This window comes from Ixodes scapularis, unplaced genomic scaffold (genome assembly GCF_016920785.2).
Source record: "Ixodes scapularis isolate PalLabHiFi unplaced genomic scaffold, ASM1692078v2 PGA_scaffold1__304_contigs__length_218370807, whole genome shotgun sequence".
Lineage (NCBI taxonomy): Eukaryota > Metazoa > Arthropoda > Arachnida > Ixodida > Ixodidae > Ixodes > Ixodes scapularis.
In genome coordinates, this window is record NW_024609846.1 from 69,436,625 (window position 1) to 69,508,713 (window position 72,089).

The following is a 72,089-nucleotide window of genomic DNA, read 5'->3' on the forward strand; positions in this document are numbered from 1 at the left end:
ATGATCATGCGGTTTCTGGGCTGGGGAGATCGCACGGTTGGCTGATTACTTGTAAATATTTGGAATGGTTGAATAGTGAAGTTCATCTGTTATAACCAGTACAGGAGCCCTGTTAAAATCATTGTGGATAAAACAGTCCTGCTCGGTTCTAGATGAAAGGTCAAAGACAAGGCCATGTAGACTATTAAATGAACTCGACATCCATTGAGGATTTGCGCAGATCGCTGTAGAAACTTTCAGACTACTATGTCGAGGTGTTTAATTTTGAACAATTTTATTTAGACCGTGAGATATATGCACATGTATACAATTCTTAGATTTGTTTTTATGATTTCACTGTCCAAGAAGCGTTTATTTCGTATGAAGTTAGCAGAACGTTGTTGCGCCGTGCCAACAATTAATGCGGGAAGTGGCGCACTTCCATGTTTCATCTTACGATAGACCTCAGCGGACGCTAGGAGCCAGGCCAGCAACTTGAGCACTCTTGAGAATATCACGTGACAACGTTCCCTGAGCGTTGTTGCTCTCCTCTGAAAAGTCATCTGGCACTCTCACTGAATTTGAATTACCTTGATGACTCGCAGCGTTGTTCGCTGCCCATTCCAAGATGAAGAAGAGTATAGCCTCCAGAGGAGCTGTACTTAGCGGATATGATCAATTAATTTGTTCGCAGATATTTTTTTTTTCGAAGCCGTGTTAATGTCAGGCGGATTTTCGGTAACCGACAACTCTATCTTAGAAACAACTGGTGTAGTTAGCCCACTTTTCAATTTGATTAATAAATACCATATTTTATCTCGAAAAAGATAGTTCGTCCGACAAAATGTTGATGCACCATCGTTTGGAAGTCTTTCTTTAATTTGCTCAGTTTTGTTAATATTCTATTGTTTTCTTAAGCTTACTTTGCTTACTTTTACTAATGATATCCCGGATTTAAATAAAATTAGTTTTATTTGTTTTAGTTATTGTGCATGCCGCAACATGTTTTTAATACACGGATCTTGATTTTGAACCTGAGTACTATGTAAATTGTTCAATTGTTTTAAATTTTATATAAAATTATATGTGCTTTTTCGCATTTATCTGCCAAGTCGAGGCATATACTGTTTTACTCATGTGAATATATTTAAGATGTGATCGATAAAATTTCTAATTCGTTTGCAATTTCTTAAAGTGTAAAAATTGGTTTTCTTCTAAAAATATCTGCCTTAAAACATGCAATTAAAACCTGACACATAATATTAAGAAATCAAAATATTAATGAGCACATTTTTTGTTAATTAGTAAGCAAATGTCGACTTTTCTTATATTTTATATCAGTTGAAATTGAGAAGCAGCAGGAATGGAGCATCCATGAAACGTTAAAAATTGCAGAAAGTAAGAAAATTGTACGATAATCTGAATATTATAATTTGGCACACTTAATATATTTTATAGTGAATGTGCCCAATATTAAATTAAATGTGTATCAAATAACCTTAATGTTCAAAGGAAGAGATTTGTCATCATTAAAGATGCCTAACAGCTGGCTGTTTTCTTTGCTTGAACCGCTCATTTATAATGCAATCTTTGATGCACTCCCAATAAGAAAATATAAAGAAATATAGGTTATTTATCCAGACATCGTGAAAATGTTTGTTGTAAGATCTTCATGCTGGGGTAAAAGGGCTGGCCAAAATATAATATGGCAATGTGCCACTACACGTTTGACAGGTAAATCAAGTACTTCGCAAGAATTCGGTTTTGTGAAGTCGACTGAAATACTTGGCAGAATTTTCCTTTTTGGAATAAATGCTGGGAGAATAGATTCTTACTTTTCTTGTAAACAAGTCTGATTAATTTTTAGCGTTTTTGTCGAATGAAATTCCTGAAGCGTGTTTCAGCTTTTTTGTTTTTATTTCAGGCGGCACTCGCTTTCTCCAACACTACTATATAAACGCGTTCGTTCCTCCTTCAAAGTACGATCAGTAAGATACTTGATTCATCAAACCAACATTCATCGCCATGAGAGCTGTAAGTAATTTCGCACGCCAATCTATGAAACTGCCACTAAACACATCTAGTTAAGCTTAATCTATGTGTTAATTGTCCGCAACACCGACAGCGCACATTTCGGAGCTTCTTTTTTTTTGCGGGATTTTTGTTGGACAGTTTGTAACGTTTCTAGCATGGAAACCTCTTTAGGCCTGCAATTACTAACGCATCGCCATAAAATATTTCGTTCTGTGTCTTTCCCATAAAATATTTCATCAAAATCCTGACCTTCGTCGTAAACTAATTATCTCACCATTCTATATCTCTGCTCGCATTGATCATAGTCATAAAGTCGGTATGCCAAATTTTAACACTTCGTTGTTTCAATATTCTTTTATTCCCCAAACATCATTGGATTGGAACCGCCTTCCCGCCTCAATAGCTAATATTACTGATATTGTTGTGTTTAAGAGAGTTCCAACTAACATGTGAGCATTGTAATTATTATTTTGATGTCCACTCCCCTCTTCAATGTATTATTACCTTGAGGGTATTTGAAATAAATGAATAAATAAATAGATATGTTGTTTTAAATCTATTTGAAATGGCCACCATAAATAAAATTTGTATAGAAATGGTGTTTAAAAAAAGGTACAACAAGCATCTCTTGCGGAAAAAAAATGCAATTTTCTATCTTTTGCTGTTAGCCTTTTGCCATTTGTCACGCCGATATACTTATTATCACTTGTTTCGAAGGGGTCATTTTAGTAGTGGAACATACAAAATAACATTTATTAAAAATAGCATGTGCGCTCAACGGAATTTTAATTTTGTTTGTTAAAACGTACATTTAAGTGTGATACCTTTTCTGTTTTTACGCAGTTCGCGACCAGTCTCCTGCTGGCTATTGTCAGCAGTGCCTTCGCCGGCTACCTGCGCCCTTCCTATGGCTACGGTTATGGCGGCTCCTACGGCTATGGCCTCGGCGGCTCCAACGCCGTCGCCGGATCCCCCCTAGTCTCTAAGGTGGCAGCTTACCACGCCGCCCCCTCCTACTCCGGCTACTACCAGACTGCTCCGTTCGGGCTGGCCAAGTACGCAACCTATCACGGCGCTCCGAGAGTCACGGCTGTTCCAGCGCATCCAGCGTATGCCCCATATCGGTCTGCGCCTGCTTTTACTAGTGTCTACCATGGGGCTCCCATCTACGCCGTCGCTTCTACAGTCTCCGGGTTGAACAGATACGCCAGCTACAGCGCAGCACCTGTTCTTTCCGCCTACCACGCAGTGCCGGCAGTGTCCGGGTTTGCCAAGTATGCCGCATACAATGCGGCTCCTTTAGCTACTTACCACGCAGCCCCCGCTGTTGCCACCTACCACGCTGATCCTGCCGTGGCCGCTCTCCAGGGTGTCTCCAGGGTCTCCAGGGTTGATCCATTCCACGCAAGCCACCAGACCACTGTTCACGCGACTCCAGCCGTGGCGGCCGTTCACGCTCCACTGTCTACCGTTGCCCACGTTCCGGCCTACGGAGTTTACGGATACGGAGTTGGCGCTTTAGGATAGGGTCATGGACTCAGCGCTCTAGGATACGGGCATGGTCTGTCCACTTATGGACACAACTACGCATATGGTCTGGATGGCCTTAACTACAAGGTTCTCGCCCACAGAAAATGTAAGTTGAAGAATAACGTAAACTGTGTATTATAAAAAAAGTTTCTTTACCTGCTACCCAAGCCCACGGATCTCACGTTTGTATTCTGAATAAGCTATGGGACTAACTGCCATTCTCGTCTTTTTCAGAAACGAACGTACGAAGATTTCAAGATATACACATACCTTGCAGGCTACTCAAGTGTGACTCTCCCTTGAAGTGTAAATAAAAACCTCATCGTCTTTTTATTATCTAACTGGGATTTTGTTTTGTGTAATCAACCTGCTGTTCGATCTCAGTGAACATGAGATGTTGTGTTAACAAAGCTCAAGATACTAGCAGTGAAGTTTTTACTTTGGTTAACTCTTAGTCGAAATAAGCAGCGTTCATCACTTATGGAGGCTAATTAGTTTCTTTTTAGACAAGCTGGTTTTTCATAAATATCAGTTGATATATATACTGTTCCTCTTCAACTGCACTTTGTTTCGTGACCGGGCGATAGAAGTAAAATGAACCAATTTCTCAAAGTTACAAATATCTAAATGTATACTTTGTACTTAATACAATTAGACAAGACGTCTTAAAACCCGACCATGCGGCCAAAAGAAATGTATAAACTAGCGGTTTGCAATTAGCAAGCCGCGGGTCAGTTCCGGCGCGCGAAAGAATATTATATGGTCCCTAGCGCGCTAACAATGAAGCCTCCGCCTTCGCCGCCAAATCACCCACAGACCTCACCCGTACACACACACAAACCCAGGTTCTCAAGGAGTAGTGACGCGACAAATATGGTTATTTGGAGTCTTGGTGAAATCTGAAATATTGGCTCTAAAAAGGAACGCCTGGAAACAGTTTGCTTTTCACATTCATTTCGTTATCCATCAGTAATTGTTTTCTTTCAAGGGGACGCATGAAAAAATCAATAATTGACGTCGTTTAAAGTACCCATTTTGTTCGGAATCACTGCCATTTTCAACAGTTATTGTAGCAATCTCAGGTTTATTATGTCAATGGGGAATACCAGAAAGACGTATGTTTGAAGGACCAGGAAAGTGAGTTTTGCTACGTTTTATAGCTTCGGGAACAAATGCAGTTCTGATCCACGGAATTAAGTCATTTCAGGATTTCTCTGAATCTGATTGATGTGCGACTTCTTATTACTGGTTTATAATCGGCAGCACCATAATGACATCCGCCTAAGATCACAAACGAAGAGTGGTTGCTTAGATATCTCGCAGAAGTGAACGCTTTCAATCCGAAGCTTGAACTCTTCCAAATAAGGTGTATCGGTACAAGGAATCTCTATATTGTTTTAATATGAAGCATATTTTTTTTAAAAGAAACAACAGCAATGCTCCACAGAGAGGGGAGCTGTTAGATAGTAAGCGAAGGGAGGAGTTGGAAGTGGGGTTCGCTGATTATCAGATATCCTTGGCGACATCTACATTTACAAGATCGTATTCAAGGAAGATTTCGGCTAAGGATTATAGATTTAGCAGATAGAGGTCGCTGATCAACTGATCGGTTAACAGGCAATACGTTGAGCTACATTTGCAGAAACTGACCATGAGGAGTTCTATGCTTGCCTCTTTGTATCATATTGTAAATCAACTAAAGTGCGCCCCTGGCTTGATCGTAGTGTTCGCTATTTCACGTATATCTGCGCAGATTACTTTCTAGCAATAAAACCATAAAGTCAAATATGCGCGTGCGAATGAGAAATGCGTAGATCCAAACCTTTTGGAGATTCTCCGTTCGTAGCATTACTGTGAATGTTCGCATTTTAAGAAGCAGGCACACATAATGAAAGTCCTACCTTACATGTGCCTAAATAAAATATTTTGTTTATATTTCGGTAGAACTTTGAACTTCTGGCAGTTATTCTTGGTGCCTTCAATTTGCCAAGAATCTTACCGCTCCTATACACACACCCTCCCCCCCCCCCCCTTCCCTTCCGTCTTCTTCCGCTTTCTGTCTGGCCCACTCCTTTTCCGCCTTTGGGCGATTTTGCCAGTGGCAGTAACATATTACAAGTCCATGCTATAAACAAACGGACTGATTTCACCTTCAGGTTAGCGGATAGAGGCGAAACTTTTGTAGGTCTACAACAGCTGGGCTACACTTACAAAAGAGTTTATTTCTGTAGGCCACTGACACTAATCCGACTAAGTGGTATAAAGCCACTCTGAACAATTCCTCCACCAATCTCAGCAAGAACAAAATCCTTGACGGGTTTCCTTTCTGTGGAGTCATTGTTTTCAATTCGGGCTCTGGCACATCTGTTGGGTTTCCACAAAAATTAATAAAGCTGGTAACTTTGTATGAATAATATTATGAGAAACCACCATGGCCGAATGAACTAAATCAGACATATCCAACTTCTAAAAAAAAGAAACCCAGATTACAAAAACAGATATCGAACCAGGCACGTAGCCCGGGGGGGGGGGGGGGAGAGCATGGAGCCCAGGCAGCCCCCCGAAATCTTCCATTTTGCTGGGATGTCCTCTCCCGCTTCCCCCTCATACAGCATTTTGTCATGGGCAACCCCCCTCCCCTCCCCCCGAAACAAAATCCTGGCTACGTGCCTGTATCGAACCTTGAGCTACAGGAAAACAACCCTCGTCCCTCTTGAATGGTCCTGAACGCTTATATCTCGCTTGGCAATGACATACAGTCGGCGGTTTTACAAGCCCCGAATTTATGTCAAGCCAAGCCAATTAACGTTAAAATACTATGTCCGTTGAATTGCCTCATGCTAGAGCTAAGTAACTTCGAAGTCGGCTAAGGTTAATTTGTGCTAGTCAGTTGAGCAATCCTTGAAACGTGGCCGTCCACGCCAGCACTCAGCGGCGTTCAATTGGGCATTTGTTCTTTCTCATCTAAAACCTATAAGAAGTTCTTAGGCGCCTTCGGATATATAGTATCCCGCGTTTGTTTAGCTCTGAAACAGCCAGAAAGAATAGAGGACATAAAATAGATGCCTTAGGAGACAGAAATTAACATATGACAGTTTATTTAAAAAAAATTCTCTAGGTGGTCAGAGGCTCACTAATAAATGAAATAAGGGAAAGAAAAAAAAAGAAACAGGCAGTAAAGCGAGCCTAAAATTTGGTAAAATCAACATTGAAACCACCGAAGCTCGCAACTTCCCTATTAAAAGTCAAAATCAAAATGTGAACGAGCCGCCATGTGGAAGAGAAATGGTCTTGCTTTAATATGTGTAGGATATGATGTAGTCGATTATCGATCAAGAGATCCTTCATGTGAGCATGAACAAATCCTTTATAGGAAAAGTGACGCCCACCTTTGGGTTATCCTAGTTTATTTCTGTCAACATGTTTGACACACGGAACTCAAGGCGCGTTTCATTTTTACCGTAAGCAGACAGTTCATAGCGTTCAAGTTGATTCCGCTCAGTAGACGCAAGCCTTGGCTGTCGTTTTCGTTTATCGCACGACCTTGTCTATGCCGACAACGACCGCAGAGCACAGCATATGTTAAGCCTAAATTGCTACCTCGCAGAACAGCCTCACAGAAATTGACGTGACGAATCTTCGCGAGGGGGTTTTCAAAACAGTCTGCTGATAAAACACACTTTGTGTTAAAAATAACAAATGCATAAGCTCTCCGGCGTATACCCTGCGAACAAGGTGGAGGTGGTCGCCTTAGTGTTTTGCAGCGGATCATACTGGAAGGATGCCTCCTACCGCTGAGTCTGAAACATGAACCACTTTGGATGGTCCGGCGATGCCGCGTCGCCTTGGCCCGCTTTTGTTTGCGTACGTCTTTCTCCGGTTCGCGAACATGCTTCGGTGGCATCCTAGATTTACCACATTGGACAGCGCCGCTGCAGCCCGCTCTTGATATTTATCCAATCCACCTATCAGACACTTGTAGATTTCCGGAGTTGTAAGCCGCCAGCTGCACAGGGAAATTCCACTTCGACCACGTGAAGCGCGCTTCGCCACCATCGCGCTGGTTCACATTCTATCGCGGTGACCTCACATAAGCTAAGCTCCCTTGCTTCGGTGGTGATGGGCTACCCTCTCCACCGTCGTTGCGTAGACAACTTACTCGGTAACGACGACCGTCACATATTGCCCATCGGCTGCCATTACAGGAAATACAGATAACCGCTGTAAATAACTCTAATGAATTATATTGTTTCTGAACACTGCGAACAATCAGTTGTACACACTGGACGACCTGCTGTGTTACCATCAGTTATAAAGATTTAAAATATTGAATTGCCTGGCGCAATTGAGGGATTATTTTTACTTAATTTTAAAACCTCTCCACCAGTGGCGCTCAAAACTCGCGTAAGAAGGTTTTCCGACATCTTTTTCACTTTCAGATATAAACCGAGAAGCAAAATAGGTATTCATTGTGACATCGAGCAATTTGTAGTGTATTAAACGGGAGACTAATAATTTGCCCCAAAGAGTTGAAACCACCAACCACGAACCGTAAGCTGTTTGTTGTAGAAGAGGCCAAAACATAAAACTTTTTGCATGCAGACACAAGTGATTTCTTGTGTTTTTTTTAACCACTATCCAAGCTTTATGATCGGGTACAAACTGAAAGCTGGAGGCGCAGCACCGTTCACACACTTCTACAATGAAATACTAGTACTTCATGACATCAAAAATTTTCCTATTGTCACTGCTGATAAACTTTGTTCGCAATCTAACCTGCAGTTAAAGAGATCAGTGTTCTGCCTAGGTCGCTATTAGGTAGAAATATTGTTTTCTGAGACAACCTCTGCTACTTTAAATAGTCCGTAAGACGGATGCCGGCATCGGCGGTGGGGAACCAAGTCGCTATTTTCTTATTGGGTGCGATAATCTCCCTCCAATAACATCTGGGCAGTGGTGTAATTTGTAAAAACACGCAGCCTTTTTTTTAGGTTACGATTCAGCAACTTCCGCTTGAGGTTTATAAATGTAATATATTCAGTCCCTGGCAAGCCAAGCGACGCGTAATATTTGTCGCAAACAAGACTTCAGTACATTTTATATCTCTTATGCTAAAAGGCAAAACCGTCCGGTAGGATAATGAAAATATATATTCGAGTAGGAAAAGGTTGTGAGCCTCAGAAATTACCTCTCCTCCAAAACATAACAAAAACCCCGATTGACAAAAAAAAAAAGGTTTAATTATGCTTAGAAATTGATTTACAAGATATGCTTCTTGAGACGATTGCTTACGACAAATGAAATAGTACACCACTGCCTCTTCAAAATAGTAGTATTATACATATTGAAAGCTTGGGCTTTGATACAGATGATCTTGGCGTTAGCAGGCTGATGAGAAAAAAACAAAAACAAACAAGATGGCTGTATGATAATGATAACGTTTGAATGTTTATTTCAACTTGAGAAAAGTCATTCGTGATTGGATTCTGATGTCTATGTCCTAGATACGTGGTAGCTTCTTTTCTGAAACAGGAAAAGCACAAGAAAATCAGTTAAGATGCTTTTACACATTTCACGCACGATAACAATGTTTCTGGGCTAGGCAAATAATGACTTTACATTACAACCGTCAACTTACATTTCCTGTGAACGAGAGTCTTGTAGTTGAGGCCATCCGGATCAGAGGCATAGTTGTGACCATAAGTGGACAGACAACGCCCGTACCCGAGAGTGCTGACGCCATGACCGTATCGGAGAGCGCCAACTTCGTATCCATATGGTCCGTACACTCTTAGTCCGGTAACGGCTAATGAAACGGCTACAGCCTATTTAGGCGTGTCATACGGTGGATTTCGGTATGACAAGAGAGTGACCCTGAAAGTAGCCATGACAGTCCAGCGTTTCCACGTCATCCTAGACAACTTAGGCGTTACAACATCATTTATTGCCGTGACAAGCTATTTGTCACGCTGATAATGTAACGCCGATAGAACGAGTAACGGCTAAATTCAGAGCACAAAAATAATAAACGTACAATATCAAAATTCGGGTCTCGCCGGAGACAGCGTGCGTTGGCAGTGCTACGAGCAAAACAAACCGAGAAAGCGCCGGTCGCGGGGCCCGAACACGGTTGACCTTGAAGGTCTGGCGCGAGAGCATTCGGTCTAACGACGGCTAAAGGGGTGTCCAAACAGAACACTACAAAACACACGACTCCGACAAATCGTGAAAATCGAAGCGGACACTTCTATTTTTACGATTTGTCGGAGTCGTAAAAGTTTTTGCAGCAGTCGTGAAAATTTCCACGATCACGACTTCTCTCCTCGCCTCCTCCACTTTTCTCTGACGTCACAGCGTCTGGCTCACCTTGCCAACGCCCTCACGTACCGCAGTCGCCTCGGCTCGAAGGCCAAGGGGGTCCGGCTTCGGGTGGATTTGGGACATTCCTGCGTCGAAGGGTGCGTTTCACCCGCCTCGGATCTGCTTTCTTTGTCGAGATTCACTTTCGTCGTGATGGAGTCCGACGCGGTTCCGTATTGTGAGCGGAGGCCTTGAGCGATTGACCGACAGCCAACAAAGCGTGTGAGTGGGTCTCCGGACCCACGTGATGACCAGAGCAAGGCCGCCGTGGAGGAAGCGAGGGGGAGATTTAACGGAGGGAAGTTTCCCCCCGGGAGCTTTGACGGAGGGAAATTTCCTTCCGACGGCCGGAAGCGGAGCTCGGCACGATTTGCCGGAGTCGTGAGTTTTGTAGTATCCTGTTTGGACAGGCCTTGACACGACGGAACGTGTCAGGAGGGACCTCTCCATTATACTTTTTCAGGGGGAAGGAGGGGGCGGCGGAGTCGGCGACTCGGCGATTTTTGGACTGACCCACGGCTTCTTGTTTCGCCACGACAAGGCGCGCAAGGGACTCACGGAGTGTCGGAGTCGGATTCGGTGCCTCGCCATTGTCTTTGTCTCCGAACTTACGAACCGGAAGGAAGAGTTTCGCTGCGATGTTCACATCCGGAGACATTCGTGGCATAGTGCGCGGCCATTGTCGCCAGGAAGGTTGTGACTGTTAGGAGTTTGTGGGAGAGACACGTGGCCCCAGTGGAAGTGGGAACGTTCCATCTCCGTTCGGCTGGTGCTTATACTGTGCTCACGCTCCTGCAAGCCATGGGCGTCTTGAGTTTTTAGGTGAGCGTTTGCCTGTTTTTAGAATTTACAAAATGTGCTTAAACCCGCCGAAAACTTTGAACCTCGCTGGATTAATTTGAGGCTCCGCAACAATCTTCAGAAACTCCACCGTCTTCAGAAATAGAACGCCGTTTCCTGTTTGCATTCTGTCCACCCTTAAAGATAAAAAAAGGCTTAAGCCTCTCATAAATATAAAGACCGAAATTGCCGTGATGTACTCCACTGTCGCCACAATCATGAGATTCAAACTTTTTTTTTTTTTTTTTTTTTACGTCCGCAATAAATTTTTGGAACTCAGTTATTCTTGTTTTCGATTCTTGTTAGTTTATTTCGAGTTGACATACGGTTTTTGCGTATAGTCTCTTATTTGTGCTCCGACCGCCATAAAAAAACGAAAAAAAAGCATTAGCATGAGACTGTGACGTATTTTTGCTCAAGAAGCGCAAAGCACGCGGGGATAATACTTAGTGATTTGTCCCTTTGGAGCTCGCATTTCGGGTTCGAAAGCGTTTACCGACATTAGCATCATTGAACAGATTAGACATCGAATGCCGCCGCCTTGCTTTTTAGGAGAGGTATATACGAACAACGGTATTTTTGATTGTAACACTAATTTTCATTGCAACCAATTGGCTATTAGCCGTTGCGAGGGGTCACATTTTTTACGTCAATTTAAGCCTAGAAGTGTCTGCCGCCTTTAACGCCTAAACGGCGCCACAGAAGTCACGTCAATATTGCCGTGACTTTTGTAACGCCAATATCGGCGTTACATGTAACGCCGCGAGTAGCCGTTAAAAAAGAGGCACTTTTTCACGTCAAAATAGCCGTTACCGGACTAAGAGTGTAGGCCGGAACGTGTGCAACGGTAGACAGTGGAGCGTGGACGGCCGCCACGGCTGGAGCAGCGTGTACGGTAGTCTGGTGGCTAGCGTGGAATGGATCAACCCTGGACACCCTGGAGACACCCTGGACAGCGGCCACAGCAGAAGCAGCGTGGTAGTTGGCAACAGCGGGGGCGGCGTGGTAAGCAGCTAAAGGAGCGGCATTGTATGCGGCATACCTGGCGAACCCGGACACTGCCGGCACAGCGTGGTAGGCGGAAAGAACAGGGGCTGCGCTGTACCTGGCGTATCTGTTCAGCCCGGAGACTAGAAGCGGCGGCTCAGATGGGGCCCTATGCCCAGACCGATACGTGGCGTCCGCTGGATGCCCTGCAACAGCCGTGATTGCCGGAGCGCCGTGATAGGTGGCGTACTCGGCCAGCCCGACCGGAGCGGACTGGTAGTAGCAGGAGTAGGAGGGGGCGGCGTGGTAAGCTGCCACCCTAGAAGACTACGGAGGATCCGGCGACGGCGTAGGAACAGCCGAGCTCATAGCCGTAGGAACCGCCATAACTGAAGCCGTAGGAGGGACGGACGTAACCGGCAAAGGCACTGGTGGTTATAGCCAGGAGTAGAGTGGCGATGAACTACGGAAATAGAAGGCGTAACGATCTGAATTAAATGATCATGTTTTTTGTTATTGGTAAAAAATAAAAAGCTCGGTGAAAAATATCAAGCACCAGCTGAAACTTTGACTGATGATATGCCTGATGCCTGTTTCTTTTTAAACATGTGTAGTAGAGTGTGATCATATGGCAGTAAATTCAAACTAGAAGTCACGGAAAAACTAATAGGCGAATATGTCTTACTTTTAACTCGTACAGAACGAGGTTGGTGTATTTATCATAAAATTTACTAACTATCAACACATTGTTTAAGTTGAATGAGTAGTCAGGAAAAAAAAAACAATCACACTATGCTTACCGCAATCATGGTAAGTGATGTCGGGGAGATGAATCTGGTATTCAAGGTGTCGTTGTTAGGAGCAGGAGCGAGCGCTTTTATACGCTACACACTCTGGAGAGGGCACGAGCAATCTTAATTTAAAAGAAAGCAGAAGTAAAAATCGTTTTAGATATTCCTTACGTTAGAAAAAATATGCAAAGAAAAGTGAAGATGGTCCGACTTGTTTACGGAATAACGCTGTGTTCTCTTACTCTGTTTCAAGATGCAAATACCTAACCGGTCTTCTGCCGTGTTCAAAGTCTGTACTTTATTAACCTCTATAGTGACAGATTGCTGCTTGTCATTAAGCTCAATCACAGTTTTACAACCCCTTCCCCTTCAGCGAAAGCTTGTTTTTAAGCCCTTTCATAGCATATCAAAGAATAAGAAAAAAAATTTTAATAGTTGAGCTTCAGTCATTTTTTGATTTGTGAGACGATTGAAAATGTCTGCTGGTTTGCAACGTCTCTAGATGTGCAGTAATAGAGAAAAATATTGTCATTTATGGTACTTGAAGAAAGTACGTCTGAAACGTGGGATATGTTTCGGGAGAAACAAGAGCTGGTGCGCAGAGGCCATAGTGTTAAAACAATTTCCTTCGACTTTTTTTTTTATAATACTTTACTTTAAAGGGATACTTCAACGAAATTTGAAATATTCCTGTCGTGTTCAAAAATAGGTTAAATATGATCCACAATATCCGTAAATGACAATCGCACGTTTTTATTTTGAGCCTGGTGGCTGTACTTTTCGTTATAAACGGCCCACTCTGGCAAGCGCTCGGAGAAAGCCCAGCGGAGACCACGTGACATTCAACGCAATCGTGACGTAGGTCGTCTCAGGACGAGCAAAGCTAAGGCGAGGCTGACGTCGAGAGGATGGCCTAGTCGTTCCAGCCACCGAAGCGGCTGCTTTTGTACGAATTTTGAGTTAATCTTCTGTAATCTTGTAGGGGGACAATAGCGACTTCTGTGACAAACAAAAGGCATTCTCGGGAAGAGGGGAGCTCCTCCTTCCCCTCTTCTCTCGTCGTGGCCGGAGGCGAGACAACCTCCGTCACTAGCTGTCAAGGTTCCTAGACGGGCATTGCAAGGGAGGCGTTAGCGACATCCACCAGGTGCTCTTTGCTAATCGTTTAATAAGTTTTAAAATTCCTTTTCTTGACTTTTTTAACAAGATAATGGTATGTTCGATGTGATGCTGCTTTTTTGAACACATATAGACCAAAAAATGAGCGCCGAAATTTTGTTGGAGTATCCCTTTAATGTTTGACAACGCCGGACATTTTCGCTGTAACCGATGCTTAAATATTTTATTTTGAATTAATGCAAACGATATTCTGCTATGTCGCATATATTCTTTTTGTTTCTTGTTTTGCTTTTTCCACCTTCGAAAATATTATATATATAGATTTCAACGTAGAAACTGTGGTGTGCAGTGTGCATCTTAATCGAGATCCAAGATGGGCACTTACTTCTTCAATTCATGCTCATTCTTACATGGGCCCCGTAGTCACTCATTGTGGTTAGTGAAGAATGGATGAAACAAAAAGGTAAATATAGACATTATTGATATGAAACGCTTGACAAACATGTCTTGTTTTCTCACATCACGCAGAATAAATTCCAAAAACTAGTTGCTAAGTTTGATGCACAGGGGTTTTCATGCTTAACAGCTTTAACAGCGCAGCTCTTAGGCACCCATTTCCGGGTGTATCGGTGTCGCAGACGCAGTCGGCGTCGTCGTCACTGTCACCGTCGCCGTCGGCATAACCTCCCCGCTAAATTTAGTGGGACATTGAATTGGTGTTGAGGTCATGTGACGTCAATTTTCTCTCTACATCTAGAGAGAAACTGAATGTTTTCATGGGTTACGTGACACGAAGTCATGTGACGTCATTTTCCCCACTAAATTTAGCGGGGAAACTAAATTGATGTTCAGGTCACGTTGCGTCAATTTTCCAGCTAAATTTAGTGCGGAAACTGAAGGAGGAGGGAAGGGTATGGAAGAGGAGGGAAGGGTACGGAGGAGGAGGATGGGGGAAGGAGGGAAGAGGAGGAGGAGGGGAGGATGAGAGACGGAAGAGAGGGGGAGGATATGAGGGGAGTAGGAGAGGGTATGGAGGAAGAGCAGGGCAATACCCTCCCCTCCATAACTGCCCCTCCTCCTCCTCAAGAGCTGCGCTTTAATTTGGCCTTCCAGAGATTTGTAAACGTCTCATTTTTTACACTCAAACTTAGGGCATTTTTAAAAAGAAAATTGAATAGTTCAAATACATAAAATGTTATATTCATCTTAGAATGTAAATAAAATAAGGTATACAAGGGAGCTTGATTATATATATAAATGTTGGCAACTGTCTTTGAAGTTGTTAAACATACTGGTGCAACCTGAAGTTTGCTTTGACTATGGAATATTGATTGATGTTTAAAAAGCCCTGGCGAAAAGACTTTCCTAAAATGTCACCTTCTACCATATGCGAAGATTTTTCACCTGTGCGAATTTCAGCAGCCATTTAGACAGACGAGGAGGAATCTTGCATAATTTAATACCAAGGACACTAAAGAAAAGAAACGGGGGACACCCCCCCCCCCCCCCCCCCCCCAATAGGTGTGTGCTTCTTCGTCCATATGGGTTTTTCATACTGCCTATTTGACGTAAACATACCTGCTGAACAAGCTCAGTCGTTGTCAGCTCCCATTTGGTTATTGAAAAGTGCAATTTCGGTGAATCTACTCTGAGGCATTGAAGAAGTTAAACATGCGACCCGCACTTTGAAAAGCGATCTGAAATTATGCAGTGCAGGTCGCATTTCAAAGCAAGGATGTTTCTTTATTAACACGTCACTTGCTAGTTTCATTGAATTTAATACAGGGATCGGATCTGTGTATTCGTAGGTTTAAAGTGAACGGCGTTTATATTGTTACTAGTATTTCGGGGCGTGTGGAAATGGAGGACCTGAACACGACGTATTGAACCCGCCGCTGCCGAAGGACAGCTTAAATCTCCAAAGTTTTAATATTCTAGGTACACTCCAAGACACCGTGAGCGGGAAGAAGCCAAGATCCCCCTTTTCTCTTACTTTCTCCCAGTACTTTAGGACTGTCATCAAAACTGATATACAAAACTGAAACGTGCTTGCGGCACCAACCTAAGTAGAGTATCGTTTTGAAGTAAATAAGAGTAAGCATCGAAATCGTGTTTGTACTTACAGTGTCGCGCAGTAAACACAGTTGTACCGGGCGTTCGTGGTAAAAATAACCGCGTTTTTCAACCTGCGTAAATGAACTACGAATCACAGAAAGAAAGTTCAGACTCTGTGAGAATGTCATGCTGTAGGTTGAAATAGAACGCGAAAGTTGAAAACCTTAAGTCACTTGGATGAAAAAAGAATTCCGGAAGGCAAATTGTTTCTATGAGCCAACGTTCACTCAAACCTAATATTGTCATAACAAGAACTGAGATTGCGGACGCATTTGGCACCTATATCAGTGAAAAACAGTTGTCAGCAAGCAAGATAATATTGTTTTATTTCTGGAACTGACGCTAAAGACACCCATAATGTCATTCCCTTTTTGGACGATGGTAGGCTTAGGTGGACCTTGGCTCATAGGAAAGCTTCGCTTTTCTCTTCAATTTTTTTTTTATTCAAGAAACGCAATAATCTCGAACTTGCGCTGTCTATCGAAAATTTATTGTCAGATTCCCAAGACGTTTCAGGATTTTGCGATGTTCCGTTTATTTACGTGGGACAAGGAACACTAGTATTTTTTTATCACAAACGCCCAGTACTATCTTACAAATAGTAAAATAATTAGGATCATAATTGATTTTACAGAGTATATCTGGTGACGTTTATGAAGCAAAATAAACAAAATGTCCGTTCGACACTCTGGTAAGAAGTGCTTGAAAGATATATCGCTAACATAGAATAAAATAATCCTGTTAATTATTTTTAGGTAGTACACTTGACATTCGAGGGTCACATATTACTGTTTTTAATTTGTACGTTACATAAGCACAGGATTTCGCGCGGCAAAGGGCATAATCATGGCTAATGAAAGTAATCTAGTGTGTTCATGTTATTAAAAAAAAACGACAATATTTTCCCCCTCGGTTTGAAGGACGTAATTTCGTTTCCTGCGTTCTCCAAGTGAATTGCCTCCACGTCGCGCGAGAGTTGTAAGTTGTGCGAACAAGGCACGCTAGCACAAATGACACTGAAACCAGTTCCCGGCGGCACATCCGTTACTTGAAATGTGTGGCTCACTGAGTCAGAGAAAAAATCGATTAATTTCGAAGTTGTTTTTACGTATTACGCAGTCGCACTGCGCTCAAAAGTCCAACGCGGAGACGTGACCAACATTAGGTATAAAACAGAGAAGGAAAGATATCCTCAGAAGAATAGTTTCTTGTGGTATAATTCAAAAGCGCGCGTCTTCATGGGGGGCGTATGTTATGATCAGTACAGGCGCGTCCCACTATGTCGAGACAAGAAATTGAGTTGTTTCAGTGGCGTCCGTAAATTTTCACTTTTGTTAATAATCCGTATTCGGTTGGTCTTCAAATAGGGCGTTAAAGAAAAGGAACATCGTCGTCCTACGCAGTCAACATAATGCGAGGGGCATTGAACAACCAATTTCAATAAAACGTATAAATAAAATTGGTAATAGCTTATTTTCAAAGCACAAATTAATATATTTCTTGAACTGATATATTTTGTCAACCATGAAGTTTATCACGTCAATAATAATTTCTAAGAATTAATCATTGAAACGAAAAAAAAAACGCTCAATTTATGTGGCAAGCTGGTAAGAGAGAGTGCAAAAAACCTTTAATGAACGGCTATATGATGGGCATTGGGGAGGAAGTCGGGCATATGGAGCGCGGGGAAACACTAGATGCAATGTGGCCAGCATGATAAGGGTGTCTGTGGATGAGAATAAAACTCGAGCAGGATGCTATTACTAGGTCGGGATAAAAAAAAAAAAAAAAAAAAGCTATCCAAAAATATAACAAAAGCACAAAACAATGCAAAGAAAAGACAAGCAAAATAAAATAGCTTTTCGACAAAAACCCCGAGACTGGGACAAAAAGGGACGGACAAACACAAAGTCTCAAAGAGACTTTGTGTTTGTCCGTCCCTTTTTGTCCCAGTCTCGGGGTTTTTGTCGAAATGTTTAACCACCACCAGCTCGTTTGCGCCCTTACCTTTTGTTCAATAAAATAGCTATTTCTGTTTTTATGAGCTAAGTGCCAGAGGTCAACAATTGGAGTTACCAGGGGTGGAGGATTTGTAGGTCGCTTAGCGGTCTACACCCAGAAACTGGGCCGCTGTCGGAATTTGTTCCAAGTCCCACACCCTAGCCTCGTTGGAAAATGCTCTCCCTTCTCAACAGGATTTACTTCAGTTTTATATTTGACCTACTTCTTCGCAGACCGCTGTGATTGGAAATGATTAAACTTTTTTTTCCTCCCAGTCCCTGAGAGTTTATTAGCATTTCAATTTGGCAGGCTTTACTTCCGGAACTGAGAATGGAGGCACGGAAAAAGAACAGAGCCCTAGTATAAAACCAGAAAGGTAACTTCAAACAGCTTTTTATACGTGTATCCGGGTAATTTTCAAAAAGACAATGCGCTCTGTGATGTGAATTTAATGAACTTCTCTGCGACTGCCAAAGACGGGATTGGTCACAACGTGTGTCGCGTTAAATACAACGCGCCCTTCTTCCACGCAACTCATATGTAATGTAAGTTGGAAACTGTTCACACACGGACTTAGTCGGCCTTCAGAAAAGCGCGGGTGTGGGACTTGTGCGCTCACGACAACGTCTGGGGTTCCGTCTCGTGTGCTACGTGAAGGAATACCCATACCACGAAACATTGACCGAGAGATCTCTAAATGCTGCATCATGATATGCGTAAGTACCCTTCCTCGCAGCTAAAAGTGTGACAAATTCTATTCCTAAAGCACACAGCCAGGATTGAGAATTTTACCTAGCATGTCTCTTCGTTAGCTTTCGTACATTGAGATGAAGTGCCACTGGCTTATAGGACATGAATGAACGTATGAAAAAAATGACAGAAGAAAAAGGGCGCGCACCCCATTCAAAATCTACGACAGATGATGTTCGTTTTGCTTTATGTGTGTTTGCATTATCCTTTGCTTAACCCCTAACATTTTTTATTCTGATATTATACAATATTTATACACTCTAAAAAATCCCTTGCGTCTACTTTCCTGCACAACCCTCGAAGAGCCAATCACCGCAACTTACGGAGGCAGCTCATCGAATGACGATGCCGAAACATATGCTTAGGCCAAAAACCCCGTCTGAGTTGTGACATTAAGCAATGCAAAACGGCACGCTTGCATTGCTTAATGTCACAATGCAGACCGTGTTTTCTGGTATAAACATTCGTTTCGGCATCGTTATTTACTGAGCCGCCTCCGTAAGTTGCGGTAATTGGCTCTCCGAGTGTTGTGAGAGAAAATAGACCCAAGGGCTTTTTTTAGAGTCTAGCTACCGTCAATTTTTCTTTCTCTTGTCCTAGTGGACTAAAAATAACAAAGTAGTGTTTTTATTGAGATCAAACTTGGTATGCTAATTTCTGTTGATTTTTGGAAGAAAAATGTCAAAAGATGAATATGTATAAAACCAATGCGAATAGTACAACTTTGTAGATGGAACGTGCTCGTCTTATCAAAGGGACATTGAAATAAAAAGAAAAATTTAAGGGCCTTGGCAGGTCACGTATATTTTTAATATTATTTAGAGAAAAAGTTTTTCGCCAAATATTTACACCATGAGACGCACTTTAGGTGGAAGTTACAGCCGGCTTTAAGCCCCGCCCTAAGATAAGTGGTCCCGTATTACTACTGGATTGGCTTGGCAGATCGGTCGAACATACTCGCAAGCTTACCCAGGTAGCACGCAAGAGAAATGCCTAATTTGGCAAAGGTGTAGCAACCGTTAGGGCCTAGTTAGGTTTTGCTCCATGAAGCTCGTTAGTGCCGAAGTACTTTGCCTAACTTAGCCTCAATTAGTCGATCCTTAACTCTAAAAAAAGCCAACGCGTCGACTTTTCCGCACAACTCTCGGAGAACCAATCACCGCAACTTATGGAGGCAGCTCAGCGAATGGCGATGCTCAAAGATGTTTTGACCAAAAGACGCAGTCTGAGTTGTCACATTAAGCAATGCGAAACATCAAGTCCGCATTGCTTAATGTCACAACTCAGACTGCGTTTTCTGGTATAGACATTAGTTTCGGCATCGCATTACACCGAGCTGCCTCCGTGAGTTGCGGTGATTAACTCTCCGGGTGTTGTGAGAGAAAATAGACCCACGGGCTTTTTTTAGAGTCTAGCCACCCTTGAATGCTTCTTCCTCAAATTGCCCATGGGGACTAAAATGAACAAAGTAGTATTTTATAGGGAACAAACTTGGTATGCTAATTTCAGTTGATTTTTTGGAAGAAAAATGTCGGAAGATTAATATGTATAAAACTAACGCGAATAGTACAAGTTTGTAGATGGAACGTGCTCGTCTTATCAGATGTACATTGAAATAAAACAAAAATTTTTTAGCACCTCGGAAGATCAAGTATATTTGTTTTTATTATTTTTCAAGAAAAAAGTCTTTTCCCCAAATATTTACACCATGAGACGCACTTCAGGTGGAGCTCACGGCCCGCTTTAAGCCACGCCCTTAGATTTGTGGCCCCGCCCATTACTACTGGATTGACTTGGCCAGCTCGGTCGAACATACTCGCAATAATACCCAGGCAGGACGCCAGAGAAAAGCCTAATTCGGCAAAGGTGTGACAACCGCAAGGGCATAGTTGGGTTTTGCTCCATGAAGCTCGTTGGTGCCGAAGTGCTTTGCCTACCTTAGCCTCAATTAGGCGATCCTTAACTTTAAAAAAAGCCCGTGCGTGGACTTTCCCGCGCAACACTTGGAGAGCCAATTACCGCAACTTATGGAGGCAGCTCAGCAAATGACAATGCCGAAACATGTTTAGACCAAAAAACGCAGCCTGACTTGTGACACTAAGCAATGCAAAACGGCACACTTTCATCGCCTAATGTCACAACTCATACTGTTTTTTCTGGTATAAACATATGTTTCGGCATCGCCATTCGCTGAGATGCCTCCGTAAGTTGCTGCGACTGGGTGTCCGAGTATTGCGCGAAAATGTAGACGCACGAACTTTAAACAAAAAAAAACAAAAAAAAAATGCCTGTCAAAGTTTTTTTTTTCGGTACGTCACAAGATTGGCAAAATAAAAGTGCCATACTCGAGCCATAACTATCAAAGCAAATCCTAATCTGGGGATTCGTGGGCTTGCGAAAATTTGACTTTTCTCTGGTTAGCCACAGGAGTGCCAAATATGTTCCAAAAGTGCCAAAGAAAGCCGAGAGGCATGCCAAACTTTTGCTTTCTCTGGCGTGCCAAAAGTCTACTCTTTCACGCGCTTCAGAGCAAAAGTAGATCAATTACTCGTTTGAAACACGATGCTCAGAAGTCACTATTGATCATGTCAAATGCTTCGAATGAACATTCAAAAATATCGTCGCCACCACCGCCGCCGCCACCACTAGGATTTGACCCCAGTCGCACCGAGTGTGAAGTGGGTGCAGCACCACGGAGACATGGCCGCTTCAGCTTTTTGATCGCTTGGCTTTCACAGTGGTCATCACAATGCAAGAGACTCACAAAGCTACGCTCGTTTTTACAACGCGTCGCCTAATAACGGCACGTGTTGAGGAGACATGCGCACATCAGTCTCGCGCAGTGCTCGCTCGATGGCAGCAGTTGATGTAACGTCAAACCCCTTACGGCACATCCGTTAGAGCATGTGTGATTCTCTGTCCGGATATTGACGTGCGGCACGAGTACAACAGTCCGGCGCAATCTGCGTTTGTAAAACCACCGTTGTCTTTCCCAGCGGCAGCAGAATCTTCTGCCCACTTTTGGGGTGGAGAAATCAAGGGACACCTAAAATAAAATTAAACGCTGCGGGCAAAATTAAACTAAATTTTTATTTATTAAGTAGCAGACCCCCGTGCCCTACCAATGCCTCATCCGTCATTTATCTCCAAACACAAAGAAATTAGAGCCAAAGGACCCGCCCGGATTACCTAAGTCTGGCTTTTGTTCGAGGATTGAAGCCCAATAATGCCAAATGCAAACCGAAATATAGGGTGGTTCAAGTCACCGGGCTCGATCTAAAATGGACCGTAAAAATCGACGCCTGCACGTAGCCATCTAAACTTTTCGTCTAAGGTGTAATTCACTGGTCGGTTCTTTCTTGTAAAATTATAAAGCGTAGCTCATTTTCTGTAAAAAATAAAGCCAAGGAACTTGCCAGGGTCTACGGCGGGCAGCAACGCAGACGACAGGGGTCCAGTAGCGGGGTTGTTTGGCGTTCGTACTGATAGATGGCGCTACCTCTTTATCGCGACGGCTTGCGACCACCGTGGTTTATTAAAATGAATATAATCCTTTTGAAATGTACCTTCGGTTTAAAAATAAATTCGAACAATAAAAGCAAAACAAAAAAAACGCGTCTGCATAACGGCGGCGCTGTTGCTGCCAACGGATTTCGTCTGCGTGTCGTCTGCTACCTTACGCTGGTCGGCTGCACCTTCGGACGCTGCTCCCGACGCCATCTATGAATAGGAGCGCCAAACACACCCCGCTGCTGGACTTGGTCGTCTGGGTCGCCGCCCACCGTAGACCCTGGCAAGTTACTTGGCTCTATTTTTTACTAAAAGAGAACCACGTTTTGTAATTTTACAAGAAAAAACCGGCTTGTGAAATACACCTTTGACGAAAAGTTTCGATGGCTGCGTTCAGGCGTCGATTTTTACGGTCCATTTTAGATCGAGCCTGGTGACTTGAACCACCCTATACAATATAGATATATATATATATATATATATATATAGAGCCTAACTCCGGCACTTGTTTGGCGGTTTGGAATTAAAGACGCCAGATGACAGCCAAACTATTAGAAAGTGAAGCCTAACTTTGTTTATTGTTTGGCGATTTGAGAGAAAACATGTCAGATGACAGTCGAACTACCAGGCAGTAAACCTAACTGTGGCGCTGGTGTGGAGATTTGGGCCCAAAGATGCCATATGACAGTTCAACTATCAGGAAGTAAAGCCTAACTTTGGCCCTTGTTTTGCAGTTTGGGCCCAAAGATGCCAGATGAAAGCCGAACTACCAGGCAGTAAGCTTAGCTCTGGCAATTGTTTGGTGATTTTGGCCCAAACAGGCCAGACGACAGCCGAACTACAGGGGAGTGAAGCCTAACTCTTGCACTTGTTGGACGAATTAGGGTCAGGATACCCAAACTCTCGCCAAAGAAGGTCAGATCTGGTACTAATTTGGCTTCTTCGGGATTTCCAAAGCCCCAATCTCCTAGAAAAATTCAAAATGTTAGTCCAGAACTCTGTGCTACATGGTTAGTGTCTTCATTTTACTATGGTGCCTGGAACGCGTCTCAGACCGGTGTGTGTACCGCGTCCAAAAAGGTGCTCTCCGGACTTCCGCCTGGCGACGTCATAAAAGTGTCGTGCTGTCGCCGGACGCCATCCTGGAGTTGTCCCAGCAGAGGCATCAGATGTGGCAGACGCCTGTTCTGCTGCAGGTCGCTTTCTAGTGTAATAGTTCATAGAAGCTTCGGCAGCCAGAAGTCGGGGCGCCGCGATGACAGCGACACTCGCGGTCGCTCGTGCTTTTCGACAGTATTTTAAGACCAACCGCCAGGATTGCGATTTCCGGCAGCAGGACACTCCAGCTTCTATGACTATATTTTCTCCCACTTCGGGACTACCTTTGATACCATACTTTCGCGACGTCCTGTATGTCAAGTCTGGCGTCTAAAGCCACCTGTAGTTCCGCGATCAGGCGCGTGGGAACGTCTGACATCACCAGCTTTTCTACAACTTTTTATCATCGTCTGTAACGCCCGTAATGCGCGGCTATGAAAGCGGCACGTCCGCGTCCGCCATCGCTTACGTCCGTTTTCTATTCCGCACCAGTCTAAAACTGTATGCAAAGCTTGCAAGACGCGACCATGAAAGCGGCGTCCTAGCGTTCCATCGTGCACGAGCCGCAGTCCAATAAAAATGTCCGTCAGCGTCTGTCGATGTGAAGTAAAAATGACAGAAAGGACTAAACAAAAACGGGAAAATAAATCTGCAATTTTTCCTTTTTTTTTGTTTTCTTCTTGTTTACTTATGTGGCGTCAGCGAGCAAGGTGTGGGAGCGTCAGGACCAGGGTGTAAGATAGACAGGTGGGGAAACGAGAGCCAAATGAGTGACCGCATTGTGTCCCCCTCGGTTTTCTCTTTTTCTGTGGCGCCATCTATGGGGAGCACCGCGAACTCTCACTCCGGGTGGGCGACCGATGGCGACCGGCTAAACTGACGGAGATGATTTCTCGTGGATTGTTAATGAAGGACTGTCCTACTCTCGGTTTATTTTGCGCACTCTCCCATAGACTTCCACGCAAATCCAATTCCGATTTTTTTCCTTTTGCCGCAGCGCCATCTGTCGCAAGTGGGGAGTACCCGCAAGAAGACGAGTACACAATCCGGTCACGGCGCTGCGGTAGGCTTCTATGGGCCGTTTCCCCACCTGTCCATCTTACACCCTGGTCAGGACCAACAGCTAAAAAAGGACCCAAATTTACTGGCTCAACTCGGCTAGGTGCACTGCTCAAAACTTGAGAGCTACGGGCCTTCCTTTGCGAAATGACGGAAACATGCCTGGACAAACCTCATAAAAGGCGAACACTCGATTGCTTCCAGTGAAATGGCTCGCAATTTTTTACCTGCCTAAGTCACCTCTCAGTAGAAAACCCATAGTCGCAATCACGACGGTTGCACAATTCTCAGAGTAGCATAGCCAATTTAACGGAAACCAACACATTTATTCTGCATCAGTACGCGTAAACGAACAAATCAAGGCGGATCTAGCAAACTAATCGACGTGGAATGCTAGGCTTACGTGAGTCATGCTACGGAAACAAGCACCCGCGCAGCGCTTCTGAAGGCGGGAACTTGCGTCAGTTGTTGGGAGCAAACCACGTCGGTTGTGGATATCTTCCTTTTAGAACCAGAACCTCGGTGAACGCCAAATGGTTTTCACTCGTAAAAACAGGCTAGCTCAATGTGCTTCTTGCTACGTGAATTTGCTGGCCACAAGCGCCAGCAGCCATGTGTGTTACCGCTTGAAACCAAAGTGGAAAAGACGATTTAATGATATTTTAGAAATAAAAAATGCCTTTATCCATGAAGATTGTGTCTCAGACATAGATAGAAAACGTCGAATGAAATATACAGCGACAAAGGAAAAACTTTTATTGCGAACATTCCAGACGTCAATAATCTCTCTAACCAATGAGAGCAAAGAAATGATGCGTAACTGAAAACACTCCTGGGAGGGGCCTAAAGCAGGCTATTTCCACCTAAATAGCGTCAGAGGGCGTACATACTGCGGGATATTTTTTTTTTCTTTTGGAAAATTTTAAAGAAACAGACTTGCCCCAAATAATGCTTTTTTATTTTTTTTAAATGTTCCTCTAAAAGGAAACTTAAACGGTTCTGCACTTGAGGAAAACACTTAACTTTTTTTCATTTGTCCTCCTGGATCACGGATTTCGAGATTATTATTCAATTTGATGCACTCAGGCTGCAGATATCAGTTTTTAAGTTACCGCTGAAACCCCTCTTTCCCGGGGCGTGACGTCATATTTTGAGTTTTCGGAATCTCCGCTCTCGCGCATCTTCAGCGCCTTTAAAAGCTATGCACACGCACTCTTGCAATTTTCAGAAAGGTCAGAAGGATACGTCACGACTGATGTCAGCATGGGTGAATATACCTGGCAAGCTTGCAATTGCACGGGTTGCCCACACGAGCGACACGCGCTTCGCGGTCCAAAGACCCTAGTATGACGTCACGACTGGTCGGAGGTTTTTTATGTTTTCTCACGTTTAGTTACATCTCAGGGGAAAAGCAACGTGATATTCAGATTCGCTGAATAGAAAAGCGCAGAATCGACCTCTAACTCGTCTTTTAAGATGTGTTTTAGCTTCCCTTTAATGATTACGCATGTGTTTCTATCTCATACTTGACTTGCTGGTTTCGCGTAGTATTGCAGGCATACTTTAATGTTTCGCTTGTTTTGCAGGTTCCTATCGGACTTCTTTTTGTCTTCTTGAAGAGTGCATCTTGTGCGGACGTTGCACCTGACCACGTAAAAGTCGGATATAATTTCGATGCATCCCAACCCGTCGTGAAGCATGCGACCGTTTCAGCTATTAAAAAACGGCACGTCACGATCCCTTTCACAGAAATCAGAAGCACTACAACGGTGCATCCAGCTTTTGCTGTTTATCAAAATGCACCAATTATTACTCGTGTGTACCAACAAACTGCTGGGCTGTCTACTTCTCCCGTAGCATCACTAGTGACCAGCAACAATGAGCCTCCACTCATCGCCGCTGGTACCACCCACCCAGCAGTTCCGGTCCTGGGGCCTATCTACCACCCTGCTACGGTTGTTGCCACCAGACCAACGTATGGAGTTGTCCACGCTACTCCGGCTGTTTCTGGCTTGAACAATGCTGATGCTTTCCATGCCACGCCAGCTACTGTTATTGTGAAGACTCACCCCGCCTTCGCTGCCTACAAGTCCGCTCCTGCAATCATGCGTGCGTACCAATATGCTCCCGGCTTCAGTCGTGTTTACCACCAGATTTCAGTAGTTCCTCCATCCGTCACTCACATTTACCATGCGTCCCCGCCATTATCCGCTGTTCCAGTTCTGGCCAGTGTGACCAAGTATACAACCTTTCAAGCTGGTCATACGCTCCCTACCGTTGCTACAACTCCTGAGTTTGCCCGCTACCCAACTGTGCCTGCCTTCATGCGTACCTACGAGTACACTCCCGGGTCTGACTTCGGTTATCCCACTTCATCTGTGGTACCACCTGCGACTGCTGTTTCTAAACTGACGACTTTTGCTCGTCTAAACAACGCTCCGGAAGTCACAAAATTAATTACAACTCCAGTTGTAACCCATACATACCAGGATACTCCAGGCACTGCTGCTGCTCCGCTTTCAACTACAGTTACCAAGGATACCATCTTGCAACCTGCTCCCCCCGTATCTACAGTGACCAAGTATTCGACGTTGCCAGCTACTCCGGCCGCCACTACTTTGAACACAAACGCTGCGTTTACACGTTATCAGTCTGTTCCGGCCTTCATGAGTTCCTACACGTATACTCCTGGTTTTGAGCTTGGTTATCCAATTGTTTCTTTGGTTCCACCCGCGACTGCTGTTTCTAAATTGACGACCTTTGCCAATCTCAACAACGCCCCAGAAGTCACAAAATTTTCTACAGCTCCAGTCGTAACCCAAGCACACCAGGATCCTCCAGTCGTTGCTGCTGCTCCACTTCTGACTACAGTTACCAAGGATACCATCTTGCAGCCTGCTCCCCTTGTATCTACAGTGACCAAGTATTCGCCCTTGCCAGCTGCTCCAGCCGCAGCTACTGTTTTCACAAACGCTGCGTTTTCACGTTATCAGTCTGTACCGGCCTTCATGAGTTCAAACGAATACACTCCTGGTCTTGGCCTTGGTAATCCCACCCTTTTTGTGGTCCCACCTACAGCAGCTGTTTCTAAACTGACGAATTTCGCCAGTCTCAGCAACGCCCCGGAAGCCACAAAATTCGCTACAGCTCCAGACGTAACCGAAACATACCAGGATCCTCCAATCGTTTCTGCTGGTGAACGTTTGCCTACAGTTATCAAAGATTCCATCTTGCAAGTTAATTCCCCCGCACCTGCGGTGACCAAGTATTCGACATTGCCAGCTGCTCCAGCCGCCGCTACCCTGAATACAAACGCTGCGTTTACACGCTATCAGTCTGTACCGGCCTTCATGAGTTCCAACGAATATACTCCTGGGTTTCGCCTCGGCAAACCCACTATTTCTGTGGTTCTACCTGAGACACCTGTATCTAAACTGATAACTTTTACCAGTATTAACAACTTCCCAGCAGTCACAAAATTCTCTACAGCACCAGTCGTAACACAAACATACCCGGATCCTGCAGTCGTTGCTGCGGATTCACATTTGCCTTTAATTGCCAAGGATTTCATCTCTCAAGCTGCTCCCCCCGCATCTGCCGTGACCAAGGATTCGACCTCGCAAGCAGCTCCAGCCACCGCTACTCTGATAACGAACGCTGCGTTCGCACGTTATCTGTCTGTCCCGGGCTTTATGAGTTCCTACGAGCATACTCCTGAGTTTGGCCTCAGTTACCCCACTGTTCCCCTGGCTCCCCCTGCGACTGCTATTTCTAAAGTAATAACTTTTGCCAATCTGAGCAACCCTCCGGAAGCCGCAAAATCGACTACGGTTCCAATCATAACCCAAACATACCAGGATCCTCCAGTCATCGCTGCTGGTCCACATTTGCCTTCTGGTGTTAAGGATTTCATCCCGCAAGCTGCTCCCCCCGTATTCACTGTGACCAAGTATTCGACCCTTCAAGCTGCTCCCGCCGCCGGCTCTCCGTTCACAAACGCTGCGTTTAAACGTTATCAGTCTGTTCCGGCCTTCATGAGTTCCAACGAATATACTCCTGGCTTTGGCCTTAGTAATCCCACTATTTCTGTGGTTCCACCAGTGACTGCTGCTTCTAAACTGGCGGCCTTTGCCACCCTCAACAACGTCCCTGAAGTCACAAAATTCTCTACAGCTCAGGTCGTAACTCAAACATACCAGGATCCTCCAAACGTTGCTGCTCGTTCACTTTTGCCTTTAGTTTCCAAGGATTTAATCTCGCACGCTGCTCCCCCCGTGCCTACTGTGACCAAGGATGCAACCTCGCAAGCTGCTCCAGCCACCGCTACACTGATCAGGAACTCTGCGTTCACACGTTATTTGTCTGTCCCGGGCTTCATGAGTTCCTACGAGCATACTCCTGAGTTTGGCCTCAGTTACCCCACTGTTCCCCTGGCTCCCCCTGCGACTGCTATTTCTAAAGTAATAACTTTTGCCAATCTGAACAACCCTCCGGAAGCCGCAAAATCGACTACGGTTCCAGTCATAACCCAAACATACCAGGATCCTCCAGTCATCGCTGCTGGTCCACATTTGCCTTCTGGTGTTAAGGATTTCATCCCGCAAGCTGCTCCCCCCGTATTCACTGTGACCAAGTATTCGACCCTTCAAGCTGCTCCCGCCGCCGGCATTCCGTTCACTAACGCTGCGTTTACACGTTATCAGTCTGTTCCGGCCTTCATGAGTTCCAACGAATATACTCCTGGCTTTGGCCTTGGTAATCCTACTATTTCTGTGGTTCCACCTGCGACTGCTGTTTCTAAACTGGCGGCCTTTGCCACCCTCAACAACGTCCCTGAAGTCACAAAATTCTCTACAGCTCAGGTCGTAACTCAAACATACCAGGATCCTCCAAACGTTGCTGCTGATTCACTTTTGCCTTTAGTTTCCAAGGATTTAATCTCGCACGCTACTCCCCCCGTGCCTACTGTGACCAAGGATGCAACCTCGCAAGCTGCTCCAGCCACCCCTACACTGATCAGGAACTCTGCGTTCACACGTTATTTGTCTGTCCCGGGCTTCATGAGTTCCTACGAGCATGCTCCTGAGTTTGGCCTCGGTTATCCCACTGTTCCCCTAGCTCCACCTGCGACAGCTGTTTCTAAACTAACAACTTTCGCTAGTTTAAACATCCCTCCGGAAGCCGCAAAATCGACTACAGTTCCAGTGGTAACCGGAACATACCAGAATCCTCAGGCTGTTGCTGCTGCTCCAGCTTTGCCTCCATTTACCAAGGATTCCAACGTGCAAGTTGCGCCCCCCTTACCTGCTGTGGCCAAGTATTCGATATTGCCAGCTGCTCCAGCCGCCACTACATTGAACACAAACGCCGCGTTTTCACGCTATCAGTCGGTTCCGGCCTTCATGAGTTCCAACGAATATACTCCTGGCTTTGGCTTCGGTAATCCCACTATTTCAGTGTTTCCACCTTCAACAGCTGTTTCTAAAGTGACAACTTTTACTAGTCTCAACAACGTCCCAGAAGTCACACAATTCTCTACAGCTCCAGTCGTAACCCAAACTTTCCAGGATCCTCCAGTCGTTGCCACTGATTCACATTTGCCTTTAGATGCCAAGGGTTTAATCTCGCACGCTGCTCCCCCAGTGCCTACTGTGACCAAGGATTCGACCTTGCAAGCGGCTCCAGCCACCGCTACACTGATCAGTAACTCTGCCTTCACACGTTATTTGTCTGTCCCAGGCTTCATGAGTTCCTATGAGTATACTCCTGAGTTTGGCATCGGTTATTCCACTGTTCCTCTGGCCCCACCTGCAACAGCTGTTTCTAAACTAACAACTTTCGACAGTTTGAACGTCACTCCGGAAGCCGCAAAATCGACAACAGTTCCAGTGGTAACCCAAACATACCAGAACCCTCAGGTTGTGGCTGCTGCTCCGGCTTTGCCTACAGTTACCAAGGGTTCCATCTTGCAAGTTGCTCCTCCCTTACCTGCGGTGACCAAGTATTCGGTATTGCCAGCTGCTCCAGCCGCTGCTACATTGAACACAAACGCTGCGTTTACACGCTATCAGTCAGTTCCGGCCTTCATGAGTTCCAACGAATATACCCCTGGCATTGGCCTCGGTAATCCCACTATTTCTTTGTTTCCACCCGCGGAAGCTGTTTCTAAACTGACAACTTTTACCAGTCTCAACAACGTCCCAGAAGTCACACAATTCTCGTCAGCACCAGTCGTGACCCAAACCCTCCAGGATCCTCCAGTCGTTGCCGCTGATTCAAATTTGCCTTCAGTTGTAAAGGATTTCATCTCGCAAGCTGCTCCCCCTGCATCTATTGTGAAAAAGTATTCGACCTTGCAAGCTGCTCCGGCCGCCGGTGCTCCGTTCACAAACGCTGCGTTTACACGTTATCAGTCGGTTCCAGCGTTCATGAGTTCTAACGAATATACTCCTGGCATTGTTCTCGGTAATCCCACTATTTTTGTGTCTCCACCTGCGACTGCTGTTTCTAAACTGACGACGTTTGCGAGTGTGAACGCTGCTCCGGAAGCCGCAAAATCTACTGCAGTTCCGGTCGTAACCCAAACATACCAGAGTCCTCAAGTTGTTGCTCCTGCCCCAGCTTTGCCTACAGTTACCAGGGATTCCATCTTGGAAGTTAATCCCCCCGCACCGGTGACGAAATATTCGATATTGGCAGCTGCTCCAGCCGCCGCTATTTTCAATACAAACTCTGCGTTTACACGTTATCAGTCTGTTCCGGCCTTCATGAGTTCCAACGAGCATACTCCTGGATTTGGCCTCGGTTATCCAACTGTTCCTTTCGCTCCACCTGCCACTGTTGTTTCTAAACTGACACCTATATCCACTCTCAACACCGCTCCTGCAGTCACAAAATTAATTGAATCTCCGGTAGAAAGTCTAACTTCCCACGCTGCTCCAAGCGTTGCAGCTGCTCCACCTTTGCCTACTGTAATCAAATATTCGTCCCTGCAACCTGCTGTTCCTGTACCTTTGGTGACCAAGTATTCGACCTTGCAAACTAATCCACCCGCCACTACTGTGTCCTCCCATGCTGAGTTTACTCGATATCAGTCTGTCCCGGCTTTCATGAGTTCTTACGAGAAAACTCCTGGATTTGATCTCAATTATCCGACTGTTTCACTAGTTCCACCTTCGACTGCAGTTTCTAAACTACCAACTTTCCCCAGTCACAACGCCGCTCCGGAAGTCACAAAAATCACTGCGGCTCCAGTTGGGACCCAAACTTACCAGGTGCCTCCAGTGCTTGCTGCAGTTCCACCTTTGCCTACGGTGACCAGGTATTCTTCCTTGCATGGTGCTCCCGGCGCGGAAACTGTTGCCACAAACGCTGCGTTTACGCGATATCAGTCGGTTCCTGCCTTTATGAGTTCCTACCAGTATACTCCAGGATTTGGCCACGGTTACCACACTGCTTCTGTAGTTCCACCTGCGTTGGCGGTTCCTAAACTGGCAAATTACGTCAGTTTCAACACTGCTCACCAAGTCGGAACATTTATTGAAGCCCCCGTTGTAAGCCGTGTTTACCATGCCGGTCAAGTCGTTGCCCCTACTTTACCTGCACCTGCGGTGAGCAAGCATACGACATTTCAACTTGCTCCTACCGTATCTACAGTAGACACAAGTACTGGGTTTGACCGTTACCAGTCTGTCCCTGCGTTCATGCGCTCTTACCAGTATTCATCGGGCTTTGAACAGGGGCATCATACCGTTTCCGCGGCTCCACAATTGATAGTTCCTTCTAAACTGACAACATACCCCAATAACAAGAAAGCTACAGGTTTCATAAGCTTCACAGGAGCCCCAGCTATACACCATATTTACCAGTCGTCCCCTGCCGTGGCCACGGTTGCACCTGTGCCTACGGTGACGAAGTATTCAACCTTCCAAGGTATTCCTGCTGTTGCCACTGTGGCCAGAAACACCGCGTTCGCACGTTACCAGTCTGTTCCGGCCTTCATGCGTTCCTACCAGTATACCCCTGGCTTCGGACGCGGGTACCACACCGTCTCTGTGGTTCCACCTGGGACTGATTCTTCTAAAGTTGAAACTGATACCGCTTATAATGCCGCTCCAGCAGTACACCAGATTTACCAGGCTGCCCCAGCTTTGCCTAAAGTGGCCATATATCCATCTGGGCCACCTGTTTCAGCAGTGACTACGTTCGCGACAAGCCCACAGCTTGCGCATTATCCAAGAGTTCAAGACTTTACTCGCTCCGCCAAGTATAGTTTTGGTTTGGGCCAAAACTACCACACAGTCGCCGTTGTGCCACCCTCTACCACTATTTCTAAGGTATCAACTTACAGCCCTCGTAACCCTACTCCCATAGTTACGTCTTACGCTGCAACACCAATCGTACACCCCGTATACAGGGCTCCTCAAGTCGTCCCCACTGGCCCATCTGTGTCCAGATTGACAAAGTATTCTTCTTTCCAATCGTATCCGGCTGTCTCTACCGTTGTGTCAAAGCCAGGTTTTGCTCGTTACCAGTCTGTGCCTGCCTTCATGAGTTCCTACCAGCCCACTCCTGGCTATGGTCGCAGCTACCACACCGTTTCCGTTGTACCACCGGCGACTGCTGTCCCTAAACTATCAACTTACGCATCTTATAATCCTGCTCCAGCAGTAACAACTTACTCAGCAGCGGCAGTGGTACGCCCCATACACCACGCTTCTCCAGCTGTTTTCACAGCTCCAGCTGTCTCGAGCTTGACCAAGTATTCGTCTTTCCAGTCTTATCCGGCTGTCTCTACCGTTGTGTCAAAACCAGCTTTTACCCGTTATCAGTCAGTGCCCGCATTTATGAGTTCCTACCAGTCTACTCCTCGCTTTGGTCGCGGATACCACACCGTTTCCGTTGTCCCACCGGCGACGGCTGTCTCTAAATTACCAACTTATGCATCTTATAACCCTGCACCAGCAGTCCCAACTTACACTACAACGCCAGTTGTACGCCCCATATATCACGCTGCTCCAGCCATTCCCACTGCTCCAGCTGTGTCGAGTTTGACCAAGTATTCCTCTTTCCAATCTTCCAATCCAGCTTTTGTTCGCTATCAGTCTGTGCCCGCCTTTATGAGTTCCTACCCGTCTACTCCTGGCTATGGTCGAAGCTACCATACCGTTTCTGTTGTACCACCCGCGACTGGTGTCTCTAAACTATCAACTTACGCATCTTATAATCCTGCTCCAGCAGTAACAACGTATTCAGCAGCGCCAGTAGTACGTCCCATATACCACGCTGCTCCGGCTGTTTTTACAGCTCCAGCTGTGTCCAGTTTAACCAAGTATTCTTCTTTCCAATCCTATCCGTCTGTCTCTACCGTTATGTCAAAACCAGCTTTTAACCGTTATCAGTCCGTGCCTGCATTTATGCGTTCCTACCAGTCTACTCCTGGTTTTGGTCGCAGCTACCACACCGTTTCTGTTGTACCACCGGCGACTGTTGTTTCTAAACTTCGAAACTACGCATCTTATAATCCTTCTCCAGAGGTACAAACCTACACTACAACGCCAGTTGTACGCCCCATATACCACGCTGCTCCAGCCGTTTCTATTACTCCAGCTGTGTCGACCTTGACCAAGTATTCATCCTTCGAATCTTTAAAACCAGCTTTTGTTCGTTATCAGTCTGTGCCTGCATTTATGAGTTCCTACCACTCTACACCTGGCTATGGTCGCAGCTACCACACCGTTTCTGTTATACCGCCGGCAACTGCAGTCTCTAAATTTTCAACTTACTCATCTTACAATCCTGCTCCAGCAGTCCCAACCTACAGTACAACGCCAGTTGTACGCCCCATATACTCCTCTGCTCCAGCCGTTCCCATTGCTCCAGCTGTGTCGAGCTTTAACAAGTATACATCGTTCCAATCTTTAAAACCAGGCTTTGTTCGTTATCAGTCTGTGCCTGCCTTTATGAGTTCCTACCACTCTACGCCTGGCTATGGCCGTAGCTACCACACCATTTCTGTTGTACCACCGGCAGCTGCTGTCTCTAAACTTTCAACTTACTCATCTTACAATCCTGCTCCAGCACTCCCAACCTACACTACAACCCCGGTTGTACGCCCCATATACCACGCTACTCCAGCCGTTCCCATTGCTCCAGCTGTGTCGAGCTTTAACAAGTATACATCGTTCCAATCTTTAAAACCAGGCTTTGTTCGTTATCAGTCTGTGCCTGCATTTATGAGTTCCTACCACTCTACGCCTGGCTATGGCCGTAGCTACCACACCGTTTCTGTTGTACCACCGGCAGCTGCTGTCTCTAAACTTTCAACTTATTCATCTTACAATCCTGCTCCAGCACTCCCAACCTACACTACAACCCCGGTTGTACGCCCCATATACCACGCTACTCCAGCCGTTCCCATTGCTCCAGCTGTGTCGAGCTTTAACAAGTATACATCGTTCCAATCTTTAAAACCAGGCTTTGTTCGTTATCAGTCTGTGCCTGCCTTTATGAGTTCCTACCACTCTACGCCTGGCTATGGCCGTGGCTACCACACCGTTTCTGTTGTACCACCGGCAGCTGCTGTCTCTAAACTTTCAACTTACTCATCTTACAATCCTGCTCCAGCACTCCCAACCTACACTACAACCCCGGTTGTACGCCCCATATACCACGCTACTCCAGCCGTTCCCATTGCTCCAGCTGTGTCGAGCTTTAACAAGTATACATCGTTCCAATCTTTAAAACCAGGCTTTGTTCGTTATCAGTCTGTGCCTGCCTTTATGAGTTCCTACCACTCTACGCCTGGTTATGGTCGTAGCTACCACGCCGTTTCTGTTGTACCACCAGCAGCTGCTGTCTCTAAACTTTCAACTTACTCATCTTACAATCCTGCTCCAGCACTCCCAACCTACACGACAACACCGGTTGTACGCCCCATACACCACGCTACTTCAGCCGTTCCCATTCCTTCAGCTGTGTCGAGCTTTAACAGGTATACGTCTTTCCAATCTTTAAAACCAGGCTTTGTTCGTTATCAGTCTGTGCCTGCCTTTATGAGTTCCTACCAGTCTACTCCTGGCTTTGGTCGCAGCTACCACAGCCTTTCTGTTGTACCACCGGTGACTGCTGTCTCTAAGCTATCAACCTACGCATCTTATAATCCTGCTCCAGCAATTTCTGTTATCACAGACCCGGCATTCATCCGGTACCACGCAGCCCCCGCCGTCATGCGCGCTTACACCTATGCCCCAGGTTTTACTCGGTTCTACAATTCCCGTCCTATTGTGTCGACTCCTGTTTCTCTTTCGCAGCTGACAAAACACACTTCTTACAACGTTGCTCCAGCACGTCCTACTTACAATACAGACCCAGCTATAAGCCCAATTTTCCAGGCTTCTCCGGTTGCTGGCGGAGTTTCCTCTCTGCCTAGTGCCTTACAGCTTTATTCTCATGTTGCCAGTGCTATCACAGACCCGGCATTTATACGCTACCAATCTGCCCCGGCCGTTATGCGGGCATATCACTACGCTCCCGGCTTTACTCGGGTCTACCATTCTAGTCCAAGTGTCACAAGTGCTGCACTAATTCCACACCTTACACGTCCTCCCACCGTCGACATCAATCCGGCTGTCACTGTCTCCAAATTAGCTCCAGCTACATCGGTCGTTGCCCACCCCGTCTATCCGTCCGGTCTGGGCGTCACCCAAGTCCATCCATCGACTTCCGTCACCAGCCACGTTGTCCGACCCCCCGCTGTTGTTTCCGCTCCAGGCTACGCCACTGTTCACGCGGCTCCAGCTGTGTCTAGCGTCACCAAGTATTCAACTTTCCACGCTGCTCCAGTTGTCTCGCCAGTGATCACGCACCCGTCATTTGTGGCTTACCAGTCAGCTCCCTTCATCACACGTATTTATCACACTGTTCCAGTCGTTACCCGCATCTACTATTCTGTGCCTCTGACAACCGTAGGACCAGTTCTTTCTTATCGCAAAACTCATAATGTCGTCGTTCCTCCTGCTGCGACCACCGTCCACGTAGCGCCGTCCGTTTCGATCTCCCGATCTTCGCCCGTCACGACAACCATCTACGGAGGCTCTTCCGCCGGTGCTGCAAGTCCTGTTGTGGCTACTGTCCTTCATGACGCTCCCAATTTGCCGAATGCTGGAATTGGCCACTCCAGTACCCACGTCACCGTGAACTCTGCCCCAGCTGTCACCACTGCCCACGTCCCGGGGGTAGTTTCCCACAGCGTCACCCATGAGTACGAGGTTGGAGCTCTTGGGTTCGGCGACGGTCTGCCGACGTATGGCCACAACTACGCATATGGTCTTGATGGCCTCAACTACAGAGAACTCCTGCGGAAAAAGAAGTGTAAGTTCACAGTATCTTATTTTAGAGGAATGTTTAGAAAATGCACAATTTTATCGTCGCTGCTTTTTGTTAGTATACAGGGCGTACAAATGCGATATATATATATATATATATATATATATATATATATATATATATATATATATATATATATATAAAATTTAAACATTCTCTAGATATGCAAATGATTACCTTAAACACTGACAACAAATATTAATATTTCTTTTTGTTCTGTTACAGAAATCTGCTCTCAAGTGGTCCAAATACTGCGTGTCGGCTGGTCTCCGACAAAATAATGCGTGAAATAAACCGTATCACATTATAAACAATCAAGTTCATGCATGTAAGTTCATTGCTAGATTCAAAATTTGACTGCAAAGATGGTCCTATGTGTTTATATATTCAATAAAATTGAATATAAGTTATTTCAAGTATTTTCATTACTTAAGAACTAAACATTTTGGTTTCCGTACTCAAAACAATGAGACTATTAGGCACATCTGGCAAAAGAAAAGGAAAAACAACCCCACAAACACTTTATACAGAAAAATTCACGATGATTGCTGTTAAAGGCACCAACAGCATACCCTAAGCGGAAATAAAACTTTTAAATAAAATGTCGTCACTTGTACGCGGCACAGTCATGGATATGTTACCATGGAACATCTACCCTTTCCACTGAAAGGGACACTGACAGGGAATTTATGCTCGCCGAGGTTTTTAGTTGTACGTGACACATGAGAGGCCAACTACCCAGAACAAAATTTGCGGCTCGAAATTCGGTTTCTTTCCGCCCGAAAACCACCGATCGAGAACTGGCCTGCATGAGTCGTGCCCACTCTCTTCTCCGTGGTCGCTGGCTGTTTTTTAAGGTTTAGACACGATCACCAAATAGAATCAAAGTCGTAGGTCATCGAAGACACGCACACCATATTAAATATAAAAAAAGAATAATGATACCCATTTTTGGGGGATTCTAAAAAGCTGCAAATGCGTTGTTTCGGGGAGAAAAAGTATCACAGCCACGTGACTACCGCCACGTCTCTCCTCCTCTATATTTTGTCTTCCTCCGAAGTTCAGTTTCGGTTTCGGGCGAGTTTTTTAACTTTATAAAAATATACGTGGCACTGTAGGAAAATATTGATTGGGCAGTCTTCTGACATCATTGTAAATCGCCCGGCAAAAAAAAAAAAAAAATTGGAGGTGTTAGTGTGCTTTTAAGATCCTGTTGTTCACAAAAATGGAATGTCCTGCAATATTGATTTATTTAGCTGCTTATTTTGTAAAAAACATTTTTAGGCAAAAATAAATTATAAAGTGGAAGATCTCGGCATACTGCGGAACGTATACATTTGGTGAAAAAACACCCTTAAAATATCAAATATGGTATTTCCGGGCTATAGTGCGCACTTACATATATTATTCGCTGGGAAAAGTTTTGTCGAAATGCTTCCTTAGATAATCTACACGTGGTGCACAACCTGCGCAAGGTGTTGATATCGTTCATATGTCAGCCCTCTTGATGATGTTCACCACGTTCAGTAGTACAAAAGGAGAATTCCATGATGAACAATTCTTCTCTTCGCAGTTCTTGTTGGTTTACTAATTTGTATGTGTTTAAGTAAAAAGAAAATTAGTGCCCTTCCTGTCTGCGAAGAAGGATAACTAGCGAAGCTGTATTGGAATGACTATATTGTAGGGCTGGGCAATTAATCGATTAACCTTCCGATTAATCGATTAAGTCTTTAATCGCGATCAAATATTATAACCGGTTAATCGGTTTTTTAATCCGTACTCAAAAAGAACTATGGCTCTACCCTGGACGACCTGCCCGAACTATAGGGGTGACTCGTGCCCCCCCCCCCCTTTCCAGATCCGGTCGTTCTGTCCCGAGCGGTTTTCCGTTCCCAGCCAGGTGCTATGAGCAAGGTTCAATTATCGCGCTCGCAAAGCGTCACATGTTCGAGGATATACATTACAGTTCTGCCGAGGCCAGAAGAAAAAGCCGGGCCCGCTACTGATCCCCGCGCGACCGCGAAACTTCACGTGTTGAGGATCTATTACTCATCCTGCCCAGGCAAGACAAACAGGCAGAAAAACAAGCGGGGAAGCTAACAACGCCATGGTTACTTGTTCCAGTATTCGGCACGTAAAAATGGACGAGTTCACGAGTATGAAAGGCAATCTCGCTGGAAAGTTTGGGTTTAAAGTAAACTCCAGCGGGTGAAGTTTTTAACTTGAAGGAAGTTCACTGCAACATCTGCAAAAAACCGTTTTCGTACAGTGGAAGCTTAAGTTCGCTTTAGTGTCACCTACGAGCGAACCACCCATGTACTCTGCTGCAGCAAGGACCATCCGCCAAAACGCAGACAACAATCAGCGCCTTCTCCATCGAGGCCCCTATCTCTGAAAAAAGAAGAAGGCATTGCCCAAGCCCTAGAGTGCCTTCATACACACGGGCGCCTTTGCTTGAGTGGTGACATCTCAGCCATTTTTCCGCTCAATTGTTTTTCATGCCTTTTGAAGTGCGCGAAATCCGGTGTCACTCAGCTCGAGCGCGTAGCTTTGGCTAATGCATAGACGCCATTTTACCGCCCAAGTCATACACCGAGTGCGCGAGAGCGTCACGCGCTGGCACATTCAGTGCAACAATGGATGTTTTCACCCTGAGACAGACAGACATGCAGGCACCCTACCAAGCCCTGACTTCTTGTCTTCCTGTCGGAGAATGCGGAGAAACTTCTTTTTCTTCGGAGCTGGAGCAAACATATGCGAGTCTTTGAATCGTTGAACTATATGTAACCTCACTTCTAAATGTCCTTTGCGCCGTGTAACAGGAGCAAAATAAGTCTTCAAAGGCAAGACGAATTGTTGCATTCAATTTTAATATATTATTTATAAAAATCGACGCAACCGATTAATCGATTAATTAATCGATTAAAGGGTGACGATTAATCGGGTTAAAATTTTTAATCGACGCCCAGCCCTACTATATTGACATCTCACGTTACTCGTGATCCTAACCGGCACCTCGCATACGCTTGGCGTTGACGACTCGCTCCTCGTCAATCGCTTTTGCTCGACGACGTCGATCACCACTCAGATTTCTGCTGCCTGCGACGCTCTAAACGGACACGCTGCTGTTCTTTGTGGTTCAGAGAGCAGCTATTCGATAATCCCGACCCGTCGGCCACTGCGCGTTCAGCGGGAGCGGCTTGTCGTCGCTTTCGCGCCCATTCGCGCTTTTGCTCTGGTTGTCGCTCTTTGAGGGCACGTTCTTCTTCCTCAGAGCGAAGTAGGCCCGTATTGCTCATAGCAAGTCCGAACTGCTGATAACGTCGCTATGGTGGTGACTACGCCAGAAAAGAACAAGGCATTACGATTGGTGAATAGACTATGACGCCGCAAATTCTCGATCTATGCGCTCTGTCCACGCACGCAAAAATTTCAGAACCCAGCCATAGCCAGCTTCGCTGTAAAAAAGTTAACCTGAACGCTCCACTTTATTTCAAGTCAATCTTAATAGCTGTTCCTGAAAGTCTCAGAATAAATGACTTACCCATGGTACTCATTTGAGAAAGGAGGCTGTGGGTGTTTGCGCCATTAAGATCGAAATTGATCATAGTTCTCCACTTCGGCGCAGCTCCGTTGAGCGTCACCCACGGGAGCAACCGCCAAGGAGGCAACATTAAGATAGCTTGAGCATGCTTCGCTGACTATCTTACCTTATCTTACTCCGATAAAAATATTTATTACTCTTCATTTAATAATAGACTTGTGAGAGGCTGTAATATTAGTGTAAAGAAACGAAAAATACACTACCCACTTGTATGTGCCGAACGTCCTGCCGCTGCAAGCAGCAGGACGTTCAGCGCATATCACGCCTACATACGCATACACGCAGCATATCACGCGTACATAAACGTCATGACAAGTTTCTTTGAGGTATGAGAAATTTCACATTGGTTGAACGATGACGACATACGTAACTAACGCTCTTGGAAATGTCTGACATACAGGCCTAAATATAAATACGCGGGTTTATACTGCTGCAGTAAAAGCGAATAAATGAAATGACGCAAGTCTTTCGTTTCAACCAGCAGTAGCGACGGGAAAAAACCCAATTGATTTGTGCTACACAATTATGTAGTGAAACGTTCACCAGCTTAGCACGCTTGATAAAATAACATGTTCCATAGAAAATGACAAAACTATTAAAAAAATACATACATAATTCGTCTCCTGGTAGATTGTTGAAAAAAAAAAAAACCTCCAGGTACGATTTGTAATGCGTTGAACGAAGGCGAACTCGTGGGTATCACACTTCATACAGTTTTGCAAGACAATGTATCATCGTCGGAGAGCCTCATTCGTACTAGGAACGTGTTTTGTGGCTAGCAATATTGGATGACTGCCAAAGGACAGAATCGTTCAGGCAGTGTTCTTCCTCTTTGCGCGTTTCTTTTGCTCCATCCATGTTTGTTTTTGCGCTGGTTCTGAATGATGATGAACCATAGCCTCCTTTATACTCACAACGCCTGGCAGTTCGACGACGGAGCCATAGAGTGCCCGGTCGTAGATTTGGAGCGCGAGGATCTGCTAGCACAGAGCATTTCTCGGGGAAGCTGGCATTCGGCGCACAGCTTCTGCAGAGGCGAGGACTCGAAACATGGTTTTCAAACCCGACAAGAAAAAAAGCGGTAGCGCGAGGAACGCGAGGAGCACAAGCGGACATTTTATCGCCCTGGAGAAGTGTGTTTCGGCGTCTCGCCGCAGCGGGGTGCCCGTTGCATGCCTCTCCTCTCATCCGGTGTCCGCCGTTCTACCTTTTCACTTTCGGCGGCTGCGTCTCGTTTCGATCTGCCAGGCTCTTCAGTATAGAGGAGAGGCTATGGATGAAGGAGTGGCAACTAGCAACTCTCGACGTTGCTCAACAGAATATAAGCTTTCGCTGTTTTACGGCGTACATTGCGCGCTTATGTGGCATTTGGCAATGCGATATTTAACTGATACAGATTATGTAATTGAGAGAAAACCCCCAGACTGGAAAAAACGACGGACGACACAGTACAGAGTCTCAGGACTTTGTGTGTTAGGTCGTACTTCGTGTTTTCCTTAGACTCGGGGTTTTTGTTTTATATTATAACCAATCATCGCCAGCTAGTTTGCGCCCTAACTTTTTCTGTTTATATCTGGTCTCTGAGGACAAATCTTTGTAATCTATTTCTTTTTTTAGATCAAGATTACTAAATACACTCTTTTTAGACGCATGAAACAACTCAAACAGCGTTAATTTAACGTTTATGATAATGTCATGTATCATGATACTTGCAAGTGTGTCTCTTCTTAAACTCGAGCTGACACTCAACATTTTGAGTCAAGTTTTGTACAGGGCGATGTCCTTCCCAATGAGGCGTTTTAACTGCGATAGTTTCGTGTCATCCCAAGGCATAATGAAATATACACCAAGTTTCAGTTTTCTTGCTTTTGAAGGTTTGAACTTTTCAAATGAATGCTAAAATTTTTAAGCTATCTGACTGAAATTTTAAAACCTTACGTTTTCGTCGTAATCTCGCCAAGTAAGCAAACAGGAAAAGTATAATTTTAAAATAAGTATCGAAGTTAGATATTTTTCACTGTTGGCTATTTCACGATACTTCGACTAAATTAAAACGTTTTGAATTCTGTTCTCTCTGTCTCTCTTTCTCTCTCTCTTAAGAAGGAGGATTCATACGATAAAAGGACTACCAATATTCACTGAGCCTGAAAATTTAAACAAGTCTTGAGGATTTGAAAAAGGAGAAGTATGCGATAGCATTAAAGCAAAATAAGCACTAGCAAAACGTTTAACACTCAAAATTCTGTCCTTTTGTGCACCCGATTAATTTGAATTAATATTGAAATCAATTTAGACTATCAAAAGTAGCAGTTACTGTAAGAAATTTACGAGTGCTGCTTTTTGGAGGCTCGGCGATATCATTCTACATTTTGTATGAAGCGTGATAAGTTTGTTGCAGAGTTGATAACGGAACAATACAAAAACCACCTTCAACCCATTGCCTCTGCGCTGCCCATAACTGACAAAGCAGCTAGGCAGTGCTCGTATATATATTTTTAATAATAACACTAGTTATTTTTGTTTTTATTCTTATTTTAGAATTGTACAAATATCCCACTCGCTTCGGCGAGTATGTAATCGTCTACCAACGTGTATGTTTGGGAGATTAACGGCGCTTACACTTCGGATCCTCCTACGACGACGTTGCTTCATGGTGTTGATTTGAAAAACAGTAGCCAACAACCAGGATTACAGCTGGGTGCTTCTTGTTTGGTATAATCAACACGGCAAGTTTGGCCGGGCTGCGCCTTTTGCACAGAAAATACTACGGGTGGGGATGGCAGCAGAATTGACCAAAGTCTGAGTCATAAGGCTTTTTTACTCGTTTATTTATTGTCTCTTACTGTTGATTTGAAGTCTGCAATCATTGCTACTCGCCGGAAATGCGGTTTTCTAAAGAATCTTGACAATACTTCTGTCGTCCAAATTGGAAGCTCTGTACTGCGCATAAAAATATTCTGAAAATGTATATTGTATTAGAATTGAAACGCGTGTGTTCAACATTCGTACAAGTTTTCATTAAGATTGGAAGCGCGCATCATTCCACAAATGGTACTCATATTAGGCAGGCTACCCATATTTAAATATTTTAAAAATCATAAAAAATATTCCATCCTCATTTTTGTTTTAGTTTTCGCAAATCAACGTCCATATTGTGACCTATGAAGCTGTTTAGAGAAATGTTTAAATACTTTTATATATTTTTTTAAAATCTATGTACGATTGAGTAAACAGAACTGCCGTTATTTGAGAAGAGCAATATAAGACGTTGCCGATTTCAGGGAATGGCAAGAAAGTGGAAGAAAACTATGTCTGTTAGACTGTGGCAGATGTTTGTTAATATCAACTGCTTATAAAAAAGGTGTCCGTTGAATACAAAATAAAGGCGCTTCCCTGGTGAACAACAGGGATACGGTACCGATTTATAGATTTTTATACCCTCTATCTTGTAAACAAAATATGATGTGTGAAGGAACTCCAGAGGCTCCGCTCACATTCGTCTGTTTATTGATCTGGGAGTTTGATGGCGGTAAATTGACACGCGATGTAAGGAACAGGATTTCAGGTGCAAAGGGCACCGCATTCGCACTGCCCCTGTGGGTTTACGTAAAAATTGAAGTCAAATAGAAACTTGTTGAGCTGTGAGATGCAGCTGGGGTCTTCGATTTCACAGGGGTGGCCAGCTGCCAGCGGTTTCTTCATGAGTTCGGCCTCTGACGGTTCAAGTTTGTCTACGAGTCCTCAGCAGTTTTTATGTCTGAACATTACAATTCGAAGCGTGTGTTTAGCACTGATTACGTGGAGAGGCATGTATTGGCCTGCTACGACACCATAAGAAAGTAAGACTCCTGACCCGAAAAGTCTATATCACGCACCGGGGGATACGCGACACAACCCGAGATACCCGGCTGCGTGTCAGTATAAACACCACAGCTCTCCGCCAGGTGGCACTACCAAAGACCGAGAGAGACGACCCGTGACTGACGGCCAAAGCGGACACAAAATTTGTCCGCAATCAAATTGGTCAACAGTCACTGAGGTTAATCACTTTTGGTTTTTCTGTTCTTAATATTTTTTCTTCACATGGCATCTGCAAACAAGGTAGGTGTGCATCGTGACTCACAATTAAAACGTCAAGCAGAAGAAATATCACAAAAATACAAAGAAAAAAGGCGAAAGACACGACAAAAGAAAAGGCCAAGAGAAAAAAGCATTTTGTTCTACTTATCACGTTCTGGAAAGGCAATCTGAACGTTGAAGAGAAGAACTAAGTAGTCGAATACACAAGAGTTGTAAGTTCAGCGCGTGTGCCCGTCTTTCTGAGTATCTGGTGTGTGCTTGTTTCTCTGCGCTGTCACCGTAGAATATGGTTCACCAACTCGCCCAAACATTCATCCTATCGAGAAATGCTGCTTAGCTAGGCTAGACACCTATCGTTATGGGCGGGGCCTAGAGCAGGAATACCCCTACCTAAATTCTGTCTAACGGCGTTAATATCGGTAAAAAAAGTTTCTTAATTAAAAATAAAAAAAAAATCTGACTCCTAGCTCGGCCCCTTGAAAAAAAATTTTTTTTTTCATCTCAGTGGGATGCAAAAATTAAAACAAAAACACAATTTTTAAGAGCCGGATGGGACACAATTTTTTTAAACTTCCAACAAAAAATGTTGCGTTAATATGAGGCTCTACACCTTCAACCGCAAATTGGAATACTGATGTACGCTATTCCTCAGTGTAATATTATGCCCGACTAGTAGCCGGTGGAAAACTATGTATTTAAAACCGAATGAGGCGAAATAATTTAATATTCAAAGGCTTACCTGAACTGGAAAACGAGACGTGAAATGATGCCAAAGTCATCACTACTGGCTTTGCTCAAGAAATGCTCGGAATCAGTTTGGGAGAAATTGAAAGGGCCCATCGGTTGGGACAAAAACGATCGGGAACAAAGAGAACGATAATTGTAAACTTTCTTAGCTTTCGAGATCGAGAAGTTCTCCGCAATGCGTTCAAGCTTAAAAATGTAACGCCCCCAATTCGAATCTCTAAAGATTTTTCTGATAAGGTGCGCTCTGCGAGGCAGAAGTTGTGGGAATTCGCAGAACAGTTTAGAGAAAGCTGAACGAAATACAAAATTACTTATAACAAACTACACGTTGGTACACAGTCATTCATCTATGACTCGGCGAGTGATCCTGTTGTTTCCCTTCGCACGCGCCGGGATGTCACTGCGCGGAATAACTAACAAAGTGTAAATCGTAAGTCCACAAATCGCACTGTTCCTGCTAATCTTTCTTTTATTGTTGCTAACTTTCAAAGTATCTTATCTAAACAAGACGAACTGGAAAACATCACGTCCAGTAGCGAGCCTGACGTCATTGTTGGCACGGAAACCTGGTTAACACCTAATATAACAAATGAAGAACTCTTCTTAAATCGATCATATGCTATTTTTCGGAAAGACAGAACCCTCGCCAGGGGCGGTGGTGTTATCATTGTGGTCAAAAGAGCTGTATCATGCTTTCAAATAGAATGTTTATCTGACCTTGAAGTGCTGTAGATTCGCGTCAAGTTGGATCACCGCAGTGTCTTAATCGGTGTCTGTTACCGCCCGCCTCATGTCAATCGAACTGAATTAAATATATCATTATATCATGTCATTGGAACTGTAACCAAAAATTTTCCCAGTGATCACTGTTTCCTTGCTGGTGATTTTAACTCTCCCGAAATAAACTGGTCTACATTACTGCCCTTTCCCAACTATGCTAATTCTCGTCAGCGTACAGAGTTCCTTTCGATAATCCGTGTGTTTGGACTTCACCAGATGATAACCACAGCAACCCGTAATGATGCTATATTAGATTTATTTCTTAGCACTAATCCAGAATGTTTAACGTTTATCAGTACTATGGAAAGTATAAGTGACCACGCTCTGATCCATATTCGAACTTCACAAAAGGTTTAACCGCTCCGAAAATATTCCAAAGCAAATATCCGTGTTTTCGCGTGCTAACATCGATGGGATGACGACAGCCATACTAAACTTCGAAATATATTACATGTCATCTCATGACGAGAGAACCGCAAGTGAAAACTGACTCCTTATGAAAACATGTTCATAGAATTACTTCCCACTTGTGTGCCAAAAACTGCTGTTCCATCTGACCTTGCATCTCCTCGGTTTACCGACAATCTAAAACGTATGTTAAACAAAAAGAAAAGACTATTCTTAAAAGCAAAACGAGTGGACGACTTCGCTGCTTGGTCATTATATCGCTTTCATTCAAAGTTGTGTAAATCCGAAGTAAAAAAAACAAAATTAACATTTTGTTCCGTCACTCTACCTGACATTCTTTCCACGGACCCCAAGAAGTTTTGGAAAATAGTTAATCCAAAAGGAACTAAGAATAGCCCTTCGTTTGTAAACGACCAGGGGGAGGCACTTAGTGATGACCAGACGGCCAATTCGATAAATTCATTCTTTTCCAGCGTATTTACACGTGAAATATTTCCACTGCCATCTTACTCTCTATCTCACCAGGAAATATGCATGCCTCCAATCTTATTCATCCCGGAAGGAATCCACAAGGCAATTCAAAACCTTTCTTCTAATAGTGGCCCTGGAAATGACGGTATCTCGGCCAAACTACTAAAAATGACACAGCACTCAGCATCAAAAATACTCAGCGCTCTTTTTCAACGAAGTTTAAATTCTGCTGATGTACCAGCTGACTGGCGATTCGCTCAAGTTCAACCCATTTTCAAGTCAGGCAACAAATAAAATCCATCAAACTACAGACCTATCTCACTCACCAGTGTGCCGTGTGAGCTTATGGAACACGTTATTTACTCTAATATTATCTCATACCTGGATCAACGCAATTTTTTCCCCAACCAGCACAGTTTTAGAAAGCGCCGCTCATGTACTAGTCAACTGTTTGAGTTTGTCCCGGATCTTCATTTTAATAATCATTCCTCACTACAAAAAGACGTTATATTTATAGACTTTGCCAAAGCATTCGATACCGTCCCCCACCAACGACTACTCCTAAAACTTTCTCTCCTCCAGATTAACCCTGTAGTAATAAAATGAATATCTTCTTTCCTAACAAATAGACAACAGTCAGTTTCGGTGAATGGTTCTTCATCTAACTCAGTCCCAGCATCTTCAGGCGTCCCCCAAGGTAGCGTTCTCGGCCTCCTTCGTTTCCTCATTTATATCAACGATCTTCCCTCTTCGATTACCTCAACTATCCGCCTATTCGCAGATGATTGTGTTATTTATAGAAAAATCTTAGACCCGACAGACCATAACGCCCTCCAAAATGACCTTGATGCTATATCTTCCTGGTGCTCAGAATAGCAGATGACCGTTAACCCCGACAAATGTAAACAAATGACCGTTACTACGAATTCAAACAAATCATACAGCCAATATACATTACTCACGCAGCAACTTGAATGTGTTTCACTATACAAATACTTAGGAGTAAACATCTCTGAAACTCTCTCATGGAAACAACACATAGATAACTTAGTCACCAACTCATTTAAATCTCTAGGTTTCTTAAGGCGCACCCTACACCTGGCCCCCACTTCAACAAAACTGCTAGCATATAAAACAATTATTCTCCCTAAACTAGAACATGCAAGTATCATATGGCATCCGCATCAAAATTATCTTTCTTCTAAATTAGAATATGTCCAAAGTAAAGCAGCCCGGTTCATTTCAAACGAGTTTTCGCCTCAAACTAGTGTCTCAGCTTTAAAAACAAATTTGGGTCTCACTCCATTGTCTACCCGGCGCAATATTTACCGCATATGTTTCTTTCATTACTTATACTACAGCAACTCGTGCTTAAAAAACACCTATTGTCATTCCGCACATTGTATTTCTCCTAGAACCGATAATTCATGTAAGGTACAGCAATACCAGTCACACACTAATTCCTTCCTGTTTTCATCCTCAATATTATCGATTACTGAGTGGAATAACTTGCCAGACGAGATGGTTACTAACGCAAATCCCGTTGAATTTAAAACAATGTGCGAGCGCCTGTGGCACGAATAGTACACGTACATGCTTGTTTGTTGTTTCCATAGTCGCTTTCCGTTTCTCCATATTGAAATTGTTGTTTTATACATAGTTACGTCCAGTTTAAAATTGCAGTTGTGTACGTACGATGTGACTTCCTTTTTGTAAACTGTGCTGAGTTGATTGCGATTATTTTGTTATACCAATGACTGTGTTTGGAAAATTGTTTGATTATGTTGTTACAAATGCATGTACCACCTACCACCCCTCATGTAATGCGTCCTCAAAGACGCCCTTGAGGTAAATAAATGAAATGAAAACGAAAAAAATTATGAATAATACATTCCAATCTGTTTACATACCATTCTCGGAATTCCCCGTTTCTGTCTTCAGGAATTATGTGAGCCCTCAGCCACCTAAAACGTTATGCATGCACTACCGAACGTTTCTGGGTCAAATAGATGGAAGCTTCCGTCTTCAAATGACTCTCCCAGTGGAAATTTATCTGTTTCGAAAACGGATAGACGGCACGATCTTGTTTCAGTTCCCATTCAGAGGGGGTCTGCGATCGTGTGGCGTGCATACAAATGTGCTTGAAGGTCAAGGTACAACACGCTTGGATAATGCTACAGAAGCGGAACGAGAAAACGAGTAGTCGGACAAAATGGAGTGAGTTAAGCTTACGTTGTAGACTACATTTTTCTTGGGGGGGGGGGGGGGGGTGCGAAATGAAAGAAGAAATTTTTAATATATTGAGTTGAAAACAGTGGAGCGAAAATACGACAAACTGTTAACAAAACTTTAAGGTGGTCCCATAACGTGATGATGGCCAGATTTAGTAAAGGACGAAGCACATAAGCAGAATTGGTAAATGCTCAAAGGTTAGTTTACTGAATGATGGCCAAACAAATATGTGGCACATGAATTTTTGGACGATCCTTACTCTAGATCATTAGCAATGCACTGGGAAAGCCGCGGGTGATCGGTAGACGCCGACTTACTTGATCTATTACAAAATAACCACAGTGAAAGTTCTGGCTGGTGCGTATGACGCACTTGCCTTTTTAGTAAGCACGCGTGTGCGTCACGCCCACAAAAACGTTACAAATAAGCCTTATTTCAAATGCATGTAACATTTTTTCTTAATGTTACTTTCGTCAGGGCATTTTCGGAGTCGATGCTCGCTAATAAAAAATATACCTTAGACGAAGACTTTTTTTTAATTGAATGGTGAACGCCGTGTTTATAGAATGATTACAACAAACAAAACAAGCATAAAGGAAGGATCTGAGTAGGTATTTAGTTGTACGCGGTGTGGAAAAAAATAAAAGTATAAAAACATCCTGGTTTATTACGCCCAAAATTGCAACTCAACGGACCATTTTGCATTGACATCAGTCGGAATTCGAGTGGAATACGTGCACAGTTTATCACAAAGTTCAAAGAGTCAGATTCGGTCTAGATAAAGTATTGTACACTCTAAAAAAAGCCTGCGCGTCTACTTTTCCCGCAACATTCGGAGAACCAATCACCGTAACTTACGGAGGCAGCTCAGCTAATGACGATGACGAAACATATGTTTAGATCAAACAACGCAGTCTGAGTTCTGACATTAAGCAATGCAAGCGTGACGTTTTGCGTTGCTTAATGTCACAACTCCGACTGCGTTTTTTGGTCTAAACACATGTTTCAGCAACGTTATTTGCTGAGCTGCCTCCATAAGTTGCCGTGATTGGCTCTCCGAGTGTTGTGCGGGAAAGTAGGCGCACGAGCTTTTTTTAGAGTGTAATGACCAAACCTAAACACATGTACCATGACACACGGCCCCTTCAATGGAATCTGGCAATTGCTTTCCACCTAGCGTGTACACATTCACAAGCTGTATCACATATTCTCATGAGAGGCATCGAGGCTAGGATTAATCGGGGATCATTTTATTTAGGCGGCTGCTTGGTCGCTAAACAACGTACCTCCCCACTCCCCATAGGTGGGGCTGAGCTTGAGCATTTTATATTACGCAGTCTCAGGGTTTTCATTGCGCTATGGGCGCGTCTTCTATCAAATTTCTCAAATATGGTATTTTTCAAAGTTTTTATTGGAGGTATGAACTGTATCGCTTTGTTATATGTTGTTCCTCCCTGTCACGGCCCACAGGCCAGCAACTTGTATAAATAAATAAGCACATTCCCTCAACCTGAACCGTTGTATGAACATCATTTTATGCAATATCAGATATAATTTACAATGCACTGCTGAAGGTTTCATCATAAGATTTCATGTTTTTGTTGGTGTTGAAGAACATATCATAAGCTCGCAAACTGCCTATGATAATTTTAAGCTTGCCATTATTAAAATGTTATCCGATGTTTCGTAGCAATTTTGTGTATACCTTGCCTTTCCGTTGTTATTTGCTTAATTTCTATGTATAGTGTGCTCAATCCTATCTGTAATGCCTTTGGACTTTGAGAGGTATGATAAACGAAAATGAATGAAAATGAACTGCTTACAGGAGTGGTGGGTGGCGCCGTGCGCTGCCTAGAAAGGTGCATGATATACCAGCTACGTGATGACGTCTTTCTTTTTCTTAGGCGGAGTTTGCGTTTAACGCAACGCGTACGTAGCAGACAAGCATTATATATGTCCTTTCGTGACTATTCTTTTTACTTGCTGTCTATTCGTGTGCTTTCTTTTTTCGCCGCGACCGATGGTCACCTTACCCTCGTACACTCTAAATGTCTGAAAATAGGTTTTGATACTGAAACTTATAACAAGAGATCAAGGACAAATGAGCATAGCAATAAAACATTACAAGGTCGCGTTTTTGTGTATATAAATACTACGTGTGCTCACATTAACAAGTGAGAGTCAATAAAATATAATGATGCATGCTCGTAAAGTTTCTCCAGATCCATGGTGTTAAAAGAAATGATTTTAGACGTAAGCTCTGCCTAAAGCATATTTGCACAGAAACCACCGCTCAGATTTTAAAGCGAGAAACGAAGATCAGAAAACGCGTACATTAAGAAAAAACAAAAATAAATTTAGAATAACAATTTTTACGATGCACCCCTAATGGGACTAATCGCAAATCTCCATAACAATATAGGAATTACGGTAGATAGGCTGAAACGTTGAAACGTGTGCAGTATTTTGTAAATGGCATCCCTTGAAGACCAAGATCACTGCTCGCACTTGGGGGAAAACATTTTCGTCTGTGCAGCATACACACAAAAAAAGAACCTGCCCATTTTGAGCCTCGCAACAGCTATATTCAAGAATATTTGCAATCAAAAATTAAGAAATCCTTTTTTTATTTTGAAGTTTAGCAACCTTAGCATCGCATGCCTTTTTATTGTAAGTCTAAATTTACATGTAAGATTATCATTAAAACGTTCTAACCTAAATAGAGTTTCACGGTGCCTCCTCTCCTCGAGATGTTCTATAATAAAGCGAAGAAACGTCGTTGGTTCTTTCGAGTCACCCACAGGATTTCGTACATCATGACCCAAATATGCTCCCGATGCTGCATAATGTAACTTATAGAGTTTAATAAACTATACTGTATTTTGTCTTTAATACAATTGTAAGTGCTATACAACGTGAAAGTTTGCTTCTTGCGCTCTTCCTGCGTTTGTTTAACCCCCAGGTGGACGCACGTGCTTTTGCTTCCCTCTCTACCTCAACCAATGACGGCACTCACTTGGATACCTCGTCATCCTGCCTTCCCTATACGTCATCTATGTTGTCCTTTGATTTGCGTGCCCCTCCATGAACTTCGACGCGCCAAAAGACACACTTTAGAAAACGTGATCGGCGTATAGAGATCAGAGAGAAAAATAGAACCGAATATTATGTAAATAATCCTTTTAACAACACTAAAAAATCTTTCAGCCTTGCCACTCTGGTTAAGAAGGAAGACCAGCGAAGCTCTACTATGGGGGAATGAAGTAATGGCCGGCCACAAGTCGGCAAGCCAGACTGGAAAGGCTCGAAAGGTTGCCGCCGTCGCTCATAGATGGCGGTAGCTGTCCAGAGCTCTGTGTCATCATTTGTTTGCTGACGGACACGATCCTGGGGAAACTAGCCCTTTACAGCTCCGCTGTAAATTATCAATTGGAGTCACACGAGAGTTTACTATGATGATTCGAACGAGACCATTCCATTTCCAGAAAAATCGAGAATATATGTTTGCTCACTGTATTTCGTATACGTTTGGCAGCCATCATTTTCTTTTTGTGGACATTTATTTTGTAGAAAAAATTCGAAGAATCATCGAGCAGGGAAGGATTAGATCAGGCTGAACATGAGCAAAAAGGGTGTTTTTCTGCGTTATCGGAGTGTTCAGCTTTCTTTCTACTTTCAAAATTGTCGTCCAGCCACGGACGTCTTATGTAGCGAGCAAAATAAACCGCGAAAGAAAGAAACGAAACCAAGTCAATGATGCGCATGTGCACAGAAAAACGCAGGTACAAACCGGCAGAAAGAAAGACAGACTAATAGAGACAGACCGAGTTATATGTCTTAGGCCTGTGTACCGGTTCTATCTTATATGATTTCTGTGCCAGCTTTACCCTGTCCCCCTTTAGATAGAAAAGACAAATCCAATTGACTACAGACGACTCGAAAACTGCTATCTATTGAGTTTTTTTTTCTTTTTTTAATCTCCGTTGCTTGTCTCTTTTGGTGCGGCCTAAAGAGTAAGCCAAGCGCAAGCTCGTCTGCTTCTTGCGCAGGCGTTGCGGTGACATCAGAACGCCGAGCTTTGATTGGCTCTACTTTGAAGGATAGAGGGAAGACCCCGAGGCAGCTAGCCATGCAGCTAGCATTGAGATCTACCGGCTATCCTTCCAATCAGAACCAATAAGAGATCGGCGTTCTGATGACGCCGCAACGCCTGCGCAAGAAGCAGACGAACTTACGCTCCGCATAGAGCCAATGACAGGTAAAGACGCCAAGGGCGTGGCCTATTATAATAATGCACCTTAATCTGTGATATGTTCCTTGGCTGTTTATTGGCTGATAAAGTAATCTTTTTGCCTCTGAAGCCGCCATCAGATGAACGGGACTTGCAACACACTGCGTTTCTCAAGATGTTGGTGACTATGAACACTTCTCATACATTGCGTGCTGCACGCTGCAGAGGTACTGGACACAGTGCAGTCCTGTGCCTGAATCCCAAGGAAAACAATTCGGCAGAAAACTGCAGAGAAAAAAAAATGAAAAAGTGCCCAACCAGCGCGGAATTTGCCCAGGAATTAGCCAATGGCTGGCAATGATTTTTTGGCCAATGGCCAAATATTTGCCATTCAGCGGCTAATGCTTGGCCGATGGCTGATGGCCAGTGGCCATTGGTGAATGGCCAGAGGAAGGCCAGTCATCAGCAAATTGCTGGCCTCTGTCTGGCCACTGGCCAAAGGACCGTTTTCCAGTCATTGGCCCATGATTGCTAAATCTGTGCTGCCTGGGGGGTCAGAAGCTTATTCAGCCAAGTTCCCACATTCTTTTTTTTAATCTCAAACCTGCCTCATGTTTTGATGCCGTGATGTGTTAAAGCAAACGATAGTTTTCTTATAAGTAGAAATACTAAGCTACTTTGTACTAGAAATATAAGACGTGATTTGCGTTCAGAATTTAAAAAAAGAAGCGTTACGACACAGTGAAATTTACTTTACGACATAGTGAAATTTACTGAAAAGTTTATTTCCAGACTGCTTTACGTTTTTCGCTTCTATACCTATACTCCGCGCACTTTTAAGCTGGGCCTACGGCCATAGCTACAGGCGCGAGATCACAAAATTGCGGTATTTAAACGTTCTTCCAAAGACCGAATACCCGCGCTAGGAAGGTACGTCTGAAAGCAAGACGCACTGGCTAGCCCGCGCAGTATGACTGCACTCTCAACTTAAGAACAAATATAGCCTGAAAAAATGATTGAAAATATGGCTGAAAAATGACAAAAAACATGGAATAACACAGATACGATATATATATTTTAAATAAAGTAACCTGGCATATATCAATGTGAACATATCAAATAAATTTTATTTCAAAAACAAAATATTAAAATCAAATTTAGGATTGAAATTAACTAAATAAAAGACACGTGATTAAAAAGTTGTTTTTCACCCCTAGAAAAATAGATTCATTAATTTTATTATTCTGCACCAACTTTCATTTTTAAGAAGCTTCTGGTACGTCCCTGTTCGACCTTTGCGTTGAATATACGCGTGTGTTTGAGGTATAGTCTAAACACGCACTCATATTGCGAGCATATACCATATGATGTTTGGAGTCTGAACAGATTATGTGAGAGTAAACATATTGCTCCAGCAAACTCAAAAATGGACAGACGCTGCTTTGATAACATGTACTGAACAGATGCTTCTCTCGCTGTATTTTTAGCAGATCTCCATACGTGTGATGATTTGCGACAGAGAGTATCCTGTATTTTACGCGCACGCAATTTGCTTTTATTAACCAGATGATTTTTTTTTATAGCTGCTATGTTCCCAATAAAAACAAGATCAAAATTGTAATATTATCTCAACATTTCAAAACTGTTGCAAATGGCATACCTCATTCATTCCGTATGCGTTTGACGTCTTCAACAAGCATCTCGAAACGTCTCAAGGACTGGAAGTGGCCGTCGCATATATTTCAGAAAGAGCCGATACTCGGCAAACTTCTGCGGTTGTAACTCTGAAATTTGGGGTTCCGATATCTATTCTTTGTAGACGTTTCAATTCCAAGTCCGATTTTCGAACGACCCTTCTTACAGAGCGACATTCAATTCCATGATTTAGTCCATACTCCATACGAGCTCCCCTAGCAACGGTTTGTTTGGAGCAGTGACGACACATCGCGTTGCTATTCGAACGATAACAGAGCAGCCAAAGCAATTGAGAAACGCCCTGATTGGGCAACATTGTAACGAGGAGCAGTGGCGCCATCCCTCTCGTCTTTGGCAACTTCAGGTACAGGAGTTTATCCACGCATTCGGAGGATGGCGCAAATGTACGTCGCCTGCTGTAGCTGAAATCATTTTGAATGCATAAAGCAAGTAGTTCCTTTCCGAAAAGTGTGGATTGCGCAAAGCAATTTGAATAAAATTTTAAAAGTTTTGAACAAAATTGCTTTCAACATGCCAGCATTAAAAAAATAATAAGAATGGTTTTGCACGGCTAGAGTCAAGGTTGAAAAAAATACTGCCATATCTTAAGCATTGACCGACAAATTTTAAAGCACGTCAGAGGAAACCAGATCTATAAAGTATCATCACTTCCTCTGGTGTAAAAAAAAAAAAAAAAAAAAACAACAACAACCAAAAAACATGAGATTAGTTGTCAGACATATTCTGTGTAAAAAAATGTAGATATAGTGAAATGTAAATTTGGGATTGTTAATATATTACCACAGTTTCGACAAAACGGCTCGAGTTTTAGGTACAGCATTGTATGCTGAGTTTTTAGGACTTAAAAACACGGGTTTTAAATTTGTTGCTGGGTTACAGCAATTTATATTTGCATATATAGACACTTATAAAATGAATATAGAAAAAATATGTCCGCTAATGATAAAACAACGTGAATACGAAATTAATATTACGTGTAATTCATAGACCTATTCACAAAATCATAACTTGGTTTCATAAGAAATCCTGAAACCTGGATTCTGTTGAGGCAGCTAGGTCTTGAAAAATATCAAACTTGTGCTTTTTATTTGTTGTTAACAACGTTTTTTGGGGGAATGAATATCGCATTCTGCACAAATCAATTAAAATATTTTAGCGTGTTATTTTAATTTTATAATTTCTCATAATTATATAAATTAATGGCCCTACCTGTAGACAAAGGCTAACTGGGTTTAGTGACAAAATAAATTTTAAATGCAACAGGCAACATGCACAACACGAAGTACGAATATCGCAACATAACAACATAATATATTATTCTACATTTTACTAATCTGAAGCACGAGAAGACGAATGTCTAATCTTAAAATGTATCTTAAAAATCTTTTCCAAGAACACCAACATTCTACATTTCTCTTCGATATTGCTAGGCATATCATTCCAAGTTACATTGTCAATTACATTGCAATAAGAAGGAAACGCTTAACTCAAACACAAAAACGACATTTGAACGGCAAGCATAAGCCTGAGCGCATTCACATCATGTGTTCTCGTTGCTTCCGTGGGAACGCCACCTCAAGATACGCCTGATATCCTGCTTCGCGAAAGAATCCGCGCAGGACACCTCCTGGCGAGCTACCATCAAAGAAGCGAGCTCAGAAGATAATATCCCTTTCTTTGCCCTTTGAAAGGGGCGTAAACCCGACAGGGTTCAAATCTAGGAATAAACAGTGGTTTAATCTCAACATGTCCCTTCTTTTTCTGAAAACGTGATCAGCGTTTGTGAACTGCGCATAGAAATCGCCGTCATCGATGTGCCAGATTGCACTTCTATGTGAAGATCTTTTACCGTTAAATTTCGGGCTTTATTCTGTAGGTTGCAACCACACGTTCTTTAGGTGTCCCGCAGCGATGTAAAAGTGAGGAGATCTTTTAGAGTGTTTACTTTTTTCTGCAATAGAGCTAAGGCTCATTAAAGATCGCTTATTATTTTCTTTTACATTATATCTTTTGTGGATTGGATATGCCTTACGTTAATTTGGCTAGTCTGTGTAATACATACAACCTTAGCAACTGGAGCAATCATTTTTTTTAACCAGTTTGCTGTAGCAGCTTGCAAAAACACATTCACAGTGAACTGCATTTTTGTGATTTAGGTGTTGATTTTCGCATGCTAAATTAAATTATTTTTGTGTTCGCTGCTTTGCAAGTCTTGCCATGCTAAGGTTAACAGCGCACAACTTTGAAACCATACCGTGCCACGTATGACACGATTATTAAAGCGTTCAATCCATCGGGAGTAACACCCCAACAGGGCAAAGAGTGAACTAGCACGCTCAATCAGCAGTTTGGATAAAACGTTTACAATGAAAAGCTCACATATATGAGCTTTTCATTGTAAACGGTGTTTCACAGGTGTTTCATGACCGTGTGCCGGAGTGCTCTAAATATAATCATGACTGTTCCATGTAAACTACATGCATTCCTTCACGAAGCAAATGGTGAGGCATGTAGAAGATACGATCTTCAGTTGTTCTCGAAATGTGTATGAATTGAGGTGACGTGCCGTGAGGGTCTTAATTATTAAGTAGCAAACTAATAGTTTCTGGCACACCCTAGCTCGGACGGTTTTGCACATAATTTTAGAAATTTAGAAGGTAAGCTATACGCGACACAAATCCGTGTGGACATATATAGGAATTTTATTCTACCTTAAATTGACTGGCTGGCTGGTTAGAACTCGTTGACGAGTGATGTCACCAGCCTGAAAGCATCGAGACCATTTGAATTTATTTATTTATTTTATTGAATTTGAACAACATAATATTATCCAGAATTCAGCGGGAAATATACCTAATCTTGTATTGGTGTCTACTCCAACAACGCTTTGCCAATAATTGACCCCCTAACACGTCTTAACCATTTCCATCCGCCTTTTATGTCTCTTTGTTTTCCGCTGCTTCAACGGGCCCCATGCAGCCGTGAATACGTGTTGTGCAGCAGTGGCGATTACTTGAATATGCATTAGTACTTGCATTGCTGGAACTTAAAACCAATCCTCAGGGACAATTGCGCGGATTTAGCTGCTGAGGCTCTCAGAGAACTAGTCCCGAGCGCGATAAATAATTTCGTACCTAAACGTGTTTCTTGACTAAACAAATACTCTTCGTGAGTTTCGAAGGAACTGAGACGTTGCTTGCGACATAAGCTTTATAATCACCGTCTTTCAAAAAAATCTGGATTAGGTACGCCCATTTTAGTGAGTATTGTACTTTGGCAAAAAGGCTTTAAATAAAAAAAAAACAAAAAACGAACGTCCGCATTGGGCTGGGTTTGAGTTAGATACGTATGCCAAGCCTAATAACATTTGGAAGTGTGTACCGACAAAAAAGAAGCAGAATATTAGGGTGTTACTGATGCGAAATAGCTCTGGTTATACATGTGATTCAAATGAAATTGCCAACTTTTTTGCTGCGCATTTTATGTCGTGATTTTCATTAGCATCAGTTCCTGAAGGTAGCACGACGTGCCATGGCAGATGTGATTTTTTTTTCTTTTTTATCCTAATGGACGAGCCTGGAATCACGAAATGCATTCGTAATATGGAATCAAAACGTTCTGCTGGTGCAGATGGAGTCCCCAGTTTTATTGTGAAAGGGTGTGCTCAGCTGGTGACGCCTGTGTCATTACACATCTTTAATTTATCATTACATTCAGGACTATTTCCTTCTATCTGGAAACGCTCTGTTGTTGTTTCGATCCATAAAGCAAGGGATCCTAGCATTCAGCATTTCAAACACCTATCGCCCCCCTTTATTATTTTGTGATTTTGCCAAAGCTTTTTAATTGATAATGCATAAACGTCTGTGCAGTTAGTGGTGAGTTGAGCACGCTGATAGGAAATTACACAGTAGCGAAATAAGTACGTAAAAGGGACGACACAGACGGCACTCCTGGTCATGACACTCCTAGTCGTGAGTGTAGTATTTTTCGTCCTTTGACCAATCTATGCTCTTTTTTAGAAAAGAGCGTTCCGTTGGTTCGTGACCGCAAGCAAGTCGGCGTAATATACTATGATATGACGAAGGAATTCGACAAGGGTAATTACAATGCACTTATGGTTAAATTAGATGGCTATGGTTTGTGCTTAAGGTACTGGCATTCGTTCATGAGTTGTCTTTCATATCGTACAAATTATGATCTAATGTCAGTATCTATGTCCAATTATTTTAATCTCCCTCCGGAGTACGCAAACGAAGTAACCTGGGTCCTCTTTTATTTTTCATATTCGTGAATGATATTTCGGTGTGCGGGAAAAATTCTCAAGTGCTCTTGTTTGCAGTTGACATTAAACTATTTGGACGTGCACAATCTCACTCACATTGCGTGCTTCTTTAGGACGACGCATTGGAAATTTAAAAGCAGTGTTCAAAGAATCATCTTTGGCTGAATGAATAAAAAATAAAAACAATTATCTCACTAGAAAGCGCGGTTCACTTGTATTCTATTACACAATAAGTGGCAGTGTTGTCAGCCGAGTGTCCGTCATTTCTGATCTTGGAAGTGTTTTAATCATTCCAAAATTTTAATCATTATGTTCAAACCATCTGTAACGCCTCTTTTAGAAACCTTGGGGTGACACCTCGCTTCCGAGAAAATTTTCTTGTACTCTTTTATCTTGTGCGTTTATTTTGTGGCCCAGTGCACACGAAAGTGACGTACGTTTTCTTTGTACGGAATTGCATACATCTCACTTAGCAGGCTCTATTGAGTGTGTTCCAAAACGCTTCATAGGCATAATTTACGACAGGTATTTTGACCGCATTTGCTACTACAGCTATGAACAAATACTTTAAAATATTTGGGTTTTCTACTTTGCTTGATAAGAGACGATTATGTGATTTTATGTTTTTACATAAGGTTGTGAACGGTGCCCTTTACTAACCGCTTTTGTTAAGCCCTGTCTGTTTTCATGCTCCGTTGCGGTCCAAGGGGTTTCATAGTACTTTTTTTCCTTCCGCTTTGAATGACACATCACCACTAACAAGAATGCAACTTGAATTCAAAACGATGGATTAACCTGTTGTAGACATTTTTAGCGATTTGATTTATTTTCGAAAGGCTTTAGTCAATCATTTGCACATAGTTATGATCTTCTTTGTGGCATGCAGTTATTCTTGACGACGAGCGGTGTGCCACTATTTAGGCCTAGTGCTGTTTTTTCAGACGCAACAAAAATAAGGATTATTAGAATTATACAAAACTTATCATTATTTTTATAGTGTTTCACTTGTCTTATGACTCTGTTGGGAAACAAAAATCGAAAGCGGAAATGGGGAAAAATTGAGGAAGGTCGGAATTTCCGCATACTAAATTTTAGTCGAAAAGAAATGCAACGATGTACAAATGAAACAGGTAATCAAATTAAGTAAATAATACTACTAATACAAAAAAGAAAGGAACGTCATGGCTGACGGCTTTTAATCGTCTCAATACTGTCACCCTGGAGCCGGCTACTGTGACCTCGCGTGTACCGCGTATGTGACGATATCCTCGATCGGAAATGTTACGCAACAACGAACTCTACCTCAGATGTATCTAAAGCTGCGAACGTGTTTCCTTCCATCCTTCACTTCTATCGAAACACTCACCACAGCGATTGCTGCCGCCGAGGCCAAGCGCAGCGGGGAACTGGACTAAGCGCGACATTTGGGGCTCGACGGCATGCGCGACTCGCAACTTCATAATCCTGATCTTCCGGCAGCAGACCCGATGGCCCACTTAGCCATCCAACTCTTCGTCGAAAGACTTCGCCACCGCATCGTAGTCGTCAGCAGACAGCGACCTTTATCTAGGCCTTCACCTACAAGTTCCATTTGGATCGTACATCTAGCAAACGTAATTATTAAAGAAAAGGAAGAAAACAATAACGAAATCAAAACAGAGATAAGTGAAGGGAATGAGAAGGCCGAAGCTGTAACGCTCTTCTGATACAGTCACATAGTGAGCTGCCACGACAGAGAGCCTAGATTTATGAGAGCGTGCAACTGAAATACTATGAAGCTTAATGCAGCTCCCCGTAGCCCGATGACGCGGTTTACGGAAAGCTGTGTGGACCCATTAGTGAGGATGTTAGGGGAGAGGGGAAGGGGATCAAAGCCTTGCTTTTTATATGGTATTGGCTGGAGAGACGAAGCAAAGATTGGAGACGCGGGCAGACAATCAACGTTTTTTACTTTCTCCTCGCCTCTCGTGTTTCAAACCCGGCCCGTAAACGACGTGACCTCAATCAAGCAGTTGGAGACACTCTGAAACGAAGGCACACCTACCCGCGGCCGTGGCTTTCCAGCATTTGAACGAGGGTGTTTAACGACTGCTCTGGGGGCGAATATCGCCATTAATTTTTGTTTCAAGGCACGTCGCATTTTTTTTTTATAGCGCGTTTTGTCGGTTCCCGCTCGTTTTATCGGAACTGCCATCGAGAGAGCTTCCGAACGGAGCGATCGTTGTTCGACAGGGTGGGGAAGAAAGCGGACATCGCCTCGTCTTAAGAGGGTTGGGCCAACGTGGAGATCCTGTTGGCGAGTGAACGATCCTTTAGAAGAAATGGTATCCGCGATCAGAATCGTTGGAGGTTCGCGACTGTGAAGATTGTGTAACCCTAGGTATTTACGTAAGAAAGCTTTACAAACATATATACAACGCGATTGATTTTAATTAAAACTGTATTTATTTATTTATTTTTATAAAAAGGTGTGAGAGTTAGGCATGTACCGCTTCACGGTGTATATATCAGGCTCGGCGGATATCTGATGAGGAGATAATGGTTATGATAATCTATATAATTAACCGAAATTTCTTGCTTACCTTTTGAAGTTTTGGTTTTCGGGTCATGCTAAAATTGCCGTATTGACGCCAATTGCCATTAGATACCAGACATTTTCAATGAAGTTCCGAAAAGGTAATGGTATTTGTGATACTAATCAATCAATGCTCGCGTTTTTTCTGGCGATTTAAAAATTGCCCATAAAAAAGCTCCGCAAGCCCAGCACACAATGAGGATCGGAAGGGTGATGTAACCATTTGAATCATGTCGTCACTAACTCGGCTGCGTGTCTTCTGTGGATGCGTCGACAACACAAGTGATCTCGTGACCAAAACGAACTATGCCACTCTTGTAAGCGTCATTGTGGCGGGGCTGGCGGCACTCTTTTGGCGCGGAAGTTTTAAATCAGGCGGAAGGATGCGTGATTTGGTCGATTAATGATTAAAAAAACAAAAACACAAAACAGACCCGCTTTTCACAAACTCTTTAACTTGGTTAGGCCTTCGATGCTAATTTCCTTACGATTGCAATGCCATGATGACCCATAACACCAATAACTGAAAGTTAATTACCATATTTTAGTTAAGTAGTCATCTCATCTTGAAGCTTATCCCCTCAACTAACATTCGCCGATCCTGATAAATAATTGAAAAACACGGCACTCGTTTAACTCTCACCTCCTTTAAAAAGTATGTTTGAATTAAGAAACACACACACCCGTATATATGGGTGTTTCCATCCTCAACTCAAGCACGGGTTTGCAATGAAATTTTTAATTTTGATAAGAAGTATGTCTTGGAAGCATTCTTGACATGAAAGACAATGCAAACGGCAAGCTCCGCCGAATTTTGGTCTTTGTTTTAAAATATTTGACTATTAAAGAGGCCAAGGCAAAACCTGACGTCTCTCCCGCATGTCGGTTGTTGTTGTTTGCGGGTTTTATGGCGCAAGAGCAACGATGGCCATACTGCGCCAAACTAGGTAAATTAAATTCAACTAGAAACGGTGTACCAAAAAAGTATTTCCGCTATAGTTTGTGTAAAATTGCTCTATGTTCTAGAAAAGCTAAGAGACGATCAATTGATATTAGAGGTTGCTCCCCTAGGAAAAGGGTAGGATGGAAAGGGATACTGTACTTGAAAAGCTCAGGAAAGAAGAATTTGTGTTGTTGTAGAAGACCAGGGCAAAGAAAAATATGTAGAACGGACAAAGTGTCTCCACAGTGGTCGCACTCCGGTGGTTCCTCACCAACAAGTAGGTATCGATGGGTGAGGAAGGTGTGCCCGATCCTCAACCGGCACAGAAGAACCTCACGGAAACGGCTCCGATTATAGGAGCTTTCCCAGGTACCGATGCTTGGCTTGATGATATGAAGTTTGTTGTTATCAGCCAAATCCCACTCGGACTGCCACAGTTTTAGAAGTGCAAGCCGTATGGACCTTGTTAGGTCTTGGTATGGAATGCATGCGTGTGATGATAAGAGGTTACGCGAGGAGGCGGCCAGTCTATCTGCAGCCTCGTTGCCTGCAATGCCCACATGGCTCGGGATCCAACAAAACCTAATATCCTTCCCATCTCCGAGGGCCAGTTGAACTTTAGCACGTACCAGTTGAGTTAGCTTGTTGTTGGTTGGATTAAGTGAACATGCTGCAGTAACAACGCTCCGGGAGTCTACAAAAAGAACTGCTTTCATCACTTTGCTCCGGATAATATAGTCAAGTGCTGAGAGCACGCCATATAGCTCGGCAGTAAAAATGCTAGCGACATTATTTAGCCGTGTCACATGTGTAAACGAATTTGAATGAACAGCTGAGCCTACATATGTTGAGGACTTGGCTCCATCAGTGTAAAATTGATGATAAGTCTTGTACTTTTCTTGCAGTGCAAGAAATTCTTGTTGAAAAGCAAGTGGCGAGACATTATGTTTATTAAATTTTGTGAAGTACCAATCACAAGCTATAGGCTTGATATCCCATGGGGCAGTGTGACTTGCACTTTCTATGAGGTAGACATTTTCACGAGGCAGGCCAAGGGATAGACGCAGGTCCTCAAAACGAAGACTCAAGGGTCGAACAACAGTTGGCTTATGGTCAAGGGTGCGACAAAATCTGGGCTCTTGGATATAAGTGTGAGCTGGATGACTAGAATCCGACAAAACTTTGTAAACATAGACTAGACTAAGGAGTTGCCACCTTTTCTCGAGTGACATTTCATTAGAGTCAACATACAAGCTTGGGATAGGGGATGTTCGAAAAGCACCACTTGCTAGAGGCAACCCAAGATGGTGCACTGGATCAAGCATCTTCAATGCAGACGGTCGAGCAGATGTATACACAATAGCACCATAATCAAGACGTGATCTTCCGAGAGAGGAATAGAGACAAAAAAGACACCTTTTATCGGAGCCTCAAGACTTGTGAGAGAGAACTTTTAGGATATTCATAGCCTGCATACACTTTTGCTTCAGCCACTTGAGGTGAGGTACAAAGCTAAGTTTACGGTCGAAAATCAGTCCCAGGAACTTATGCTCTGGTCTTACTGCAACGCTATTTCCATTTAAGCTGAGAATCGGATCTAACCAAAGCCCACGCCGCAGAGAAAAGGGGACACAGATTGTTTTTTCTGAAGAGAACTTAAAACCATTTTCGTTTGCCCATTTGGTCATTTTATTTATGGTTAGCTGCAACTGTCTTTCGCAGCTAGACATATTACAAGATGCCACAGAAATTTGAATGTCATCCACATATAGGGAGTACGACACGGACGAAGGTATGACCTGAGGGAGAGAATTAATTTTTACAGCAAAAGGAGTAACACTCAGGACTCCACCCTGAGGAACCCCGTTCTCCTGAACAAACAAGTCGGAAAGTGTTGTCCCTAGCCGTACACGAAAAAAACGATCACATAAAAAGTGTTTAATGCAGTAAAGCAATCTGCCGCGTACTCCATACATAAAAAGGTCACGCAGGATGCCATGTCGCCAAGTGGTATCATAAGCTTTCTCCAAGTCGAAAAATACCGATACGCAATGCTGCCTGTTCACAAATGCCTCCCGTAAAAACGTCTCCAGCCGAACCAAGTGGTCGGTCGTGGAGCGTCGAGGTCGGCAGCCGCACTGATTTGCATCCAAAATATCATTTTGTTCAAGGAAGTAAACAAGACGCTTGTTGATTAACCTTTCATATGTTTTCCCAGGCAGCTCGTCAATGCTATTGGCCTGTAACTTGACGGGAGGGAAGGGTCTTTTCCAGGCTTCAATAATAGGATCACTTCTGCCTGTTTCCATTCAGTAGGGAAGTATGAATCTTTCCATAAACCATTAAAATAAATGAGGAGAGCTGAGAGTGATTCCTTCGATAAATGTCGAATCATCTCTTAATGTATACGATCAGGACCTGGGGAAGAGTGCTTCCGGACATTCAGAGCCATTTGGAGTTCCACCATTGTGAACGGTTGATTGTAGGGTGCGGAGGCTCCTCCTGCCAAGCTGATTTTTGTTCTCTCTACATCGGACTTAAACTTCAAAAACGCCGAAGAGTAGTGCGAGGAGTTTGAAACGGCTGCAAAATGTGCACCTAACAGATGGGCCTGGTCGTGCAATGAGGATGCAGACGGAAAGAGAGGAACTGTGAAACAGCGGTATCTGCCTTCAACCTTGGCAAGTCGGTCCCACACTTCCTTTGCTGGGACATAGCTACTAATAGAAGACAAATATCTTCTCCAAGACTTTCGCTTGGCCTGCTTCCTTGTCCAACGAGCTTGAGCCCTATTTCGCTGAAACTCTATCAAGTTCACAAATGTTGGATATCTGCGAAATATGCTCCAAGCCTTATCCTGTTTCTTCTTGGTGGTGGAACAATCGTCATTCCACCATGGTTTACATTTTTTGGCTATTTCACGGGAGGTCTGAGGGATGGAATGAAAAGCGGCATTAATTATCTGTTCTGTAATGTATGTCGTTGCTTCATCATGTGTTAAGGACTGGAACATGGGAGGTTTCAGGTCCGAGTTTAGGCTAAAAAGACTCCAATCAGCTTTTTCCAGTTTCCAACGAGGGGTACGTTTCATAAGGCTTGGTACAGAAACCAAACTCTCCAGGACGACTGGAAAGTGGTCACTTCCGAAGGGATTATTTAAAACTTTCCACGTAAATGAAGAAAACAATGACGGGGATGAGAAAGAAAGATCAATAGATGTAAATGAATTGTGAGCTGCACTAAAAAGGGTTGGATCTCTCTTATTCATAAGGCACAGCCCAGATGTTAATAAAAGACCGCTCAAGAACCCCACCACGTGAGTCTTGACGGGCGCTACCCCACAAGGGGTGATGAGCGTTAAAATCGCCTAAAAGTAAAAAAGGGTGAGGAAGCTGTGTAACAAGTCTTTGGAGATCATGAAGATGCAGCGGAATGTTTGGTGGAATATAAATAGAGACAACAGTGATAAGGCGGTCCAAAAGAAGGCGCACAGCCACAGCCTCAAGTGGCGTATTGAGAGGAACCTGAGAGCAGGCAACCCCATTCTGGACAACCACCGCCACTCCACCGGATGAATAAGATGCGAGGCGATCTGTTCTAAAAACGTGATAGCGACGCAACACTGATTTATGATGATCGCTTAGATGAGTCTCTTGTAAGGAGAGTGCAATAGGACGTAGCTCATCCGTAAAAAAATTAACATCATCAATATTACGTAAAAGACCACGGCAGTTGCACTGCATAAAGTGAAAGTTGGTCATTCCTCTAAAAATAAGTTATAAAGTTGCTAATCTAAAAAGTAAAACTGGGTAGGAGTATGTAAAAAGCCGTAAATCTGCCGCATATGGCAACAAAAAAACAATATCACTTTGGAGGGATTACAGGTTTTTTGTTTTTGTGTTTATTTTTAGAAGTCTGCCACTCCATGTCGTCTTGCTCAGACGCATGAGTGGAGACTTCTGTATCTTCATCCATGGCCTCTGCTTCCTGAGGTGAGGTTTTTGCTGCAGGTTTGGGCAGGCTCGGAGAATGGGGCGTCATGCCCCGTCCACGACCAGGCCCAGCCAAATGGGCGGAGGAGGTGCTGGGCGGGGAATCGCCCAAGTGCACCCGTTCCTGCCGCTTTGGGGCTGCTGCAGGAGCAGCACGAGAGCCGTGCCGCTCCTTCTATGGTGATCTCTCCAGGGAGTGTGGGCGGGAGTGTCCACCCTTCTCCCTCGAAGGAGATCGCGGAGGAGGGACGGTTGCCGTAGCCGCCGGCCCATCCTGAGCTTGGGAAGCATCCTGCAAACCCTCTACGTGAGCGGGCTGAGGCTGTTTTCCCGCAGGAGCGCGAATGTTTGCGCTCTGGCTGGGAGGATCCGTAGACTGCCCAGCCGAGATTGCATGCCCCGGAAACTGAATATTCAGCTGGGGCGTAGAGACTGCCGTGGCTTCCCATAGTCCAGAAAGGACGTTTGGGTCGCCACTGCTACCATCAGTGGTGCAGGTCCCCGCTGCACCACCTGCGAATAGCTGCCCTTGCGCAAGAATGCGAGGCGGCGGCGTGCCTCTGGGTACGAGAGATTTTCTTTGACTTTAAGAGTGAGTACTTCCTTTTCTTCTTTCTACGTTCTGCATGATCGAGAGTATGCGGGGTGGGGATCATTGCAGTTTGCACAGTGTGGGTCGTTGGTGCAGGACTCTGCGGGGTGGTCAGACCTGGCACATTTCGCACACGTGGCTTTTCCACGGCAATGCTGGGAGCCATGACCAAACCTCTGGCATTTGAAACATCTTCGAGGATTAGGCACATACGGCCTAACCCTGCAGTGAAGATAGCCAGCCCTAACAGCATCCGGGAGCGTGGTGGAAGCAAAAGTTAGAACTATGTGTCTTGTTTTCCGCTCTTGTCCATCCCAACGCAGGGAGATGCGCCTTGCGGCTACAACTCCTTGGTCAGAGAGCCCTTCAAGGATTTCAGTGTCGGAACTCTCAATCAGGTCATCCTCAGAGATAACGCCCTGAATCGTATTGAGTGTACGATGGGGTGAAACCGTCACTTTGTGATCCGACACAGAGTTCAACGAGAAAAGTGCTGTACTCTGCTGTCTGGGTTCAATTTTCACAAGCAGGTCACCCGAGGGCATCTTTTTGGCTTTAAAGTTCCTACCGACCGCACTTTCTAGCACTTTAGCAACAAGAAAGGGGGACATCTTGGAGAGTGGAGTGTCATCTTCGGAGTGTACAACCAAAAATTTGGGGAACGCAGGAGGTGATGGGGTCGTGTCTTTTCTAGGGACTTCAGTGCGGACCCTTTTCAGGGCCCGATCAGGGGGAGGTTTAGCTTGAGAACCCATAAAGATGGGAGAAAAGTTCAGTGCCCGGGTGCACCGCCCACCACGGAGCCCAACCAGGGGGTAGGTAATGTGCCATAGCAAGAAAGGCTTGGCTGACACAATTACTCTACCAGTGCTGCCCGGGCACTATACCCTAGTGTGGTTGCAGGGACAGGACTTGTTTCCACTCAAGGTTAGCCCTTGCCGCCTAAGAAGGTGAAAAAGGAAGGAAGAGAGTGCAGAAGAAAAGAGGAAGAGGTGGAAGGAAAAGTGAAAGAATAAAGAAGAGGGTAGAAGAGGCGACTGACTGAATCATCCTGGTCGGGCCAAGCCAGGACACCCGTCTACGAGAAGCAGGGGTCGAAGCGGTGTATCGCCTCGCCCGGGGGGCCCCGAAGGGTCCAAACATACGCCGGGCTCAGCTCAACCACCAGGGTCCCCTTTTCCCCGGACACGGGTACGCCACGCACAGCCAGACGTGGGTGGGCGAACCCACATGGCTCGGGGTTCGTAGTGACGCCACTCACCAAGCACCTACTAAAGTAGGTGCCCCCTGCGTGCGGGTATGGTGGCCCACGTGGCTGGGGTCCGTGGTGACGCTACTCACCAAGCACCTAGCACCTAAGGTGCAGGCACCCCCTGCGGGGCTCGGGGTCCGTGGAGACGCCACTCTCCAAACACCTGCTTTCACAGGTGCCCCCTGCGGGGTCCCGCATGTCGGGGATCGCATGATTGACACCTCGCCATTTTGTCACTTCCCAATCTACCGCACTAGAACTCTTTTATGATGCTCTACAGGTAGATTTTACTTCGTTTAATGCACTCAATGAGTCTTGCATCTTAAAATATTTTCGGAAAAAAAAATGTCGAACTATCAATCTTTGATGATTATTGTCAAAGTTTGGAGAATTCTTACTTGTGGCATATTTAAGATATTGAGATGACGTTGATAGCAGTGTTGCGGAGTTGCCACTCCGGAGTTGGAATGATTCCGGAATCATTCCGCATTTTCGCGACCCCGGAATGGAATGGGAATGGAATGGCGGCAACGGTGAGGGGAATGGAATGGGAATGGAATTAGATGCCTTTTGCCCGGAATGGAATGGGAATAGAATGGGCCAGGTTCTTAATATTTTATTTATTTATTTATTTTTTACGTTCAGCTATACCGAGCCAGTCAGGGAGTCGGTTGTTCAGAAATAAAATGAGCAGGAAACTGGGAACCTGCGTAAGGCCCTACCAGACTTGTGCGCAAAAGAAAAAAATGCAATACAAAAACCAAGTGCCAAAGCAAAGAACAGAGGGGGGGGGAGGGGAGGGGGGGGGGGAGGCGGCGGTGGCGCCTTTCACCAGTGAAGTTCAACACATATCCGAATGCGTCTGCGCCTGTAATATTGCCTGGCTGGTACATCATCAGCCGACGTGAACGTGACCCGCTGCTCTGGTGATCCGATACCCAGGAAGGAGGCCAGACGTGGCCTCGCTGTGCGGACCCAGACTTCGTAGACTTTCGACTGGTCTCGAGCGCGCTGTTTCTCCAAGAGCTCGCACCTGTGCCGGCAATATCAGGTCGCAATCCACGAGGTCTCTGTTTGAATGATGCTAGGCGAAACTTGAAGACTGCCATTCATGCGTTGGAGGCTGAGAGTCGGCAGGAAGGACCGTCACAACAGGGATGCCACCGTATCGGTTTTTCAACCGTAACAGAAGATAATGCAATACATGATAATGCAATACAAATACATGAGCTTCAGGATGCTTCAGGTAGTCCACTTTTCTCGAAAATTCCAAATGCAACTGCCTGCATGGTCTTCAACAAGGTCAGCCACAACGAAAGTATGTATTGTAATTTCATACAGCAGCGTGGGTAAAGTTTCATGTTCAAGGCAACACCTACAGATTCAAGAATACTATAGTTCATCCCACCGTGACGTCATGTGATCAGTGCTGACAGGGGCGCCCTTATTGGACAGGGAAGTGGTGATGTTTTGATGGAATTTATTTTAGAGGTCGAAGTCTTTTCGAATCACTGGTCAGTCAGACAGGATGCCAGGGAAGGGACCACGGTCAATCCTTGATGGAACGTTTTTAAAACCCATTTAGGACTCTTCGTCCGGAACCACTACCTTCAAGGCGAAGTGCCAAGTTTGCGGAAAAGTAATTTCGGGACCAAAAAAAAAGGCAACTTCCACTGCAAACTTAAAGACTCATCTCAGTTGGCGTCTCAGAGAAATTTGAAAAATGTATTGTATTATCAGTATTCATATTCCTGCCCTCCCTAAAATGTATTCTTGTATTTGTATTTCCAAAGACTTTTTGCCTCTATTTAAAATGTATTTCCGATACGTATCACAATACATTTTTATAGATATATTTGAGACTTGAGTATCAGTATCTTAGCTACTATTTTCATCTATCCCAGTATTTGTATTTCCAAATACATTTCTGAATATTTCTGCCCAACCCTGCAACGTAATGCAGCTGTCAAGTGACACTTTTAACGTTTAGGAATTGGAGGAATGGAATGGAGCGACTCAGCCATTCCAGGAGTGGGAATGGGCCCAGTGTCCCCATTCCTAGGAGTTGAAAGGAATGGAATTATCGAAAACTCTAATTCCCCGGAATGGAATTGGAATGGAATGGGGGTGCCCATTCCGCAACACTGGTTGATAGCACGACAAAGCTCAAACTTAGCCTTTTAATGCATACATAAAGAATATTATATGTAAAACAAGATCCGTTATATAATTTTATTAGCGGAATCTTGCGAAAAGAATGCCACTAACAAAATATATATATGTACATATATATATTTTGTTAGTTGCAAAGTGTGATTGTGGCTTAACAGATGATATCAATATATATTATATTATTTTGTTTGCATGACTACAATTAAAGCGCGAATCTTGTCAGTTACGAGTTGTGACCGCGTCTTTGCATGGTTGCTGTTCTGGCCAATATTTTGGTATGAATATGTTTAATTATTAATCATCAATAATTAACATATAAGCTGAAAAACAATAGAAAAGGGCATAAAGCAAAGAAAAACGTATTTTACTACGCACGAAAGCTTGCCGTCTTACAACACAGATTTGACAAGATTCAAGCTTTTTTGTTCGGTTGTATAAACAGAATTCTATATTTCATATCTATATTTTATGATGTATCACTCTGTATCACAAATGCATGCAAATAAAAATGGTTCGGAATTGGCTATGTTCGTCAAACGTTCGCTAATTCAAATGTGTATAGTAATGATTTACTTGTTATTTGTGCTCTCTATATATGTTAGAGTCATTAAAAAATTTCAGATAGGTGACACGGAAGCATTTGCCAAACATTGCCAAAATAAAACAGTGGAAAATAGCTTGACATATTTTTCAAAATACTTTTATGTTATAACACATTTCAGTACCTTCAGCGTAAATATTTTTTTTAGTGTCGCAAAATAGTCCCAGTGAATTAGTTTATGAGGTTACAAAATAGTAAGCGGTCAAACATGAGATCCCCGATAGGCATTAGAAACGTCTGTTTTCGGCTTGCCCAGTTCGTTAGTCAATAACTAGAAAGAAAAAAAATATCAAGCTTGCCGTGATGCTTTTTTATTAGGGCTGGGCAATTAATCGATTAACCTTCCGATTAATCGATTAAGTCTTTAATCGCGATCAAATATTATAACCGGTTAATCGGTTTTTTAATCCGTACTCAAAAAGAACTATGGCTCTACCCTGGACGACCTGCCCGAACTATAGGGGTGACTCGTGCCCCCCCCCCCTTTCCAGATCCGGTCGTTCTGTCCCGAGCGGTTTTCCGTTCCCAGCCAGGTGCTATGAGCAAGGTTCAATTATCGCGCTCGCAAAGCGTCACATGTTCGAGGATATACATTACAGTTCTGCCGAGGCCAGAAGAAAAAGCCGGGCCCGCTACTGATCCCCGCGCGACCGCGAAACTTCACGTGTTGAGGATCTATTACTCATCCTGCCCAGGCAAGACAAACAGGCAGAAAAACAAGCGGGGAAGCTAACAACGCCATGGTTACTTGTTCCAGTATTCGGCACGTAAAAATGGACGAGTTCACGAGTATGAAAGGCAATCTCGCTGGAAAGTTTGGGTTTAAAGTAAACTCCAGCGGGTGAAGT

The 72,089-nt window shown here is 43.9% G+C and overlaps 2 protein-coding genes and 1 pseudogene across 2 annotated transcripts; 2 read left to right on the forward strand and 1 right to left on the reverse strand.

Moving 5' to 3' along the window:
• Positions 1–1,980: 1,980 nt before the first annotated feature.
• Positions 1,981–3,842, forward strand: LOC120850329 (cuticle protein 16.5-like). Its single transcript, XM_040222791.1, has 3 exons — positions 1,981–2,013; positions 2,857–3,649; positions 3,778–3,842. The coding sequence occupies exons 1-2, from the start codon at positions 2,005–2,007 to the stop codon at positions 3,538–3,540; spliced, it is 693 nt and encodes a 230-aa protein (XP_040078725.1). The 5' UTR covers positions 1,981–2,004; the 3' UTR covers positions 3,541–3,649; positions 3,778–3,842.
• Positions 3,843–11,665: 7,823 nt separating this feature from the next.
• Positions 11,666–12,539, reverse strand: LOC120850463 (annotated as a pseudogene).
• Positions 12,540–13,023: 484 nt separating this feature from the next.
• Positions 13,024–33,797, forward strand: LOC120850465 (mucin-2-like). The gene is made up of 4 exons (XM_042290225.1): positions 13,024–13,071; positions 25,760–33,221; positions 33,414–33,646; positions 33,708–33,797. Exons 1-4 carry the CDS (start codon positions 13,024–13,026, stop codon positions 33,795–33,797), a joined length of 7,833 nt encoding a protein of 2,610 aa, XP_042146159.1.
• Positions 33,798–72,089: the final 38,292 nt, after the last annotated feature.

Bases quoted from the DNA above. Each gene is read 5' to 3' on its own strand.
- LOC120850465 (XM_042290225.1), top strand. From the start codon at position 13,024: ATGTGCAGTAATAGAGAAAAATATTGTCATTTATGGTACTTGAAGAAA. The intron at 13,072-25,759 runs GTACGTCTGAAA...CTTGTTTTGCAG, and splicing joins ATTTATGGTACTTGAAGAAA to GTTCCTATCGGACTTCTTTT. The intron at 33,647-33,707 runs GTACCACCGGCG...ATCCTTCTCCAG, and splicing joins GCTACCACACCGTTTCTGTT to AGGTACAAACCTACACTACA.